Raw genomic sequence first — 52,188 nt, 5'->3', positions numbered from 1 at the left:
ACTTGCTGTCTCACTGCTGCTCTTGCGGTGCTGCTCCTGACCTTTCCTCAGTTGTTGTATGTGCTGATCATCCTGCGCTCCTGTAGTCGATAGCATCTTTCTTGTGCAAACGGAAAACTTTTTTCAGGTTTCTTGTACCTGGAGATTTGACCTCTTTGACTGATGTAACCTGTCCCGTTGTTTGTGTTTTGTGGTGAGTGGTGTTATTTCTTTTTGTGCTCCATCTAGGCTGCCTGTTCAGTATTCTTTCTGTTTAAAGCTTTCATGTAATCATTGAAAATGACTGGCTATAAGGAAATAACATGTGATGTTCTAACCAGGATTTAATGACATCCTAAAATGTAACCCAGCTTAATTTTCTTTACAGCTGGGACTAATTTTCATTGCCTGTCATTGGGTTTTCCGTTATGTTTAAAAGATTCAGGAAGCTGATCTCATTTTTTTCCCCTTTCCCAGTTCTAACATGAAGACCTAGACGTGCATTTATGCCTAGCCACAGAAGTGTTTATCTCCACTGTCAGTGTGTCATGTCTTCCTTGCCCAAGGTGTCCCTGTCCTTAACACCACTGGGGTTTTGATGCAGCTGCCTGTTGCGTTGCCCCCAGGTCCCAGCAGGGACAAATTCGGGGTTGGGAAGGAGGCAGCTCAGCACCCGGGGCAGTGGCATGTTCTTGCTTTTGGATGCTCAGTTCTGCCTTTGTGCTGGCCATTGTTACGGGAGCTGTGGAGTACCTCGGGACATGGCAAAGCAACAGAGTCCTCAGTCAGAGGGCTGTGGACGGACTGAATCAGAAAGGCTGATTCTGTGCGATCAGTGTGTTGTCTCAGTTCTGAACTGCTGCCTTGCCTTCCCTCCTACCCCCCAGTTATTCCAGCATAGTACCATGTGGTTGCAGTCCTTTCTATGCTGCTTTTCCTTCTGGTGATTTAGGTGAATACTTTAACTGTGCTAAGCCCCAGCATGCCTGCAAAAGCACTGCTGCTTCAGAAAGCACTTCTCAGTGTGGATTGCTGCGCAGGAGACAAAACTGGGAAGACTTTGCCTTTACTTTCACAGTGGTTATAATACAGGTTCATTTTAAACTGTTGGTTTTTATAATTATGTCAAAAAGTGGAACTTCAGGTAACAGCCTGCATTCAGGTGTGTTTTGTGTCTTGATTTAATTTTCCCCAGAAGGTAAATTTTGAGTGGTTCATGGTCGTTAATGCAGGTCGTGATTTTATGTATCATGCGGTTTTAGAGTTACATGTATTATATATAATACATATGATGTATATTATATAATATATATGTATTATATACATTATATATATAATACATATGTGTGCTTATATATGCATATTAGCATTTACACCATATTGAGTGCTTCTATTAATTTGGGCGATTCCTTTCTATACACTTAACTGCATTAGCATTCTTACTAACACTCTTCCAGTTCATAAATAAGTTCATAAATGAGGCCTTAACTTATTAAGACTGGCTAGATCTGTTTATCTGTGTATCTTAAATGTGCCGATACTTTTAGAGGAAAGTGTTTAGTTGTTTGTTTTAAAAGTCTGACACAAAAATAATTGATAGAGCATCTAAAGTTGGTAGGTGCATGGGTTGATTTAACCATCAGGCTCTTCTTCATCTTTCTGCACTGCAGATGAAAACAAGCTTGCCTCCTGCCTGTGCTTCTACTTGTTTCTTTCCCAACTAATATTCAAGCCAGACTTTTTTTTTTTTTTTTTTCCTTTTTCATGTATCAGAGTTTGTTCTGCTAGAACCAGTGTTAGCATCTGAGGCTGATATCAGGTACGTAGGCAAGGATTTGCTTAATGGTTTGACTTCTTAAAAATGTTGGCTACAAATTAGAGTTTCAGCACCAATTGCCATAATTATTTGTAAGTCTATTTGTAGATTTAAAAAATAATAATAGATGTGTATTTCCTAGAAAGGATTTGCATTAATGTTGATTTGGTTTTTAAAGTTATGTTATTTTTGTCTGATCAGAAGTGGGAAAATGCCTAAAGTACTAGAAAGATTTACAAGAATGCTGGGTCTTGTTTTCATGTCAATACTTTCTTGAAAGTCTTGGAAATGTTGGTTAGAAATAAAAGGAGAGCCACCGGACAGCCGTAACGGATTAGAATATCTGAAAGAGCATAAACTGTTTCTTTGAGAAAAAGCATGGACTTGTGTGAAATTCCACAGGGTCTCCTACAGATGAGAACATCACCATCAGTGGCTTGTTTCAACAAATAAAACCTTTGGGGAGGAAGGAAAAAAATGGCAGGAAAACTGGGGCATCTAAAGGGCTTAATAATAAGGAGATGGATTCAATAGTGTGTGACTCTAAAACAAGACAGCCTTTGTATTTAGGTCAGCAGAGGCTGCCACAGTCCTTTTGGCCTATATATACGTAGAAAATGCTGGACGCAGGACTAACTTTACTGATTTATCTTCTACTTTCTGCTTTAATTTGAATACCTAAAGGCTTGGAAATAAATACTCTGTGGCTCCTGCTGCCTGCTGGCAAATACCTGGAATTACCACTTACATTGCAGTGGCTAATCTACTTTTCCTTTCAGCATTTAGAACTGTGACACAGGCACTATGGAAGGAGATAGGAAAAGAGGGGGAGAGGAGGTGTTTTGTTCCTTTTAAACAGCAAAAATCCATTTACTTAAATAGCTGCTGGTGGTAGACGTAGATTGTTTTTCAGAAATGGTCATAATTTTAGACTTACTATGCAAAATGTGCAACTTCCTCGTGGCTGTCAGATTAGCACAGTCTGCCCCACTGGCATGTTGCCCTCTCAGTCAGCGGGCTCCTCTCCTAAAGGCACACGTCCCTAGCTAAGAGTTAAGACAGCTGTACTGAAAGAAATAAATGCCATTGGACCTCTGGACTATAATACTCATCTTAAGCTAACAATTCGTCATTTTTAAATACATTTAATCCTCTTTTGTCACATAACCTAGACTGCTGACAGTTTGCCTTGCCTGCCTTTTGCTCTTCAGCCTCATGTAGAGCTATGGTTATGCTCAGAATGTGACTGGTTGCTTATTCTGGTATTTTAAGACTTGCCTTCAGTTAAGTGCCCCCTCCATTTGAAGAAACTGAATCTTTAGCAGCCTGCCTGTGAGGACTGTGTCATTGTGTAAGGCCTAAAACATGGGTGAGTATTACTGCTGTGTATCACAGCACAAGTGAGTATGCTCCTGCCAGGCTTAGTACTGAGCTTTGCGGTGTACCTGGTCCCTTCAGCCATGTGGTGTCAACTAAACCAACGTGCTGGATACGTCATCTGCCTAACACTTAAAGTACTGTGTATTTACCAAAAAGTAACTAAAATTCTATTACATTTGATTATAGAGATCTGCTTATCCAGTATTGCATTTACTGCAGATTTTGGTTAAAGGTGCCTGCATAAAGCTGTACAGCAGCAGAAAGTGATGTAATGACGAACGGGCAGAGCAACGTGGAGCCTACAGCAGGTGGGGAGACATTCTTTTATCTATTTTTCAATCCCTGTAAAATATAAAGATTTGCAACTAGTAAAATAAAGCAGCATGGGAGATGAAGTATGATTAGGTATGTATTAAGGCTGCAGGACTCCAGTGTTTGTACAGTGGTATTATCTGGAAATGTAGTTGGTGTCATGCAAGAACAGGTGTTCAGAGGAAGTTTTACACATTTGGAAGAGCTTTAATCGTCCAAGAAATGCTCATAGTCTCTCCGGTCACCTCTGTGGTTGCTTTAATGGACAAGGGGATGGTGCTTGAGCAGATTAAGAAACGTAAAACCTTCAAAGCAGTGTGCAGAAGGCTTAATGTTTTAGTTAGTCTCCTTGCTATTTAAAGTGAGTGCAGCTGACTGGATCATAAACAGCTTACAACTGCACCAGATATTCTTGCTGCAGAGAAAAAGGATTTAAATCATCCTTAGAGAATAGTTTCTAATGCCTTCCTGCACCCCCCCTTCTCTGAGGAGAGTGCAGTTTGGGCATTCTGCTAACCCAGCAGTTAAAAGGTAAGCTTCAGCACAGCTGGTGTGAATAGTGTGGTAAATAGCAATAGATGAGGGGGATACATGAACAAGTACTGGTTTGCACCAGGAGTCAGAATGGGTCTGAGCTGGTCTTCTTTTGGTATAACCACCACTGTGTACTTGATGCTCTCCATGAACATGCCCCAGGCAGTGTGAATCAGTTTGTCGTTCAATGGCCACCACCTTTTACTCAATTGACTATTCTCCCAAACCTGTGGCAATAGGAATTTCATGTGTGAGCATAAGTGAATACAGCAAAATTAGTCACTTTTATTTAAAAGAAATAACATATTACAAATAAGTGTGCAAAACAATTTCTGTGATTAAATACACATAAAAGCAACATGCAACCTTGACATCAAAATCGGCATAGAAGTTAGTCCTCAGTATGTTACATGATACTAAAAGAAACTTGTCAAATGTAGAGAGTTTGCAGCTAAACAGTCTTAAAGTGAACTGGGATGTCAGATTTGAAGCATCTGTGAAATAAAGTTTCAGAAGAGCAAGACTTCCCTCCCCCCAGATATTTAGTGCTATTAATTGAGAGCTTGTGTCTATTTCAGTTTCTAGTTTAGTATCTTATGCCTTAGTTCAGCAGTAAATATTAATTGCTGTGTAACAATTTAGGGGAAAGAGTTTGCAAGTGGTTTAGTCTAACCTAACTTTCCTTAGGCAAACATTATTTAGTATGCAACATCTCAAAAAAAAAACAAAAAAAAGTTTGCACATTTAAAGCCATTGCAGAGAAGTATACTTTGTGCCACTGCATTCATATATTGTGCTGGATGTGTAAGTGGCCTGTCCACTCTTCCAGTTGAAGCACAGGAATTTTAGAAGCAGTCAGTACAACTGACACCAGTACCAGCAGTGTTTTTTTTAAACCTGGAATGGCTGCTTTCCCTACAGGAGCAATTGCCTCTACAGCTGCAGGAGTTCCACATGCCCTGGGTACTTGCTTCACACACTATAGAGAGGTCAGTTAGGTCAGCAACTGCCCAAAAGTGCCATCAGCAACTGCATACAGACAATTAGTGCTGACTCTTCAACTTAACCAACAGTGGTGTGGTTACTACACAAACAGTAGTGTAGAGCTGCAGGATTACCTCCACCCCTCAAGCAGGATTCAGGCTACAGGCCGCTGTGGCTCCATGCTTGTCCCCTCTTCCCTGCTAGGCTAAGATGTGCTGGGGAGAGAGGGGAAAGGCAGTACTCCTGTTCTGAAAAAGGCTGGTAGAGTTTTATTTGAGTATGATACTTGAATATTTTCCCTACTTCCAGCAATGCCTGAAATCTTCTGTTTTCACATCCCTTTTTCTAAGGCTAGTCCTGACATTTGTACAGCCCCCTGCAGATCTCTTAGTTGGCAGGCACTCGTGTTTTATCTAAAGTCGTTTCACAGTTGAGATTAAAGAGAAACCCAATAGGCACAAGCTTGTTGAAAGCCACATCTTGAAAACTTGAGTTGATGACAGTAACCCAAAGAGACTTTAATGATGAATGCTTGCAGAAATGAGAATAAACATATGTAGTCCCCTACTTCAGAGCTTGTTCTGATCATGTTGGGCCAGGCTTCTCAGTGAGGTCTGCTAAACTTCTCGATCAGTATTGGACGTTCATATACTGTCCTTCCAAAGATCCAGAATAGCCAAGGCAGTACTTTGACCCGTGCACTCCCTTGATGCAGTCAAAGCTTGTCATCAGTCATTTCTAGAAACTGAGCATAGACATCCCTTGAGCATTCCCCTTTTTGGTTGAATAAGAACTTGTAGTAGCTGCCATCTGCACATATTGCTGAAACAAAAAACAAAGTCACTTTCAGTTCAGCTGTTCAAGCAGCACTGTTCTCTTACCTTAGCTAGAGTTTAAGCTGGCCTTTCAAGCCAACAGAAGACACAGGTGTTATGGAGGTACAGTGTATCTCATGCAGTGTGTGCCACCTAGCCTGGAGTCTGCCAGGTGGCTTAGCACTGCACCCAGCCTCACTCCCTTACATCCAGCGTGCGCCCAGACAGCTTACTCTGGTGCAGCATTGGGCAGTGATGGCTCCTGGTCACAGCTGACATGGGCACACAGCACTGCCTCGCCTGAGTGCTCCCCACAGCTCAAAGCAAGTGTGTTTCAGAGGCTGGTTCTCCAGCCAGAACCTCAAGGAGCTGCTGTTACTCACCTAAGACAGCATTTGGCTCTGTTCCAAAGGCACAAATGCATGGAGAGCCTGAGGGAACCTGAAATTTGGAAAAACTCCATTTGGAACTGAAGTATTTGGGGAGAAAGCTGGCTGAGGCCAAACTGAAAGAAAAAAAAGTAACAATTTGGTAAGGCGTTCATTAGAGTCTAGAACTGCTAGCATGTTTGCACAAGTCAGGGTCCCGCTAACTGCTCTTACACTGCATTCTTGTTTTCTCCAATTAAGTATCAGGCAATATGAACAGTCCTGCTTCCATGGAAGGGTGACCCTATAACTACCTTTTTGTTACTTTACATGTTTAAGTGACTGCAGAAACTGCCAAAAGGATTTATTTTAGTAGAGTGTGGTTTGTTTGTTTTTTAAGTAGAAATTGTAAAAGTTACCAGAGTTAATGCATGATTATGCATGAGTTAATACCATGTTAATGCAGAGACTAAACATCTCACTAGGAAAAAAACAAACAACTTTCTACTGGAAGAACTCTACAACTCCATAAGGGACAGTAGAAGCAGGGCAGTTGCTAAACAGTCCTAAATTTACAACTTCATTCAAACAGCAAAACAGATTACTGTTAGCAGCTCAAGAAGTGCAGCTATTAGCTGCTGCTACTGCCAACAATTTAAACCCTATTAAAAGCCAACCAATCCCCCCATACAAGCCTTAGAATGGCTCAATCCATACCTTGACTGCTTATTTCTTTTGGGGTCTTCTGCAGCAAAAATATGTACTGTGCCATGGTCACTGGATACGCAGATTAGGGAAGCATCCTGATTGAAGTTAATGCTGCGGGTAGTAAGGACAGTTGCAGTATTTCCACTGGAAGCTACTCCCTGGTTTCCAGTGTGTACAATCCCAGTTCTGGGGCTGCCTGCAGCAGCTGCCAGCCTGCCAGGTGAGTTGTTAATTGCTCCTCTCAGGGAGGAGAGGGGAATTCTCCCATTCAGAGCAGCTCTGCTGACATGAACGAACACCCTCTTTGGTGGTGAGCACACATCAGAACATGGAAGGCCAGGTTTAGCAGCAGCAGACTGCCCTGGAACAGACACTACTGGCTGCCACCTCTGCTGAAAGAAGGCAAGGACTTTGCTCCAAGGAGCAGGCACGTTGGCGTTAAAGTGTGCAACATTCCTACCCTGATAACCAGGGTTCAGTGGAAGAACGCGTTACCCACCTCTCCAGGGAGTGCATCAAGCAGGGGACTGAATCAAACTTCTGCATACAAGAGCCTGAGGCAGAGCAGCACTGAGTTATAATGAATGTTACTCACCCCCAGGTGCCTCAGCCTAGTCTCTGGGGGAAGCGTTACATTGCAGCACTGCATTCTCTGTATGCTGGTGTCAAGTGTCCACCCAGCTGCAGTGCATTCAATGCAGAGAAATGAACCTGTCAAAGCATGCATTTCCTCCCATGCCCTGTAACCCTGCCTAGGTTCACACAGCTGCAGCTCTTCTAGCACTGGGCCAAGAGGAAGAAGCACAGCCCGGTGCAGCACTGGCCCCTCTGTCTGAGTCCTGCTGTGTGCCTGTGGGACTGCAACTCTCTGCGTTCTCAGAGAGGCTCAGGTGCCACATACCAAGCTGCTTCAGCACCACACTGCCCGCACAGACACAAAACATAAGCAATTAAACGTACCAGTATATATTGGCTGCCTGTGATCCTCTTCTTAGCTCCTGGATTAAATGCCCTGATGAAGTATCAAATATTCTTATGAGGGTCCCCTTGAGAAGGAATCAAGCATTATATTAGGAATTACAGAAGACTACTTGGACAGTATCTTTACATCTGTGAATACATTCTAGCATGCCCCCAGACAGACAGTTGGGTTTTTCATCTCAATAGATTTAGAATCCTCTTAGAGTTAGTTTTGGGGAAGAATTTTCTTTCCCCCCCCCGCCTCAATACATTGTTATAACACTTTGGTATACAATCTTAGTAACTACTCAGTAAGTCTTATCCAAGTTATATTCTAAAGTCCTAGTGCAGCCCCAACATTGGTTTGCAAGCATTAAAAGTAGACATGGGGATACCTTCTCATGCCCAGGTTCTGGGGATCATTTCTTGCCTGTTCCCCATATTCTGTACTATTTTGATTGCTATTTTTTTCCCCTCAATTTGAATATAATCAGGTAGTTTTGCTCTTGCAAATTAGTTCTGTTGAATTCACCTAGAAAAATTATTTACCTACTTACTACATACTCGTTTTCTGTGTTAATCCAAATCTAAGAGACCTCTTAGACAAGTCAGGTTACAGATAGAAGACTGCCTTAGATAACTGTACTTCAGAAAGTAAGCTACACATGACACCAGAGACTTAAAACAAGTTAGTGCATCTCAAAGCAGCCAACCATCTAGTAGCACTTTCATCTGATGAAGAGCACATATATGTTGTCAGCTACAATTCATGTTATACACCTGGTTAACAAATGCCTCTCTCCAACCTCACATCAGTAAATAACATCACCCAACAAATTAAGTTGACATTTGCCTCAATGTAAGATGTGATGTTCAGTGTGTTCAAATGTGGTGTTCTGCCTATATACTTCTCTCAGTCTGCAAATGCTGTTTGAACTTACTCTATACAAAAAAAAAGTTCTAGCGTCATCCAGTAGATCATTATTCTATTTAGCAATGGTGTTTGCAGCTTAAGAGCTTTGTTTAGAGGACTTACAGTATCTGTGCCTAGTTAAGAGAGACTATGTCTGCTTTTACTTTAAGCTTCTTGAGCTATTGGCTCTGTAGTAGAACCTAATCTAAACAGACTGCTTAGATTAATTTAGCTCATCCTTGAAAAACTCGTTTTAATTGAGTAGAAGAAGGCAGCAAGTACTCAGCTCTCCTTCTGCCCATCTACTATACATTTATTTGGACACTTTGGAGCCAGACTTTGGGAGATGCAGCTCACTAGCAGATTCCACTCAAGTTCTTAAGGGGAAGGCAGGTCTGACTTGCTTTGCAAAGAAACTTCAGTTTTTTTTTTTTTTTTTCCAGTGTACAGCATTCTGTAGTCCTATGAAACTCAAGACCACACAGTGTGGTCAATATTCCAAGAACCTTTCTATTGTTACACACTGTATAAAAACACCTGGAACAAGCACATGAGGAAAACAGTTATGCCATAGCAGACCTCAAGCCCTCCAGTATGACGGTCCTATTTGCAAGTATTTCTTTAACAGTGATTTTAAAGTTCAACAGGAACTAACAAAGGTGAAAGAATGTAGATAAACATTATTGAAGAAAACACGAAACACGTGAACTGCTTGGGCCAAATTTTGTTCAAGTGCTACTGAAGAGTCACAGCTACAGTCAGCTAGAATAGAAATGCTACCTCAAGCACTGCATTGGGATCGCTGTTTGGGTATCCTGAAGAAACAGTAAGGATGATGATAAAAACTGAGAATGCATATTTCCAAAGACAAATTGTCCATTTAGTTACTCCTATGCCTTTCCTATGAAAGGATGTGACTTCCTATTTTATGAGGAGTTACTACACTAGAATGCATAGTAAGTCAGAGGTAAGAGGATATTCTTACTTTTTCTGATGCTGTTGCAATTCTTGTTCCCTGCAGGTTTAAAGCTATACAGCTCAAGACTCCTTCATGAGCTGGTATGTCTACAGGAGGCTTCTCTGTATTAGCCAGATCCACAATCTGCACGTGCCCGGTATGTGTTCCAGGAAATGCAAGGAGAGAATTATTACTATTTGGACAAAGGACACAGAGACCTAAAAGACAAAAACGGAAAAGGAAAGTAACTGCAGTTTCCGTAACCTAATAAATTTTTCAAACAAGTTCCTAAAAATCAATAATTTAAAAATAAACAAACATGCACATAGTAAATGGTAAATTAATTTTAATGGCTACTGCAGTATCCCAAAACATGAACCATCCATAAGAGCAGAGTACTCCTGAGGTCCTGGTGATACCAAATAGATTTTTGCCCACTCAGTCCACAGCTAGCAGAGCGATGGGTGGGTATTCCAAGAACCAACATGCTACTTTATCTTCCACCTTATGCCTAACAGTTTGTAAGTCACTGGGCTAACTCCCAGTAACTGGGTATTTACATTGTACTGCCTTGAATGCAACCAGAAATTCCATGTTTGCTTCTAGTAGGCTTGAAAACCTCAGAAGATGGGGTTCCTGAGCTCCTACCAGAGAGGACATCATCCTTATCTCCAAGCTGATCCTCCCAAGATACAAAGCACGGCCAGTATCCCTTGTTATAGTGTCCCTCACTTTCAGGAAGAGTTCAGCTCCATCCTTTCTCTAACTGTCCTTTGAGTAGGCGTAGGCCACCAGCTGTGGATAAGCCCTTCAGTTTCCTTTCTGCAAGACTAAACAGGCCCAGCTCCCAGAGCCTCGCTCGCATGTGCTTTGGGACCCTGACAACCATCACAGCTGCACACAGCTGTGCCTGGAGGCAGAGAATCACAGTCACTATTACACCCCTCCAGGTTTAGCCCTTCACTTACACAGCTTGTCCTAAGTGTGCAGCTGACCCAGGAGCGTGCAGATCTCCTTGTTCTCCAGGCTCTTCTTCCAAGAAGCACCCTCTCCTTTTCTATAAGTAATGCCACTGCAAAGAGCCTATTCCTCAGGGTCAAACCTGAGCCCTGTCCCAGCCACACGTACTCAAGAGCCTAGAGCTGGCAGCACTGCACTAGACGGTATTCAGCCTGGGGCACTAATACTCTGCTTGGTTCAGGATACTGCCTGACATTTCAGATTCAGCTCATTTCCACAAAGGAGCGGTCATTCCTTGCTAATTAGTCTCTCCTTGACACTGTGGAGAGTAACTCTCTAGACACTCTAACTTGATTAGAAAAGAGGGATGATGCACTTTAATATTTTGTGTTGACAATTAAGCTTTTAGCATTACGTTCACAGATTCTTTACCTAAGAAAACACACAGCTTCTCCACAAATCAACTGTAACATAATAGGAGCACATGAAAAAGCTTTTCTGTGCCAAGCGTGAATATATTTTAATAACCATTTTATAAAAACAAAAACATCTCCAAAGGGCATGGCTGTAATGTTGTAAGTAAACTGTTTAATGACTTACTAAGTGAAACAGATTCAGGCATCTAAACATAAATAGCATTAAAAGAACAGAATAAAACTGTTTCCATCCCCCAGCCCACAGACACCACTAACCTTTAGGGTTGTAGCAGGTTTCAAAGACGTGCAGCTGGTGGGGATTGTGTGTGAACGTGAAAACTTTAATCATGGAGTCCAGGACTACCACAATTCTGCAAGAGACAATAAATTCTTATGACTTGGTGGGGGTTAAGGGTTAAAAGAGGGACCTGTATATTAATTCAGGACTGCAAAGGCTTTCAAGATTTAATGGCTATATTATTTCCTCCCACTCTACAGACTTGCAAAAAGCACAGCTACGAGCCTGCAAAGCACTTTTATCTAAAGCTATGGCAGCAGAACCCCCACCCACCCACACTTACACAAAACTCCAACTCCTAATAACAGCTCTTGCTCTAGAGATTCACTTGAATTCCCTTCGCACTCCATACATGGAAAAAAACACTGTCAACAGTAGCCACTTGAGAATGTCTCCCTTTATTAGGGGGCTAAAAAGTCCTACAGGCTTTTCATCAAGGTTTCAGATTCTTGGGTTGTGATCTATTAACATACAACGCTTGCCCCTGAAAGCCTGTTTTAGATAAGCATTAGCAGTTAGAGCTAAGAGTTAACCAAAATCTATTCCTATGTACAGTCAGAAATGCGTGCACAAGGCCAATCCGTGCATTTGAAACAAGTGTGTTGCACCTACCTGTCTCTTCGCAGCTTAACTGCTTTGACTTCTGTAGAAAATTCTATCTCAATGACAGTCTTCTTCTTCAGATCATCCCAGATCATTACTGGAACAGTGCAGAGACTGCATTAGTTCATCAAGGCATATCTGAAGATCCAGTGTCTGCATTACAACAACTTCTAGTTCCTGAGACTAGGAGGTGCATCCAGTAACTGAAGCAGTTACAGCCTGGCGTGCTGCTAGCCATAAGGTATTTAGCAACTGCATACCAACCCATGGCTCCTGCAGGTAGGAGCTGGTAAACAAAATTCAAAAGCTGATAATAAAAATACCTTTTTCTAAAGACATGATTTTTTTTTTTTTTTTTGGGGGGGGGGGGGGGGGGGAGTGGAAGGCGGGACTGTTTCTTTATTTCACTGACAACCCTTAGAATAAAACAATGTTTTCCTAATAAGCCTGCCAGCCAGGGCCCTCTTCCCCCCTTAGGCTGCTGAGCCACAGGACTGTTGAGCTACAGGACACCCTTTGCGAAGTTAACAGAAGCACAGAGGGCTCTGCTCTGAGAGAGTAGTCATTGCAGATCCCTGATTGTTAGCACTGCGGCAGCAATAATACAACAAATTTCACCACACCTACCTAGACCTGCCGCAGCCTCCCTTCCCACCCAACCTTCAGAATACTTGACCCCAGCTCAAGGCTGGTATTTTGGAGTTCTTTTGACAGTTCCACACAGCCTAGCAAGACACACATTACAGACAATTCCTGGAGACTCACGGCAGTACCTTTGTTAGGTGGGTACTTCGGCTTTTTTCCTCCACCTACTAGTGCTAAATAGTTGCAACGAAACAGCATTTCGACATGGCCAACTCCGCCTTCTAAAAATTCTGGAAGACAAATGTATTTTATTGAAGAGCATCACAACCTGTTAAAATGTCTTCTAATTTTTATTGAAGTTACAACAGAAGTTTGCATTATCTAGCACGCCGCTCAGACACCCAAAAAGACTTCTTACCCCAACTAACTTAAAAACAACAAAAGCCACCATACGGAATCCTCCAGGAGTGGAGGTGACAGACATGAGGTATGTTTGTTGCCCTAACACCACGTAACTAGAGGTTTTTGTTTGTTTTATTTAAGATTAGGATTCTTAGTAAAGCTGTTTTATCCCTCACAGCAAAGATCACTGCTGCTGTTGTCAGCCAGTTGGGACAGGCCTCATTTTATAATATAGAGCAAACAACACAGCAACATTTTAAAACTCCATAGAAACATTTTGTGAGAGGTCAAGAAATATCATGGTAGCTTAATTATTTCTATTACATAGTGGTTTTGTAAAAACATTTAGAAACACTGATTAATTCACTGAAGTTATTTCCCCAACTAATTCCCCTCACGCACTCTTCAAGTCTGGCGTTGCTCTCTTACGCTAAAGCTGTGTGTTTAAATAAGGCCAACACTACAACCAACAAGGCCATGAACCTTTTTATTTAAAAGGAGCTTTGTCTTTATAGTCTTGGTGGATTTGAGGAAAGAAGACAAAAACCACACATACATGTAGGAAGTGAACCAGAATCTCTAATTATGTTCTCTGGAACATCCCATAGCTGCTAGAACAGTTCAGTGTGGTCCAGCCCCACTGAGCCTCCACTCAAGTTTTACACCATGCAGGAAACGTAACAAAAGCAAAACAGATCAGCTGGTACAGTCAGTTTCTTAATTACAGTGCTAGGAAATTTTTTTTCTTCTTAACCTTATCTGCAGAGGAAGTAGAATGAGACACCATGCTCATGAAAGAATAAAGCATCAACCAGGGGATTTCATAGACAAATTCTCTTATTATCTGATGACATTTGAGTGGGGTCTTGGTTTTGTTTACGTAGCTTAGAGGGAAGCTTGGCATTCCACAGGGGAAGAGAGGCCATAACTGTGGTCTTCAGATGACCTGAGTCAAAAACCAAACCTCCTTTAACAGACTGTCCAACACCTCCTCACAGGGACAGGCTCCAGTAAGACTCCTGGTTTCATCTGTCTTTCTATTTCAAAGCTAGAGGGAAAGTTGAAATTTCACAAGGAATCAAGAAAGACCTACTGTCAGAAACAGGGATAGGAGAAAGAAAAAAAATAACGGATGTGGGAGGAAATACTACAATGGAAAGATTTAGACATATGCATGAAGGATACGATGAAGGTAGATTCAGGCATCAAGAGGCACTACAGCACATCTGGATGTTAGGGCTTGGCCACACAATGCTGAAAATAGATGCCTGGAAAGATACTCACGTTGGAGCAGTTAAACCTTGAATTTTGTACAAGTCATTGTGGTTTCTTCAACATGACTTTTGACTGCTGAATTTCCATCCAGAACAGATGTATGTGACCACTACCCCTGTGTCCACCAGATCCTCCTCTTAACTCCATTAAAGCATTAAAAGCCTGACAGCACATGCTGCTATGAAGTATTACCACTGGAAGTCTGAAAATACTTGTCAGTACGATAACTTGAGACTTTAAGAACGTGTGGTAAGGTGAATCTATGGTAGAACAGACACTTGATTCATTAGATTTACAGCTCTGACAGCTGATGCTTAGATGAGTGACTTTATGGAAAACCATAAGGTACAAGAATTAAAACTCGGTTTCATGCTGAGTTAACAGATATCAAACAAGTAGATGAGTTCCACCTGGGACACTGTTCCACTGACTCATAGAGTAAAACACCTGAGCGGTGAACAAGACTGATATTGAGAGGTCAGACTATGCTGGATGTAGAAATACACAGAACAAAGTGTGAAAGGGAATCTGACTCATTTCTTATGAGTCACAGCAGTTTTCTAGAGGCCTTGAAAAATGTCCAGAGCTACCATCAGGGAGAGTTTTGGCGATGAACTCAACGGGACTTCAACCTGACTTCTGATTCTTTTAGCACACTACCACAGACGACAGCTCCAAGACACGATGCTCACAGAATGATTTACTGTTCAGAACGGAAAATGGCTTGTCGGCTTTGGCCATGTGAACAGTGGTTTCACAGGAATTGCAGACCTATTTAAAGTACATTTTTCCTTTTCTAAATCTCCTTTCTAGTTTATCACCACAGACTGAAAGCACTGGGAAACCTGTTTAGCATGTCAGTTTTCCTCCTACACTTGGAGTTAGCATCACATTGTTGGATTTCATTTTCCCTTATTTTGACTCAATTACATTTGCTTTCTGGTGAGAGCCCCATTACCTGTTAACACAGCTCACCTACTCGTTTCTGTTAAGGCACAATAGGTGTTCTACTGCACTGAGATCAGCCTAGATTTTTTAGAAATATAGAGAATATGTAGTATAGAGCATTAGAGGTCTGAATTCAGTGCTCTTGCAAGCAGTAATCTAAGCAAGTACAAAGTGTTACGCTCAGATCTCCGGTAAAAAGGCAGTAGTTTTATTGCTATGCTAGATCACCCACCGCACAAGAACAGAACAACTTCTCTTGGTGACACACAATATTGTTGCAGCAAGCAACTCTTCTCCCACTTGTGAGCAGCCAGAAAACTTATCTCCTACCCAGGGCAACAAACATTAGCAACAGCTACTGCAGTTCAGCTGCTGCAAGAAGGTGAGAACTTCATCAGCAGCCAGCTTTATGCAAATTAATAGCATCTGAACATCTGACAAGGCAGTGGCATAAGTAAGAGTCCCCCTGAGACCAACCTGGATTTCCTTCCTGAGGCTTGATTGTAAGCCTTCCAGTGATGTAAAAGCGAGAGCTAGGCAAGAATCTTACAGAAAAAAAAAAAGCTCAGGAGACTGAGCTTCCAACACAGAACTAGCATGGTAGAATAATTAAGCATTTTACCTTGTTTCTCTTTTTCTTTGAGTGGATCTGCATTATAAACTCGGAATCCATTTTCCATTCCACATGCAAAGCATCCTGTAGTAAAAAGCACATACACAGATATATACACACACATATAGTCATCGTGAGGTCTGCTGAAGATCTACGCCAGAACCAGAAGGTTAGGAGAGCATTACTCAATAACTGCAGGGTTAAAAGGAGGCCCATGACCACTTGCCAGCTTTGTTAGCATTTGCACGTGAAAAGCATTCAGAGAAGTTGTCCTCTGTGGTGGAAAGTTCTTGGTATTCTTTTTTGACAGGTGAGGAAACAATAGAAGGAAAGGGGAGCGATTCACAACCCATCTGTGTCCTACATGCAATGCCAAGGGAAGGAAACTTGCCTCTTAAAAGTTATGGTCCCACAGTTGTTACGAAGCAAAACCCTTCCTTTCTTACTAGGTCAGAATTTACCCCATGATTACAAGATATCAAACACAACCCATTGTTTGTGTTTCTGCAGAAGAGAGCTTATCAAGAATAGCTTTTTAAGAAAGCTCCAAGAGAGCCCAGGAGTGTCAGATGCTAATAACAAACATAACAAGAGCTTGGGTCTAAATGAGGAAAATAATTGGAAAAATTACATTTTAGAACTGGAAAAGTAAAACAAAAAAAGTAAAATTTCAGCTACACTTGCATACAGAAGCACAAACATGCCTTTTTAGCAGAATCCATCAAACCATCAGCATCCCATCCTGCTGCTTTATCCGCTAGAGGGTGAATGCAGTTACTGACATAAAGAAGTGCCAGTGCGAGGTCAGAGCAATTACAAGTCATTAAGCAGCAGCAAGCATCACTGAGACAGACTGACAGAACATCAGTTGCTATACACCGTATATTCACTGCATCAAAAATTCTGTTACAGTCTCCAAATTGGAAGAGAGTCATCAGAGCCCGTCCGCATCCTGACACATTGCGGTGGCTGCAATGGTTTCACCCCCAACTGAAAGCCGGGGAGACGTGTTGAAAGGCCCCCAGAGGGGAAGGAGGCCCTCAGGCCCAGCCTGCCTGCAGTGCCCACACCACCTGCTCAGACCCATGCACCCAGCGCCTTCCTCCCACCTCATGCGGGGCCGTGCCTCAGAGGCTGCCACAAGGACTCAGAAGGAAAGGGTCACACATGGCCAGACAAGATGGTAGCAGGCCTGGCTGTGTTGTGGGCAAACCATACCTGCACGAAAGCTCAAAGGACAAGGCACATGTGCTCACTGAAGGGCAAGCAAGCAGCATTCACTACATCTTCTGCCGCTCATTTCTTCATACGGTTTAAGGTATCAGAAGAAACAACACAATTGGTAACACCCTTTTCCACACAGATTGAATGTCACAGCAGTAGCTGTTATATGGGAAAGCCACAACACAAAGAATAACAAAATAATAATAATAAAATCAGTGTTCTCACATAACAGTACAGGAACACGTAACAAACTTGATCCTGACAACAGCGCTAACTTAAAACCCCCACAGCTTCAGAGGGACGGGGAGAAGATGACCAAAAATGCCAGTTTTAGGTTCTTTCTTAATACTTCAGGAGTTTCACTCCAAACAGTACTTAAAGAACAAACCAAACAACAACAGAAAAAGCACTACATCTGTGCTCTGCTTTACAGACCAGTATCTCTATCTCACAAGTGTGTGGGTGTAAGCTTGGAAGCATCCTTAGGGTTCCTGTTCAATGAGCTCATACATACAAAGGAAAAACTCCTCTAAAATCCACCTCTGCAAGCCTCAATATAGAAAGGGAAAAACCCTTTTTATGTATCATCGTTAAAAGCAGAGTCACAGGCACAATATACTAATTTCTTCTAACAGCACAATAGTCAGTGAACAGGAAAAACAAACCCAAAACAAACCCTAAAACAAACAAAACAAAAACCACAAACCCCCAAGCCCAGAAGACTCACAGGCACTTTACCCTGTCCAAACTGCTGTAATGAATTCAGCGTGCAAAGTTCTTCTTTACCCACGTAAATGCACAGGAAATGAAAACAAATCAAACACACACATGCACGAAAACATAATAATTACAGAAAGATTAATAAACATATTGAAGTAGATATTTAAGTAAACTAAATTAATTCCCCTTCTCCCTTCCTGGTGCATCACTCTTTAGCTTGCTCTGACAGCTGAATACGTAAGAGCTCCCTGCACGGAAACAACAGCACTAACAAGCTGCCACCTCTTTCAGTATACTTCACTCGGATTACCAGAAGAGAAATGATAATGGAAAACATTTCTTGCTACAGGAAGTAATACTGCACAGGATGAGAACTAATCTGCTTCTGGTACCTGCAGTGTGTATCCATATAATTATTTCTCCAGTGATAGTTTTAAACCAGCATATCTTATTTCCAGGAAAGCGGAAGAAGAAGGATGGTGAAACTGTTCTATACTAAAAGAGCTCAGAAGTTTTCCTTGTGTTAATACCCAAAGCTTATGACAGACCCAAACAGAACACGCCTAATGCAATAAAATGCAGACGTAACATTTCCTGTAGCACTGCTACAGCTTTTCTGCAGGGCTAACCTTGTGACAAAGACATCAGCTGCACTTCATCTTGGGAATATCTCCATTTTAACTGGTGACACCATAACAAAAAATAATTAAAAAAGAGGGAATGGGGTCAATGTTGATACTCCACATACAGTTGATTGCTATTGACAGATACACAAAGTTCTTAGTCATGGCAATCTCTGAGCCAGGCAAGGGGAAAAAAAAAAAACAAAGATGACCGCACATTTCGATTCCAGGTTATGGAACCAGCTTTGGAGCCCAGTGTTTCCTACCTGATCCCAGTATTTACCAGTGTGATCACAAGTCCACCAGTTCACCTGTACCACTGTGACTTGTAAGCTGGATGTGTAATTGGGAAGGGGCTGCCAGAAGCAGAGAGTGGGAATTGTTGCAGTAACAGCTATGCTTCCCTCAGCAGCAAGCCCACATCTCATTTTTGAGAAGGGACAGGCACGCTGTCAGAGAGCCACTGACAGAGAAGACAACTCAGACGCTGTTAAAAGTTTTGATTCAGATGCAAGGTAAAACTGAATCTCCCCAGAATTATTACCCTAACCTGGAGCTGTGCCTGGTCCTGCAGTAAGTATTACTTGTCAACAGTCCCTGCGAGGCCATGGGGGCTTTTGTCTGCTCTTCTAAAAACAAAGAAAAAGAAAGGGTTAAATTCATGACTAAGCTAGAAGGTGCCAAAAGCTGACAGAGAGACCTGCACGCTGTAGGGCCTAAGATCCAAAAACCACCATAGTGAAGCCTGGGGACATTAGTATGGCAGAAGCAGCTCCTAGCACATTCAATTTCCTTGCAACGGGAAGCTTTGTCTAAAGCCATAAAGGAAAGCACAGAAACCTACTCACATCCTAATTTATGGGGTCCTATAGCCAAGCATTTCAGTTCACTACACGAGCTCAAATGAATAAGCCAAGTGTTCCTACACCAGAAAAAGTCCACACCTCAGCTCTCAAACTAGCTTTAGACTACAGCAGCAACAAGAGAAACCTGTCAGTGACTGACAGGTATGCTTTCTGGTATGGAGCTTATTATTGAGTTTGTCTATTCATTTCTATCAAGTGCTTTAATGTTCCTCTGAAAGCATTAGAAAAGTGAAATTAAGAACTTAAGAGCATTCTCTTTTTGAACACCTGAGAACACCGCACAACACAGGCTGCTTTGTATGCTTCTAAATTTAAAAACAAAAAGATGGGAAGGGTACCCAGTATGAAGACACAGGATTGCTCAAAACAGAGCAAGGGAAGTATGCCTCAGAAAAACTGCGGACGTTAGCTTTATCACTCGTCAGCCACGGAAGTTAGGACTGGAAGAGCCTTATTAGATCATTCCTCCCATCTTCCTATTGTTATGGGATTGGCTCGTCTTAAATTACTAAGAAATTAGGTTATTGTGACAATATATGCAGACACCCACACTACTAAGCTTCAGCACTCAAGTGACTCATATTTCTATTTTTGGGAGAAGCAACATGGAAGAAATGAGCTTTTCCTCTTATCAACTTGCCTTTGAGCAGCCGAGGACTTGCCCTTCCAGAACACTTGGAAAAAGGCCCTAACCTAACACAGAGTTTGCATGCTACCTACAGTCCACAAGTCACCACCACAACCACGAAGAGCTGCTGGAGCTTGCAAGTGAAAACCAAACTTGTTTTTTGTTCACTTCTTTTTGGTTGTTGTTATCCAGGCGGCTGGCCAGACTATGTGGGACAGGACTTGAATACTGTTGGGAGTAAGCACCTCAGTTCACAGAGCACACAGATACCGCAGACAAGTTCCTTAACATACTTTGGATTCCACATTTCAAAAGAGTGTTTAATTTGTGTTAACTGCTACAGAATTTAGGGAAGCCTTTGCAACAAGAACATGTTTTACATGGTAAAATGATGTTCTAAAGGCATCTCGCAGGAGAAGAAATTCCTACCTTCTTATATAGTTCTTCTGTACAATCCAACCATCACAGGCCAAGTATCAAACACTACAGACCCCACAGATCTGCAGTGAAGCACATCCTTGCTAATCTTTTTCCATCTCTGCTGTAGATGCAAGACAAAAGCACGTGCAAACAGAGTTGCTCGAGAACAGACTATGCTATTGTTTTTGAGTTAACAGGGTTGCTTGAGCAGAGCTACCAAGAAGCTCACTTCATTAACAGCTTGATATACTACCGACAAGAGCCTCAGCAGAGATGTTAGCTTGGAATCGCTGGGTAAGCCTCGTTAACACATCACTTCGAGAGCACCGGCAACAGGTATGGGAACTGCCACCTGCAGTGACAGAGGCTGCAAGACTGTCTTAAGCAAGAGCACTATTTGGTAAGAGTGGGGGGTGTTACAAAATGATGACTTCCCATTCCTTCTTCCACAAGAGGACACTTATTCATAGGGCCGGTGCTATTTTTATGTTGTAAGAGCCAGACGAGGCACGGGGAGCCCCTCTCTAGCACAGGGCCTCCCCCTCTCCACACAAAGAAGTAAATAAACCCAGCGCGCAGCCCTGCGGCTCGCTGGCGGTCCGCAGACGGCACCCTGCGCTCCCCCACGGCTACGATCAGCATTTTAACAAACACTTCACAGCTCCAGCCAGACACAAAGTCACAGCTCGAAGCAGTTACCCCAGAAAGCGGCACTCCGCGCCTCACCCCTCGAGCAGCACGGCTCCGGGACGCCCCTTCAGCCCGCTTCTTGAGGCGAGGCCGCGCACCCTGCGGGGGGCCAGGCCAGCACCCGGCCTCTGGGGCACCCCAGGGCGCCCACCCCCAGCCCCCAGCCCCCCCCGGGCCCTCTGAGGGCCGGCAGGGCACGGGAGGGACTGAGCCCCCCTCACACGCGAGGATTCAACCCGAGGCTGCCCCTCACAGGGCCCCGCTCCCCTCAGGGCGCCCCCAGCCCCCTCAGGGCGCCTCACCCGCCCCCCTCACCGTGGTCCTGGTTGAAGCCGGCGTAGAGCAGCCCGTTGCCGTGCGGGTTGGCCGGCAGCAGGTTCATGGCTCCGTCCCGCTGCCCTCCTCCTCCTCCTCCTCCCCTCACGGCCCCTTTAAACCATGGCGGCCCCCGCCCGGGCCGAGCCGAGCCGAGCCGGGCCGAGCCGGGCCGAGCAGACGGCGCCGCTTCCGCCCCGCCAGGCCGCGCCGCCGAGCGCCGAGCCCGATGCGGCCGGGCGGGGAGCGCCGAGCGATCGAGCCGCGCCCGTCGGGAATGGCGGCGGGAGGCGGGAGCGCGGCCGGGGCTCTGAGGGGAGCTCTGGGGAGGCTCTGAGGCGGCTGCACCGAGCGTGGGGGGCGGGGGTGGGGGGAGCACTTCACAGAAAGCTTGCGTATGTGGCTGAGCAGGTTAGAGACAGGATCTGTGGCTTGAGCCTGCCCCCCAAAGAAGGGCAGAAATATGGAGCATCGTGATATAAAACGGGGGGGCAAAATTCTTCGACGTTTCAAGACCCAAAGCCCGAGCAAATCGATCCGAGTTGTGCGGCGAATGCCGCTGGAGCAGGACGCTGCCCCCCGACCCGAAACGCTCCGGGCTGAGAGGAGCCCAAAGCCCCCGCTCAGTGCCAGCTCCTGCCTGCCCTTCACGGGCGTTAAATTCCCTTTCTGTGCTTGCTCTGTGCCTTCCACATCCATGGCTGAATGACGAATTTCAGATTTGTGACCTACTTTTCTCCAGCATTCAGCTGGAAGCTGCCACAGCTGTTCATGTCGGTGGCTCACCAGAGCCCAGGAGCTGTGTCAGGTGCTGGGCTGCAGTGAGCTCTGGTGCCCTCCTCTTCATGCACAAAGTCACTTGTACCTCCACAATACTCTGTCTTCTCAGACAGTCATGATACCTGGTACCTCCTACATGAAAAAAACACCTTCCCCCCCCCCCCCCTCGCTTTTTTTTTTTTTTTTTTAATAAAAAAAATCTCTTTCCATCTAAAGGCTCAGGCTTTACTTAGTTCATTTGGCAGTGCTGCTCCAGCCTCTCTTTGGAATGTCTTTACACTCACTAGCAGGAGGAACATAGAACCTGACCTTGAATCACAGATTCTGAATACAGGTGTTCATATTAATGGTCTCTCCTGTTAGGTCTTCAAACTACACCGTACGTACGGAAAGGATACAAACTATTGACCCGGTGATTGAAGGGACCAAGATAATGATTTAAACAAAACTTAATCAAAACGGGATACAAATGTGTACAGCAGAATTCTTCTTCCAGGACACATAGCCAGTCCCAAAGAATGGGTCCCTTGGGCTCAGCTCTAGCTTCTTATAGCCGGAGGCTGCTAGGTATGTTTCCGTAAGCTGTAGGGATGTAATTTCTACAGCACGACAGCTTTGTCCGACACCTGCAGCACTTCTACATGTATGCATGGTAAATGTACGCAGCTTTCCCTGTGGAGCTCACACCAGCAGGTGGAGCCTGCTTGTCACCGAGGGAGTGGGAGCAAAGAAAGCAATGTGACAGAAACTGCTTACACTGCACTGTTTTGCCATTTAGACTCTAGATACAAGAAGATGTGGTTTTGATCATGCTTTTCTTTTAATGTAGTGTTGCATTTATTGGTGCTGACATAACTAAGCCCTTTTATAACGGTTTTAATTTTCTCTACTCACATACAGAGGCTATGGAGATCCAGTCTGGTTCAGGGGGAATATCAATATTTAACTTGATGCTATCTCACATTTGTGAAGACACCTAGAAAAAAATGGGGTCAAATCACACCATCACCTCAGAGGACTCATTGCTCAGGAGAACAAGTCACACTGTTCTTCACAAAGAGGGGGAAGACCTGACCTGTGTATTATGCTTTCGTACTTGAGCTCACACTCTTGAAGACAAGTGCATCAAAAGCATTACATTGTTCTTTCAGGATGGCTTCATGTTCCTGGCATCTAATTCATGTATATTGTTCTTCAAATTCTTCTAAAGGAAGATAAAGAAAGCCTTCTGCAATTAAAGAAAGCATAAAAGGATTTCTTTTCCAGAAACATTTATTTATTTATTTTTAAATAGTGTTCTTTTCTTATAAAGCAGCTTTCAAGTCATGTTCCCTTAACTGCAGTGTCTTTGGCATTTTCCTCCTAGAACTTTCTTATACAGTGGTATAAAATGTATTTTATTTTTTTTTCTTTACAGAAAAATAAGTATTTAAAGCACAAATTAATTCTCTGAAGTATTAAATAACATACCAAAAACTTTATCAAATCCATTACATACACTAATGGGACAAAACCTTGTTGTGTATGTGCATAGTAATTATATACACATTTTTAGCTTAGATAAATTAGTGCTTTGAAGTTATCAAGGAAGCTTTACAAAATATCCAAATGCACAATTGCAGTATTACCAGAATTTGTCACACTATTTGTAGAATTTACAATGTATACATTGCATTTAAAAACCTCTGCCTGAATATGCAAACCAATGACTTTTTTTATATATCTATTTTTGAATTGTTTGCAAAAAGACAGGATTTTATACAATTAAATGTAAGTCACTTCCCAGATGTCATGGAATTAAGAACTCAATATGATGATAATTACCCCCTATAGGAAAACACATCAAATAGTGAAAACAGTGGCATCATGCACACAGAAACTAAAATACAGTATGCGAGTGAGCAAAATGTCACATCCTTTCAGTTGCACTGAACACGTCACTCATTCTGAAGCAGCATTACTGTAGTGAGCAAGCTCTAAAATAGGACTTATTTTTCTTATTTTTGTCAGTGTAGTAGAATACATACATAGAGTATGCTCAACTATTAAACAAGTAGTCCTTGCATTCAACACTTCACATGAAGGGATTCCATCCAGGTTCCTTTTCTCACAGAGTTTAAGAAATTTTACAGCTGTTTCTTGTACAGTTTTTTGGTGGGCTCTGTGGCGGACGGATAATTTTAGCTTTCTTTAAGCTGTTCCTTTTATTGATGTTGCTGGAAGTGAGGGAATATGAGCGTCCATGCATCATCCTGGCATTAAGGCCGTTGGCCATGGAGAAGGATTTGAGATGGCTTCTTAAGGCAACAGGGAGAGGGAGCTTGTCAACAAGATGCACAGGGGTACAGGAAACTATGGCACGGCAACAAAGGTCTTGCAGACTCAGTACTTGAAAACAGACATAAAACTTGCATTATAATAGCACGCTTTTGTCAGCCACATGGCAGCAGCATACCCAGCACTCTGCATGCATGCTTTACTTAGGATGAATTCTTGTTCCTCCTCCCACACCCGTTCTCACATCTGTATTATTCAAAAAATCTACTGCTTCAAGTTCTTAGTTGTGTCACAATACTTAGATGATTGAGAATGCAAGATCTAGGAAAGAGATGTTTGTTATTCCCTACAAAATCAAGAGCAGGTTATACCCGCATATATATTTTCTCTGTTTATAAAGCTAGTTGTACAAGATTCCCGGTTCTACTTATTAATGTTTTTGCATCAGTCAGCCAAGTAATCATACTCTGGAAATTATTTTACATTAAGGGAACCACAAGCCTTTGCTAGGACTACATTTAAATATTTTCAGCGTATTTTGCTTACCCTTGTTTGGCCTCCACAGTCTGTCCATTCCATGTCTCATCAATACTATTCTTGCTAGCTCAGTAAAGGACTCTGTAATATTGAAATTACAAAGTGGACTGACTTCAAAAAAAGTCATGCCCAGCCTCTCAGCATAGGCTTGTGCTTGTTCAGTAGATACTTGGCGTTTGAAAGCTAAGTGAAGGCGGTTTCCAACCAGGATTTTTGGTACACCAGGAGCATGCTGAGGAAAGAGAAACATTTAAAAAAAAGAAAAAAGTTTAGCTCATTTCCCCCTTCCATCAATTAAAACAAACAAAAGCTTTCTCAAGATTTAAAGACCAAGTGGTAGGTTGGACAAGATGATCACTAGAGGTCCCTTTCAGCTTAAATTATTCTATGATTCTCTGATCAAAAAACATCCCTTCCTCAGAGAAAAGAGACTTGCACAGATGATGTGGCAAATCCATAGCAAGAGTGGGACTACAATATGTAATCTTTGCCCTCCATATGCCTACTGTCAACACCTTTAAAGAAATCAGACACTTTAGCCGATATGTTTCCTACATTCTAGAATTATAAACATAGAAACAAAATGGTAAGCTTGCCATCTTGGATAACTCTGTAGTAAGCATTGCCTGCAAATGCCAGTAAAAACAGCAGAAAATATCATAAGCAGTCAGTCTGAGTCATCTGTTACAGACTAGAGACAGTCTGGGACTGTACCTTACCTCATCTATTTCTTTTATCCATCGATCAATTCCATCAAATGACCAACGATTGGTGATGTCATACACTAGAATTACTCCCTGTATAAAATACATATATATATAATTAAAAAAAATGTAAGCTTAACAGAGTCACAACATACAAAACACTACCTGCAAATTCTCTGATTCTGAAATTATCTTATAAGATGCTGAGAAAACCCTAAATGGAGCAGAAACTCAACATCCTATGAAGTCATGCCATCTCTCTATGTAGATTACTGATATGGTAAGGGACAGAAAACCTGACAGTTGCTTTGAACAATTCTGTAACATAACCTATGCAACTCATCAGAACCAATACACGTAACTAATAACAGCAATACTTTGAAATCTGAAGCTATCGTGACTTTTAGCGTGTCTGTTTTTCAAACTCATTTCATTACAAGTCATTACACTTCATTGTATTTTTTGACTTCTCCTCATATCTCCCGTTACTCTTGACAGTTCTGTTACCAATTTATCTTACCTGACACCCAATTTAAAAAAATAGCATTAGCATATTTATTCGCATGATTAAAGTATGGTAACAGGCTTAAGTTGTTGATATAGCCAACAAGAAGACCTGAGAATATACATCATCATGCTTTTTTTCTGGTTCAACTTCATTCTCAATCTCATTGATTTCTGCCCCTTCCTCTCCTTTCAAAAAAGGGAATCCTGCCCCTTGTTATTTCCCAAGGTTCATATTATCTTCACTGTATTAGTGGATCTGCAGACAATCCACAGGTGAGCTACAGAAACTGTCACAATGGTTTGCTAACTCTGCTTTCATTCATCCAACAACCATTACCCGGATGTACTTAGCTTACCTGAGCACCTCTCGAGTATGACCGAAATATGGTGCAGAATCTCCCTTGCCCTGATGTATCCCTAAAAAAAATACATTTAAAATATATATTTAAAAGAAGTAGGTGACCTCCTACATTAAGAGTCCAGCTAGATTAACTCATTTGTACTGATCAATATCACCTCTTATTCCATTAGTCATGCAATAGCAATCACTAATGTATAAGAGCTCTTCTTGCTCTCAGCAGTTTCCCCCCAGTGGCATTCTGTCCTTTCCTCTACATTTTTCAGATTTCTCAGGATGAGAGGACAAGAACTTCAAATTTTATTCTTGTGATTGCCCTTGGAAAACAAAGGCTACTAGTCAAGTGCACAACATATGCCACTAGACATTGCATTTAGCTCAGCTTGAAGAAAGGTTGTTTTCACAGCAGAAGAAAAGTGGGAGGAAACAATAGCTATCACCAAGGAGACTAATGGGAAAACACAAAATTCTTGATTACAGCAGCAGTAGTTTATCATGAGCCTAGTATGATGAAGGAATCTTTACAGAGACATAGAGAGCACAGATTTTCGGAAAATCATGCACACAGACAAAAAATCACTGCATGAAGCATTCAGAAGCAAAATTTTAAAGAGTGCAGAATCAGGTTGATAGTGAAGGCTGTAGTAAGAAGCGAAATTCCATACAGAATTTTTGAGATAGATTACAGATCTTCAAATGCAAGGCACATATTTTTGTATATGGTCAACTGTAGAAACACTTCCAATCTGTTATTTTTGGGAATCCAAAGAACTTTCCCTTCACAGAAAGGATTGAGACATCTCTTTCCTGCCTGCTTCTCAGATGAGCTTTATGTGGTATTTTTACTAAGTTATACAAAATGGAAGGCAGAAGAAGAAAAAGAAAGTATGTGAACAAAATATCAAGTAATCAAGACACCATATGGCAGAGTACTATTACATGTCATTACATTTAACATTTGAAATGTTACCTTAAAATTCTTAAGGGCAAAAACAACCTACATGGAATAAATTAAAAATAAATCTGACAGGCACCCAGACATTTAATTCAAGTATTTAAAAAAAAAATCAAACAAAAATAAACACTGATTGCATTGGTACAAGATCATCCATTTCTTGGAGGAAAAGGATATAAGCATAACAACTCATTTTGTATTCTTTTGTGCCTTTCTCCTGCATTTATTATGCATCTCTCATACAGAGAAACTGTAGTGTTCCCCATTACACATGAAACAGCTAGAAAAGGAGGTAAAGACTAAGAAAGTGACTTGCTCAAAGCACTAGCTATCTGGATCATTCTTCCTCATTTGGCTAAATATTTCTTATGTATAACGGAGACCTCATGCCCACAAGAGTTATATTCTTTGTATCTTTGAAGTATAAGTCATGAGGAAAGGCAGAACACATACCAGAGTTGTAGCTTGATTCGTCGGCCATCCAGAAGAATTGTTGTAGTCTTATAATCTATACCTGAGGGGAAAACAGTCATGGAAGTCTTAGATCAGCTTGCACGTGCACAACATACATACAGACAGTTACAGACTTTGAAGAAGCTGACCATAAACCAAAAGATTTTTCACCAGTACTTTATGAAGTGAATATGGAGAAGAATAACTTGTTAATGTAAAGTTCTGAAGATCTTGTATTATTTAAGCAAGGTCCAGAAATCAAAGCAGATTTCTCACGTTGCCTTCGTGTTGTTAACCAATCTGTTTTATTCATTATCATGACAATATAACATGCTTCAAGTTTTATTTCTTTTCAACAGAAAAACGTAGGTGTTAGCCTTTCCTCTCAAACATATGTTGTGAACTAAATGCCATTCTCTTCCTCTGTTCCTCAGCTTTACTGCCTCTAATATTTATTCCTTTCTTATCTGCTCTAACTCACAGACAGCTCTTACAGAGTGGGTGTAGAGGGCATACACATGCCCCCCTCACATAAAAGCAGTAGATAGTGCAAGAAGAGGATGTTATCTATACATGCACACATTACTTAATCTATTAATGTAAAAACAAACAAACAAACAAACAACAAACAAGCAACATATTGATGCATTTAGCTTAGCTTACATCTTTATTGTTCATCTTACAGCCTTTGCAAACAAATGGCACTAGCTTTTTTAATGCTAACCTGGCATACCAGGTTTTAAACTAGAGTAAAAATAATCTGGAGTCTAGCTTTGCTGTTTTCCTGGTCAGAACAGGCAAACAGGTGTCTCCTTCCTCACCCCCGCCCCCATTAGATTAGGGGGGACAGGAGCAATCAGCAGCAGTTACGTAGCTACAGTTGACCTCTAAAAATATCCACCATCATGCCAATGGTCAATGGCTTTGAACACTGGGCTGCAGTACTGCATCCACAAAGTGCGTAATTATAAACATTAAAAGAAAGAGAGGCCTTTATTTTATTAAATGCTATTTGAAAAGTGTGCATTCAGTATTCACATGGTGCAGCCAAGCAACAGGTTCACTGGTAGATGTGTTCTCACATTTTCTTAACTATGACAAAGCCAAATAACTTCTTGAATTGAACATTTATTCACAGTCTTCCAAAGGAAGTTATAAAAGCATTAAATCTCTGAAAATGTACTGAAATGTAACGAGACTCCTGCTTTGAAAAACAGGGATGTTTTATTTTCTGAGTGTAAACAAAATGAGGTGAGAAAAACACACTGACAAGGAAAAACAAATGCATGGGGAAGAGTGTCCTAATTACTAAAGATTTCAGCAAATCTTCATTAGAGGAAGAGGAATGACAGTGGTGAAGACGATCCTGCTGATTGCCTGTACCCTTGCTACAGGCAGACAATTACAAAACACTGCGGGGGCGTGGAGAAACTCACTGCATCCCAGGAGAGTACTGGTGGGTAGGAAGAAGGCAACAAACTGACACAGCAGTGGAAGTACCAGCACTTGAAAAAATCTATATATACCAGGGTTTGTACTGATGCACAGATCAAATGCTTACTAACAAGATTTTTTTTTTTTGCTGTACTTAAGTGGAGAAAAAGAAGTTTGAAAATTTAATAAGAATGGTATCAATTACTTATACTCTTCTTCCGAAGAAAGAATTCAGCGCAGCATGGCACATCAACAACAACAAACAACCTGTCCTGGCTGCAAGCACAGCTCTGGAGAGGCAACCACCATGCAGGAAGTTTGCTCTTGGCCTGCAAACACGACGTGGTCACCACATTCACAAAATGGACTTCCTTCTGCTCCTTCAGGTGGAGTACTGCCAACTCCTACCAGCTGTCATGAAGAGGCCCTGAAAGCAGACACTGTTAGCCAGTTCCCTCTGTTTTTATCAACAACAAATAATAGGTTTAAAGGGCTCTGACATGGTAAGCAGTCACAGAAAAGGAAGCTGTACCTGTCTCCCTTTCCACAAGGACAGGAGTTTGTTAAGAGTAGGTCTGGAATAAAGAACTGGTGTTAAATTACCAAACAGAAGTTACCGCAAGGTAACAGCTGCCATCCGAGCCAGCTTTCCTGGCAGCAACAGGCAAACAAAAGAGATGCTGCTTTTGTGCTTCTTCTAAAACTTGCACCACTCTAAGCTGCTCAAATGGCATTTGCCATGTGCAATTGAAAAATACATGTATGCTATGTGGGACAAATCAAAGAAACCCTCCTGGTGTGATACGAAGACAAGGTGAGTAAGCAGGAAGACAGAGGCACGGCCACCTGTAGTTCAGTCACACGCTATCAGGAACCGTATTTCAGCGATGCCACTTCACTGCCTGCAGGGTATTTCACTTGACTCACATCTGCCTACAGCTCCACTCCTCTCATTTCTTACAAACTGATGAGGACATGCTGCAGTCAGGCAGGAGTATACTAGAGTGTGCTCTCTTGATGCAGACCTTCCTAGGCTAACTTCCTAACCTACAGACAGAGCCTTGGGACAGTGAACAGATCAGGCCATAAAAATTGTTTGTGCACTGAAAGAACAAGTTTCATCATTTCAGAAACTCTTGAAAACACAAAACATAGAGCAAACCCTGCATATCACTACAGCACTTTTTCCAGCATACTGATATTTCTCAGAGGGTGAAATACCTCCACTAGTTTCTCTGAAGTGAATGAAGAGGCACATGTTTAGCCAACCTTGACACATCCCACACAGGGACTGGACATCCTGCATTCTGCTTAAAGACATACTAAACACAGAAAAATCAGTCCTGCATAGCTGGAGGATACACAGCTGAGCATGCTCGACACTACAGACCACACACTACTGCAAGTCATTCTTGTTTAGCTGCATATAAAGCAAAATATTCCATCTTTTCCCTTAAATGACATGCATAAGACATGCCTGAAAAAACACACTACCCATCTTTTATGGGTTTCTCTTTGGGGTTTGTGGGTTTCTCAAAAGATTTTTGAAGAGATAGATTCAGAAGCGTGTTCTTCAGCTGTTGTACAGATAGAAGCAGTTGATAACACAACCTGCATATCGCTGCAATTAGCATTTATCACTGATTAAGAATCAAAACAAAAAGTCTTTTCACATGAATCATCAGGAACAGCATGCAGCTATAACAATGAGACCAACAGATGTGGATTGTGCTGTTGTACAAATCAAATGTCCTTCCAGAACATTATTCACTCATTTAGTAAGACAGAATAGCTTTGTTGGGATACACAAATGAAAAGTATCTCCACAGAGGAAAGGGGAGAAAAAGGCATCTAAATAAATAATTCAACTTTGTGAAGTGAACCAGAAAAACCTCTCAGTGCTTAATGCTTTCGTGTGTTTTTTTTAAAGTCAAAATTATCTACCTAAAGCCACAAGTTGAAATTAAATAACCTCAAACAAGCCGCACCCCTTGCTGGAGGTTTTTTTTAATTGAATTGCTTTTTAATATTTTTTTTTTCCCCTCCAACACAAAATGAGTATCTAGAGAACTGAAAGAAATATTACCAGATCCAGGAATGGAGTAAAATTTACAAAAAAGCATTTGGCTGTTCGGTAACAACTGCACTAAAGAGGAAGCCATCCTCTCTGCGCTGCTGCCTTGTAGCCATTGCCGTGCTATCACTTACGCTTCGCTGCCTACACTGCAGTCACGTCAACAGTGATTGTTTGAAGGTCTCTTGTGAATTTTGTTTTCTCTTGAAGCTTATAGCCGTGTTCCTGAATTTCCCATTGTCTCTCTTTAGGGCAGAATCCTGCAATCATTTACATTGCTCATTTTGCGTTGCACCAAAGGCAAGGTTGGTTAGCCAAAAATCTTTTCTGTTCAGTTTAATAACGGAGGTTCAATGACTGACGGTGTGACGACCAGCCAGTCTCAGCTTTGCAGCAGTGAAGAACTGGTTCGACTTGAACAAAGCTTGAACACAACTGAGTACAGACAAACCATTGGTCATATTTTGATAATAAGACAACATTCTACCGAATAAACCCCAGACTGGTCCCTCCGAATTTTTCAAAGGAAGTAAATGTCAGTCAAATATTCTAATGTTTTGGAGCTTGTTCTGACTTTTCTTTGGATCTGCATTTCAATTTAACAAACAAACCTTAACCACTGCTTTGCAGTGAAAGACTTTATTCAGTGCTACATTTGTCCCTACAAACAACACTTTCTGTATCTGAGAAAGTACAGAACACATTACTTTGTCTCAGCCTGGTGTACCCTTAAATTTTACTTCACACTGAAAACATCTTTCAAAGACTTTTGACCACACCTTGAAAAATAGTTTTAGGTTTTGGAGAGTGCTTAAAAACATGTTCTCACAGGCATGATGAGAATTCAGTGGTCCCATTGCTTCCCATGTTATCTCCTTTTCATAGACATTAACAATTACAGCCTGATGTTTCTCTTCAGAACACCTCTGTGACTATCTCCAACATATTTGGCAAGTGACACAGTTTCCAACTCCATTCATTTATCATCCCAAGCAAGTGGATCCACATCATGCTTTTGATTCAAAATTCATTGAAGCTTTAAAAACTAAGCCCAGTGTTTGCAAAGATAAACTCCTGACAATAAAACTGGTCCGTGTCTTGTGACATGTGAGTACAAAGGTCAGGTTATCTGACAGCCATATTTGCCTTCTGCTTGTGATTTCAGAATAACCATCATTTTCCAAATTCCAGTCTCTTGTATTACACTTAATTACTGCAATAAAAGCCATCTGTTTGAAGAACACAGATTGCCTATTCACAATGAAATGGGGACACTGAAATTCTGGATATGAACTGTCTTCTTCAACTCATTAATCAAGTCATAAACCACAATTAAACATAAGTCTTATACATAATTCACTCATTTTAAAGACGTGACAATTTTCCCATCTATTTTCAAAAGAGATTTATATCAGACAGCTCCAGCTTTATGTTTAGCTTTGTTTATGGTCAGACATGCCAATTAGAAAGCCACCTTTAAAAATCCAAGTGATCCTTAACGATTACACTGAAGCTTTCTATGGTTGCTCATTTTTAGGGCATCAGGTCAGAATTGGAAGGTCTCTGAGCACTTCTAGCTGGCTCTAGTCCAGATGGTTGTCCTCACAACCAAAGCAAGTGGCACAGCAGTAAGAAGTTTGTTGCAACTTTATGGCCTACCTCTAGTACTAACTTGGAAACCATATTAACAACTGAACCACTCCAAAACCTGCATAAGCCACAGAATTTAATTAGGCAGAAGCAGTACCTGAATAAGTGTCTGCTCACTCTCTTATCAGCATTAGCAAGTAAACTAAATCCCACACTTTGCATGTTTAAATCATGCCCTACCCCAAAAAGAATATGCAAACAACTCTTTCAATACGTGATTTCCTTTTTTAAGATCATACCTTAGTTTGCAGTATTTCTGCTAAGATAGATAAATAAAAAACTATACATTCAAAGCAGGCAGTTGCTCGGAAAGAAGAAAACACTATTTGACATCAGCTAACAATCAACTTTTAACCAGAACTTGTAAGCAATTCATTTCTATTCATATTAACAGGAAAGGAAAATAAAGATTCTGAGATCATGCTCCATTTTCATCTGTCTTAAAATGCACTTGTCAACAAATAAATAGCCTCTTTTGTAGTCTAAATTTATTTTACATGAAGAAAGAGAAGTGTCCCCATCCTCCAGGTCAGGAAGAAGCAGCAACTGCAAGCTCCAGTTCATCATTTCCTTTCTCCCACTCTTCCAAAAGAAAAGGGTATCAGAGGCACATGGTAAGCTTGCTAATTCAAATGTTTGCTACAGGTTGCAGTTTACATCCTCAGATGAAAGCTACGATATATAAACATGTTATTGTTTATAAACAGGAGCACTGCAGGAAAAGGGAATGCTATTATTAGCATTATGGGGAAGGGTGTCATCCTTTGGTTCAGTGCATTTTATTAATAAGCTTGAAAGAAGAGATTCATCTATCAATCCCAGGAACCTCTTAAGTGAGACGTTTATTCCTCATCCCCTTATTTCCTCCACGGATGTAAAAAATTAAATTGAAACAAGGAGCCAATGGTGCTCATTGATCCCAGAACACCTCTGGTGCCTTACAGATTGATCTTCTGCAACTCGATCCAGCTGCTACTGCACAGCCCCACATGACGCACTACTGACTAGTGAATCTGTGTGAAAAGTCCGGGTCTCCAGAGCTACAGACCAGACTGGAATGGCTGTCACCAGTTCTACACAGAAACGAGGACCTGACAGAACACTGCTTTACGTGCTAAGAGCGGTCTGACAAAGACACAGGGATGAAGATGGAGCTAAAGCAGGGACAAGACACTGAAGAGGAGAGGCTGAGAAGGGGAGCTGACCAGAAACACAGAGCAAGGAACCTGGGGGAACAGCCAAGAGGCAAAGGGCAAAGGACAGGTAGCAACCAAACTGTAACTGATCAAGGAAAGAAGCAGAGGCTTTCAAAAGGACACAGCCTGAGTGAGGTGAAGAGAGAAGGAAAACAGGTTAACAGTCAAATTCTACAAAAGGGAGCATGCCTTCCTTCGAGATCAAAGGTGTAGGACTTCTGGTCCATTTGATGGTCATCTTTCCTGTGATATGACGTAGCACCACTGAATTTGCATTAGAAATTAAATTCTCTGTTATCAAGCACAGTTAAAAAATAATAATTATCCCCCCCATGCGATCTTCTCACTGCTACTGCTGCTGTTCACCAGTTCCTACAAGAGTTGGGCTGTATCATGAAGGAGGTTCCTTTGCATGTATCGGGCTTGTTGTTAGCAAGCACCCTCTCTTCCTAAAAACCTGTTCCATTACTTTCAGAGAGCATCAGCTCTCAAGGGCAGTCTATTATTCACAGTATCACCATGTCCCCTACACTCCCTGTAATTCAATAAAGTTTCAAACATGATTCTTTCACATCTCTTGAAACATGCTCGTAGCTCAAGCAATGGCTATGACGTGGAGCTCTGCACACCCGTGGCAAGTATCATGAAGAGAATCTTGGCCAGGCTACAATAACTGACCAGAAAAAAAGTGGAATAGGTTTTAGGTAAGAATTGATCATCCGATGCTCCTAGTGTGTGTGGATATCTTCCTGGTGCAGTAATTCTTTATCCCATAGCTTAGCGGTAGGGACAAATCATCCTGGTGCATGAGAAAGAGCAGAAGGCAGGGTACATATCTTTTACAAAATCTACAAATCAAGAAAGAAATGAGAGCAGCTACGCAGAACTTGCCCTCACTTACATGTTGAACGCTAGGTTGAATTATGGCCAGAATCTGGAAGGAAGAATAGCTTAGAAACTACTATAAAATATTAAAACCAGATGCAGTATTTCACATTTTACAACGTTTTCCAAAAAGAGAACAATGACCTTTTCTGTCTTGACACTTCGTTAGCAATAAACCAGTTCAAAAATACTTGGCATGAGAAGAATCCCAAGACCATCCAGTAGCCATTATTGTGAGTGATGGGCCTAGAAGCTCACTGTGAACAGCTGCAAACTTCTCCAAAATTTCCCTAGGCTTTAAATCAAGTCTCAAATAAATGCTTCTGAAAAGTTAAACCACCACTATCAATTAAGCATATCATTATATCATACCAATTATAAAATCAGAATTCTGTTTCAGAAGTATATTGCCATATATTATGAAAAATATGTGATATAACCAAGATTTGCAAAAAGAACTCCCAAAAAAACAAGTTGCCATCAGTCCTCCCAGAATTCACAGCAGTGTTTGTCACCAAGTAGTAAACTTTAACAGAACAAGAGATCCAAAGTACTGCTGTAGGGAGAAAGTGGGGGGAAAAAAAGGTAATTTCTTTCCCCACCCCATGAAGCACTGCATGTTCAAAGAGGGAAAAAGTTTACTTAAAAATAATTCTTTGTGCTGAACAAGTAATGAATTCTGTTATTATGAAGAACTAGAGATCAAAGCTGGAATTCACAGCAAGTAGGTGTAAGTGCAATAATTCTGCTTTAAAGATACCAAAGACTAAAATTAATAGCATTATTTAAAAATTACTGTGGCTTAAAAGCTATATTCCAGAAAGCATACAGCCACCATTTCCAAAGCACAGATACTTGAAGAGCTTTCAAACTATGCCTCCAAACAGAAAACCAATTGCACTTCTTCAATTCGAAATTCCATGCAAGACACATGCTGCAGTAAAGTGGGCTTTATAAGTAATGTTAACAAGAACTCAAGGAATTACCAAGTCACAATGCATCTCCCATTATGAAAATGAGGAAAACTAAATCTGGCTTGGATTGTGTTTCCAGTTCTCTCCTCTTCTCCTCCCCAGATATTCCAGCAGAAGAGCTGCCAAAATTGTAACTGTACTTCTTTTCCAGGAGAAAAACACAAAATGCTAGCAAGCAATCATTTGGATTTAAAGGAGAAAGACAGGCTATACAGATACAAAGCTCTTGTTCCACTGATCATTTAGTTGGTTTCAATTTTCCATGACATCAAAATAAACTGATTTCATTGGAATAGGACACAGGAAATTTCAGGTGGGAGCAAACTCAGGAGGTCATCTAGCTCAACCTCCTACTCAAACCAGGATCAGCTAAGAGAACTGGAGACCCCTCTGCACAACCTGTTTCACAGATTGACTGTCCTCATGGTTAAAAAAAAGTTTTTTCCTCTTACCCATTCTGAATTTCTCTTGTTTCAACTTAGATCTGTTGTCTCCTAAGCTCCTACCACATACACAGCCCATCTGTCCTCTCGATGGCCTCCTTATGGGAACCAGAAGGCTGCTCTTTGGTCCCCTGTAAAGCTTTCTTTTCTCCACAGAGGTGACTCATCAGTCTGTGGCCAAACTTCATTTAAATTATTAGAACTGCAGACTTTTCTTCACTCAAAAACTATGTAATTACTTTTCTCATAGTCCTCTGCATAAAACTACCCTGTCTTGCAGATGTTGAAGACAAAGTAAAAAGACTGTCTATAAGATTCCAGTTCTCAAACACCATCGGATTAAACTCCTGTTTGGAGACAAAAACTAGTACTTATATGGAAAAAATATTATGCTACATGTATCCTTGGACTCTAGAATCTTCTTGCTCCAAGACTAGCATCACTATATAACGGCTGTTTCTTATCCAAACTGAAAAAGAAAATAAAATTAAAAGTTTAGAGGTTTTGAACTTGATTAAAATTCCATTTATCATACGTCTATTTTATCAGGTGTGTGTTCAAGTTGAACCATGATTTTCTAATTCTGAAGTGGTTTGAAAAGCCGGGGTTGTGCTTTATGCAAACATCACTTGGTGTATTTACAAAAGCAAACACAGAAAAATGAGAACAGAGCCCTGACTCACTGAGATGATGCAGAGTGAATAGGGATAGCATTTCCTCGCTAAAAGCAACTAGAATAGAAATACACATTTCCAGCTATCCATGTAAAGATTTTGCACCACTACTCTCCTTATATTGACTCAATTATTCCACTGAATGCATCAGCTACATGAGCTTCTTTTCCTCAGTCTGGACTTGAGTGAGCATTAAAAAGGCTGCCAGACCTGCTGGGTCTCTTCTGGGCTTTCCAGCTGGCAGCTTCATATTTCACACACTTATATCCCATTTTAAGGCACCACATAAAGTCAGCTTACAAATAAAGTATAAGCGCACAGGAGTTACATTTACACATCACTGTCTCTAAAATTTTGAGGGGATAAGTTATTTTATTTTGAGGTCTATGGACTAAAGTATCCCCCCCCCCCTTTAAATTAAACTGTTGCTTTTTTATTAATACAAATACATTTTCTGTTTCATACAAACATCTATAATGGTTCACTTTCTATAATAATAGGCAAATTAAATATACATTCCTCAAACAGACTTATAACCATCCCTTCAGTATATTCTTTCAGAGCACAGAAGCATTCTTTGCTGTTTCGGCTTTGCTGATGCGAGATCACAACAAAACCTATCGGTGAGGTCAGGGCAAGGCTTACTGCACGAAGGCTTAGGCCAGAGGAAAAACGAGAGCAATGGCAGGAGTGCAGCGGTGAGATGCGAGCTGTGACCTCGCGCTGAACATGCATGGGATGAAACTGCAGCGAGGGCTGGGGAGAGGTAAAGGCTGAACCACAAGCCTGGAAAAAACACCCGGTAAACAAATTATGGTCACTAAATGCAAGTGGTCAGGCTGCTTCTGAACGTGTCAGAGATCAGCTGCAATTCATCTGAGGCAAAGGTGTCACTCTTGGATTGCAGCTCACTTTTAAATGTTGCCGCATGTTCAGTCTCTAGCTTTACATAGTCACACGTGTGGGACTTGAACTAGCCATGTATTAATAACTGGGGCTTTTCTTAAATAGGTTATCCTCCTCTGACCCAAGAACGAAAATAGCTTTTTATAAAAGCCATTTCTCCATGTGTATAAAAACACATTTCTCTACACAGTTTTGTGTGCTGAAGCACACTTAAAAAACATGTACTGTTTTGACCAACACAGTTAAAACAGATATGGATGGCATCGGGGGGTTATATTATATGAATATGAAAGTGTGATCCAGAAATAACTTACTTGGAGATACTCTGGATAGTTTGATTTTGCATGAACTCAAGCCATCACTTCTTAAGCTCTTTTAAACACAGCTTTCAGGCACTTTGTTATTTTATGCCTGATAAGACACATGCAAATCTCCATTCTAGAAATTCTCAGCACAGTTACTCCACCTCTGTATGTTAAACTACCAGTTCCTACTTCGAAATCCAATGTTCCAAAAACATTTTAATGTCCAAGGTAACTCTGGAGTAACAGCCTTGGCTCTCCTAGCTACATCATGCTCACCACCTATTGTTTAGCCACCTCCATCTCCAGGTAACACTTGCTGGTTCTGCACAGTGCCTTCCCTTTGATGGCAAATCCCATGCAAAGAAAAACTGCAAAGCTGTTATATCTGCTTTCAGCTTAGCAAAAAACTGTATTTCACAAGGAATAAACAGCTTTCCCATTTCCATGCTCCGGATAATAAACATGATTCCCAAATCCTTTATCTTCCCTGTTTACATGCCTACAGAGCAGCCGCAAATTACTGACCTGACAAATGTTTCTGTCTGTGTGTAAGGGTGTTTTCACTGCTAGATCCTTCTTCTTCCCCAGATGGCAAGCAATTACCTTTCTGTACTACAGGACTCTCACCTTGCCTTGGCACACTTAGGAAATTTTGTCCAGCCAATCTGAACACTGTAAGAACCGATTCCTTAGTTTTACAGCCCTTAAGGCTCAAAAAAACCCACGCCTCCTGCAAAGAACAACCAACAAGATCCTGAGAAAGTCTCAGCTGAACACTGTACACGTATTCCTTCTACCAACATGCAGACAGATTTACAGTCTCATCAACATCAAACAAGAAGTCAATTACACCAAGAACGGGATGCATCACATTAAAGCCCTAAGGCAGCTGTTCAGTACACTTTGTCACTCGGCAGGACCCGTTATCGATGGCACTCTCTCTTTGCTTCCTACCCCACCCAGCTCAGTGAGGATGCTCTCCTGCTTGCTGCAAGCTCCTGTAAAGTTGGGAGCGACGCTGGTTTCTGGACCTTTAAACCCTCTCCAATCCTGGGCAACATGAGAATGTAACTTCCTAATAATTAGCCTGTAACTTTCCACAGATTTGAGCAGCAGTGTAGAGACATAACCAATTGTGAAAAACAATATATTTTGGGGACTTTGCCCCAAGCAAGTACTAGATTATAGTCCGTACTGAGTTCACTTCACCTTTCTCAAGAACGGACATTTAATATATGTCAGTAAATCAGTGTTTTATTTGTAACAGCTTCATTTAGCCAATGAACTTGCAGTTTGGAGAATCTGCCTACTTAACCAGTTCATAGTTTCATGTTGCAACATATGAAAACATAAAAGGGAACAACTATTTGTCCAGATGCGTCCCACTGTATCAACAGATTTAGATATGGATGAAAAAAAGCATAGCAAGCGCAAAACAAACATGCTTGGTGTATTACATTTGAGATTTTCCTTAAATCAAACTAGCATAACAAACACTAGCTCATGTCAAGTATTTTGTGTAAATACTGCATCAGTTTTCCGTATTTTCAGTCTCACATTAAACAAAATCCAGAAGAGCTGAATAAAATGGGATGGAAATATAACTTTTAACACTTGCCAATTTCTACTCTTAATCCCATTTTCCATTCCTGTTATGTTCCCAGAACAAAAACAAATTTAAAGCAAAATGTAATTTAACCAACATATTGGTTGTAAAACTTCATCCTGGCACAGGCAAACACGATTTTGGTTAGGCCAAAGCAGCTTAAAAGGACTCAGTTACTTTGAAGTCTGACCACTTTTCAAAATAACCTGGACTTTTTGTTTCATGTTGCACACCTGTCTGGGAGCCTCAGGGTATTATTATTATTTTTTAAGTCACTTTCCCACTCTTGCATATCTGTGAAAAATTAGGGGGAAAAAAAAGGACACCAGTAGCCCAAGGGAAATGGAGACAGGCAGTACACAGAGCTATTGCACAGGCATGAGAAAGACAAAGAATAAAGTAAGCTGTAGTCTCTTTTGCCACAACAATCTGAAGTATTACTTGTAGCAACAGCAGATATCAAATTCAGACATGTGAGTACACATTGGTCTTTGGCAGGAATCTGAAAAACATTTGTATGATTTGCAAGATTTTAAGGCTTCTTCTTTCTGAAACTATACAACACAATAATATGCTTGACCAAAAATTATGTTTTCTTTGGTCTTTTTTTTTTTTTTTTTTTGTTGCTGTTGAATAGGCTTTGTTAAGAGACATAAAGGGCACCTACTGAAAAAAGAACAAGCTAGACAAATACCTGATTTGAACATGTGCACACAGGGTCAATGCTGCACCCCCCTTCTCCCCACTCCCCCTGCAAAAATCTACCAGCATGGATAGGGTGAAGAGAGAGCTAGGGAGAAAAGTACTTCCAACCTACTAATACAGCCAAAGAAATATTAATAACATATTAAGCTGAAGAAAGCTGGTTGAGTAGAAAAAAGCATATAACAAAGCAAAACTAATTTTTGAAAGGTTCAAAGAAACATATGAAAACCCATAAACTGCTAAGCAAGCCTAGGATCAAGCCAGGTGAACATTTGTTGTTTCAACAAATGCACAAGACCAGCTAACACTACAAACAAACCAAAAAAACAACTAAGTTGGACCTGACAATCACAGAAGATGCTAAAGGACCCTTTACTACACTGATTATGAAGAACGTAGACAAAGAGTTACAAAAAAATAAAATAAAAAAAAAAATTGGGGCTCAAGTCTGCAGCCACGTATCAGGGAAAACACTATGCACTGGTCTCATGAGATGGGCAATTCTTAGCATGATAAAGTAACACAGGAGTTAGCACAAGGCTCCAAACTTGAGATTTGTGGAGGGAGACAGGTACATGAAAAGTACCGAATAAGAAAACCAATCTCAATTAGATTATAAGCTTTCTTCTTTTACTAGAGGGCAAATTTTCTGTCTAAGTAAGAACAAAGGGAACAGAGCCAACCTGGGATCCACATTCTCAGCTACCACGCACCTCTCCTAAGTGACTGCATTTTACAAAGAATTGCTATTCTGCAGTGCTGTCCCCTGGAAGAGACAAAATACAATTAATTTTGGTGATAAAGGGAGAGTTACTTCTATTTTTCTGTTTCAAACACAGTGAAAGGGAAAGAGCAAGTACAAAGTGGGTAGCTCTTTCTGTTACTGATCTTTTCACCTGCACAGTTTTCACCTCTGCATTAGGCTTGCAAGATACCAGGACAGGCCAACATGACCTAAAAATTTGTCTGTGGGGAGGTAAGCAGCAGACAAGCATCCCAGCCAATGATTAACACCAACTATTACACACCAGCATCTTTTTAAGCATTCAAATAAGACAACCCTTACCCAGGAAGTTCTCAACCTAAGGACAGGGGAAGACAAACAACTGTGACAGGAACTTAAGAGGACATACATGTAAAATGGTCACTAAGTGAAAGAGGATGAAAGAATTTCTGTTTTAACCTGATGTTCCTGCAAGAAAAGGAGTAGGAGTACATAGGTTTGAGCAATCATTCCTTGCAGTCCCTGCAATGAACAATCACACTGTGAGCACAATTTTCTCTATTTTAATATGAAAGCAAACACAGAATCGAGCTGAATAAAAATCCGTTAGCCTAAGACATCAAAATATTGTTCTACCTAGTGACAGCACATCTCAGGTATTATGTTCTAGTCTAGAAGCAATTATTTCTTCTGAATATATTCTGCTAATAGATTAATGATACTTAAAAGCAAATTTTCTGCAGCTCTCTAAAATAATTTTTGGGCAGTTTTTCCTACTAGGTGAGAGACCAAGCGTGTCCAAGCTATTGTAATTTCAGTTTTAAGCAAAACGTGGGAAACCCATAAAGGCAGGTTATCCAGACCACTAACCATACTGCTACCCGCCCGTCTCCAGGATAACTGCTTCCTAAATCATCTGTCAATCACACTCACCAACACATCTTCCAAGGCAGTCCTTACTTTGCTATGTTAATAAAGCTTTTTCCCTTCTTTTCAACCCAGAGCCCTTCAGTCATTAAGAAGAATTTAGAGACCAAGAGACTATATTCCTTCTTAATAAAAGCATTTTTATTGTGCAAAATGCTTTCATGCCACGGCTCCTGGACCAGCAGCAGCTTGCAGGGACTTGACTGATCACACGATGCTGGCTTGCCTCCCGGCCTCCAGATTTTATATCACTTTTGTGTACCGACAAAAAAGGAGTAAGACATATGATGCTGTATTTTCCCAGGAATGAGAGAAATGGCAGGTTTATTTTTGATGAGTTAAGAAAGTGTCTATGAAAAATTAATTTGTTGTTTATTTTATTAAAGTTTGAGCCCATACACACGAGAAGAGACAGTTACATAGCTCATAGCTACGCACAAAGCCTTCAGGCATCCAATGGCTAAACAGAAAAATAGCTAACCACCACATCAAAACCAAAACAAACACAACACACTGTTCTAGTCAGCTCTGGGTTTTACTTTATCTTTATTCTCCTTGTCTGCTTAGCTGTCTTTGATGCTGCTGAAGACGACCAGCAGCCCTCTTTGCTGAAGTGTCCACCCTCACTTAGTCTTTCTTCAACCTCTCTTAAAGTTCTGGGGGGCTCACTTGGATTCTCCTCCTTCCCCAAGGAGCAGTCACAGGCTGTTCAACACCTTGTCTTTTCCCATAATTCCTTTAAAAATAGTCTGTCTACTTCTGAGAGCGCTGCAGTGCATCTTGCTGGTACCTTCCATCACTTTGCACAGAAAAGGACCCTAATGCTACACCAAAGCTAAATTCTAATGTTTCGTCCTCAGCTCTAACGCCGCTGTCCTTCCTGAAACCCAGCACTGTAACCCCATGTCTGCATCCTAACCACCCATTATAGCTCACTCCTCCCAAACTTCTCAATATTCATATTCTCACCTTCAATTTTAGGAAGTTACTGCAGCAGGAAGAGCCTTTTTCATGTTGCTGTAAAAAACAAATTCTGTCTTGAATGTTCAAATTCAAACAACTGCCCAAATGCCCCTCCTTCATCACTCTGTTCCTTCTCATTTTCAAGGCCCTTCAGAGCTCTTCTCTCACCACAAATGCTCTCATCTCTTACTGCATCGTCTCTCCCCTCCAGAGCGTATCAAAGCTACTCCCTCTCATCAAGCTCTGCAACAAAGTTTTGTCAGTTCAAAGCTTATACACGTGGCACATTTTGACTGGACCCATCATACTCCTAGACTTTCCAATTCAGAGACCTAGTTGGCATTATGAGATTGGAAGATCCTAGCCAGTGAACTAAGTACTTGAAAGTGGTCAAAAAAAGTCCGTTTATCAAGCTTTTAACTGAAATTAAAAAGAAAAAAAAAGTCATAACACCAACAGGATGTTTAGTTCTCTCCCTTTCCCTGCATCTCTATTTTCATAGCCTGCACAGATTCCCTGCAGCTGTATCCTACGTTGCCATGCTCAAGTGATGGAGGACAGGCTGAGGGGATCCAGGCAGAGTAGGGCTATCAGGTACAGAGCCCAAAAATAAACTGGGTGGTGTCCAGGCAAGTTCTGAAGTGTTCAAAGTTTGGCGCATTTGAGAACATCATACATTGAAGAATAAAGAAATGGATTAAGACCAAGAAAGTATTTTCTACAAACTTTCACAGTTTAAGTCAATATCCTTCCTTAAGTGAGATGCGGTGGTATGCTATGATCGTGCAAACACTGGAGCTCAGAATGCTAAGAGAATTCTTAAATATGACACTAGTTGCACAAAATGTAAAATCAGATTATATTCCATTACAGTCTCCTTTTACATCCTCTGCTTTATCTGACCTGCTCTTTTAACTCCCACCCCTTTTTTTCAGACATGCTCATATTCTCCTGTCTAAAAACTCCTTTCACTCTCTGTGAAACACGGACCTTTTCACAGCACAGCTCGTGAGGACCTGAATTTCCATATTTCTCTAACCCTGTATAGTTAAGATTGATAAATAAGCTGATGCTAAATAAGCATAGACTACAGTCTATGAAGCTGTCTATGAAACATAGCACTTACAACCCTGTATGTACATAAAGTTATTAATAACAATGAAGAATTTCCAAGCTGCACGTTTAATACTTGCTAAGTAATTCTAAGAGAACATTTGTATTTCTTGGCTGTCAAGGAATACATTCACTGAGATAGTGTTAGCCACGCAATTTAAACACTATTTAAGAGCAAAGCACAAGTATCACAAGGTTTACACGCAGAAGACCGAAGACCTATGAGCTTTGGAGCAGGTCAAACATTCTCTCTCTGTTACGTCAAGATACATTGGAGACTAAAGTGCTTCTTCAGCAGAAGAATTTATAAACTTAGACTGCGAGTACAGAAGGCGCCAGACTCCACACGCTCTCCCCAAGCTTCTGTCCCTGTTCTCCAACCACTTGCAGAGCACAGAGTGAGCAGACTTAAACATCCCAAGAAAGTAATTTAGCAAAACTACTAGGCAAACAGCTTCAAATGCATGCTGATGCCTTCAAGGTGCAATGTGACTCATAAGCAATCATCCAAAGAACTCTCCTCCCCCACCCACTCCTTCGCCTTGAATCAGTACTATGAACCCACCACAATAACAAACCCTGAGTCAACGCAAAGCCTTCCAAATGAATTAACCAGTCACAGACTCATGCGAGCAGTAATTTAAAGCAATGGGTAATTTTACAACATAACTTGCTTTTTAATATCCCACGCAATATTTTTGCATGAGGAAGAAAATTGCGATCAGAGTTGTGCTCTAGGAAAACAAGGCTGGGGAAGTGAAAAGACTAGGAAGAAATAGAAAGCAAAAGTCCCTTCTAGCAAAGCCATTAAAGCTAGCCTTACATCAGTTTGCAATGAGCACAACTCTTTATTCTGCAGGGAGAACACATCTGGCACGGAGGAGGCTCTTCAGTGTCGCCCTTTAAAAAGCTGAAGCAAAAGGACACGCCGCGAACGTGAACCTTGGTCTTAAAGGGCTGCTCTTCTGGTGCGAAAAACATGACGGGGCGATAAGGGAGAGCAAAACCTCCTTTTCTGCTCTTTCAGTGAAAGCAATCTCACGGGATACACAGTTACTGATTAACAGCACTCCTTTACTAGAAGATTTTTGTCAGGATTTGCTTTTTGGGGGCTGGCGCTGGCTGACCTTTGGGGTCCCTTCCAACCCCCTTCACGACCCCCTTCCCCCAAGGCGCCTCAGCGACCCTCGTCCCCCATCTCCCCCCCGAGGCGCACCTCAGCGCCTGGCCCCGGGCAAAGCCACGTCCCCCAGCCCGAGCCGCCCCTTCCCCATTAGGGGGAAGCCCCCAACCCCAACCCTAAACCCTAACCCCAACCCTGACGGCGCTCACCGGCTGGGTGCCCGTAGGGGGACTCAGCGGCGCCTCCCTGCAGGCTGCCCAGGATCTCGCCCTTGCCCACGTCGCTGTCGCCCACCAGCAGGAATTTCAGCAGGAAATCGTAGGCTCTCGCCGGGCTGCCCGCCTGGCTCATCCTCCGCCGCGGCTCAGCTGCCCCGGCCCATGCCCTCGGGGAGCGGGGCTGCCGGGCTGCCGCATGCCCGGGGCTCGCTGACGGGAGTCGACGGCGGCGGCGGCCCCGTCCCGCTCCGCCGGCAGCCTCCCGCCGGCCGCTCTCTGACAGAAAGCGCAGCCCCGCCCCCTGGGCTCCGCCATTGGGCGGCTCAACTCGGCCCCCCAGTTGCTAGGGGGCTCTGAGGATGCCATTGGCTCTCTCGCCCATCAATCGCGGGGAAGTCTCCCCGCCCCAGAGGGGCGGAGGACTGAGGCCGCGGGTTCGAGTCCCAGCCCAGGCAAAACAACCGCTGAACTATAGAGAGAGCAGGAGGGGAAATGCTCACTTTTCGTGTGCCACGAGCAGCAAAATACACTCAGGAACTTTCTAAAATTAGGTGCAGCAACGCATCACCTCTATGTCCAGATGCTGACAGGAAAATCTTCCTCCCCATAGAGCAGGTGTTCACACCCCCCAAGCTCTATGCAGGGCCTTCATGACTTCGTTGGTTTGTAGCCTATCTACCAAATATGATTTGAAAATTTTTTTTAAAAAAAGCAAAACACCCCTTCAAAAAGGCCTCAAGCCTGCTAGCCCTATTTACTTCCCAAATATTAAGAGAATATTTAGTATAGTCAAATTGGTACAAACACGCATTTGTACAAAGACAGAAAGAAACAAAAAATAGAGCTGCGTGCAGAAGGTGTCACACCAGGTAGAAACGACAGCTTCATTAAATTTAGGGCTTTATTTTACTGGAACAACCGCCCCACACAGGGACACACAAACACTGCCCAAATCACATCTAATTCCAAGGAAGTATTTACATGCACATTGGACCTAGTCTGCATTATCTACAGCCAAACATAAACTTTAATTGAAATATATATGTGTATATCTTATATTTCTACTCAAAATAAAAAACAAGTCCTTGACTAAGAAAATCTGTTTGTATGGATATGATGCAATGTCAAGTTATTGATCTCTGGGAGAAAAAAAAAAAAGTCTTAATGTGCTTATTTCATGATTGCAAAGAAAGCTGTCAACTCATAAATACCACGGTATCATTCCTTGCTGTTATTAATACAGTGCAACAAAAAGATAGCAAACAAAGGTTCCTGCACAGTTCATCTGTGAACACGAAAGTGCCACATTGCACACGTAAGACAGGCCATTTTTTCAGTAGCGTTGCTATGCATCCACTAGTTATGCATTGTTTATAGTCCAGTCATTATTTTATGGAACCAAAGTCCTGTTGGAGGTGGGGATGATACATTTTCAACAATAAACTACAGTTTCACAGGCTCACGTGTTTTATTGATGAAAGTCCACAAAAGGATGTGTGCTCCTCTTCCAGATGTGTCATCTGTCTGAGCTTACGCTTCGTTTTTAAATTTGAGACAGGCCAACTGCAGCCATAGCAGTCATTTGTTCTTTTCCCGTGGAAGCAACTTCTAGACAACTGGAGCACAGTCCTGGGCACCAGGAAAATAGTACTCAAATCCCAATTCTAACAGATTTCCATTACAAACTCAGCCAACTTACTCAAAATTATTTATTCCTCAGCCTTCCAGACCTATCAAAGCTATTCGCCCACAGCTAATGCAAAGGAGTGTCATGGGATTTGAAACATGCATTTCAGTGGAGTGCTTAGAGATGCCATAAGAAAAAGGATGAAGTACAAATTTAATCACTGTACCTTGTTTTACTGAAACTGTGTTTGATTTTTCCCAAAGTTCACTATGGAAGAGAAAAAATAAAAAGAAAAAAAAATAGCATTTTCATAAAAATAAGCTCGTAACAGTAAGTTTGTGTTTGTGTTTTTTGTTGTTGTTGTTGTTGTTTTTTTTATATATTAAGTTTTCAATTGTTAAAAAAAAATAAAGAAAATGCTTGTCAAGTGCCTGTTTTGATGCCATAAATAGTAGAATTCTGAAATGTTTCAATTTTTCTGAGTATTTCCACTTATCTGACATTTATGTGTAATCACATATAGAACACAGATCTGTGCCAAGCCCAGGTTTATTTTGAGGGCAGCTCATGGCTGTACTTTATACAGGAACTAGGAGGCTAGAATACACCCACAAATCCTTAACCCATCATCTGACTGAAAAGAAAAGAAAATGCATTTTCTAACCCACTTTCAAGCACTAAGACAACCTGTTCAGGGGGCAACTGAAAGTATTATTTTTAAGAGAAGAAATAATGATACACATTACCACTCTTTTGCTGTGCCATACACAAATAGGCTAAGCTTAAGTCAGAACTGCAAATAATAACCTCTTGATCAGGATGTATTAAAACATCCTAACATTCTCTCAAGCATCCAATTAGGAGCTACACTTGTTGAAAACAAACTAAACAACGAAAAAGCCAAAACTTTTTTACCTTCACTTATTACTAAAATGATTAAAAATAATAATAATAAAAAAAAATCTCTCTCAATTTTTTGTTGACAAGCAGAAATTTCCGAACAACTAAACACATTGGCAATACAGCAGAGTCTGTATCAAAAACAGAGGAAGACAAAACCTAAAAACTAAGCCCTGGAAAAAAAAAAAAAAAAACGGATTTCTCTTATTGCAGCAAGTAACAAGTCCTCTGGCTTTGGTGTCACTTTCATTTAGATCAGACCCATGAAACAGCTACAGAAACTGCTCAAAACTAGTCCATGAAGGCATTAACGCCACAGTAAACAGACACAGTGACACTCCAATGTCTCTGCAAGATCAGAACAATAGCCAAATTCTGCTCTTAAGGTCTATTCCAGTCTGTTATTTTGATAACAGAACTTCTCTGTTCATTTCTGTTTACCTGCTCATACAGCTGACTTGAGAAATTTAAAAAAATATGTATCTCTCTCTCAGGGCAAATTACATTTAGAGAGAAAGAAAACCAAGCAATAACAGCAAATGCCAATGACTGTCTTATAAATCATCTCTTTCTGTAATGGAAATTCCTACATCCTTCCTGATCCACCCTCTCAGCTTATCCATGGATGTGGGAGAGGAAAAAAGACAGAGTCAACAGTACATTTCTCTTATGTTCACAGAAATAGAGGCTTAGATCCTGAAAAACTCTAATGCATATTTTCCACTTATATATATAAACCAACCAATAAAAGGCTGCACATACCAATTACCTTTTCTTTTCTTGTGCATACTGTCAAGCAGTAAACAGAAATTAGCAGCTGCAGTGCTTTTCTATTCAGGATGTGTATATTAACTGATGACTCACCAAATAATTTGCAGCCCAGCATGCCAGTTGTCTTCTCCTCCACAGAAAGAAACACTATTTTAAACAGAAAGCTAACTGCTGTGGATCTTGCCGGCAAGCCAACATGTACCAGAACATAATAAATATTGTTGGTAAACCCCAAGAGGGCAGAGGAAAGGGGGGTGGTTCCAATAGCATATGGCAAGTTTTTCAAAATACTCAACTAGTAATGAATGATACAGGGGAGAAAGAGTGGAGGCAGGGAAGAAAGGATTATTGCAAAGTCAACCCACGCTGCCACGGGGCCTTTTGTAGTATACGCTGTCTTTGCTCAGCAGGCAAAACCTGCACTGCATGAACACCTACAGTATATGGCTAATGTGCTGTGTTTTTTTTTTTAATCCTCTGTAAGTACTTTTGCAGCCTTCATAATCTATGGTTTAGTCATAAGTAATCTATGGCACAGAGACCAAAGATGGCACACAGCTGTCTTACAAAGATGCTGAAGCTGGAACTCACACTGAAAAGGATGTCTATGAAAGAACAGTTTCCAAATCCTGGTTCTCCAACTCCTGGAGCAGTTGAGAACTAGTGCCTCCTGCGAACAGATGCCCTGTAGTGCCTTCAGGAATATACTGTCTTGTGGGTCTTGCTTTCTTCCAGAACACTTAACCTCTAATTTGTAAAGCAAGCTGACAGTTGCTCCTTCATATTATGTCCACCAAGTAATTAATGAGCATGGCATCATTATTTTAGCCAAACTCCTGTTGCATCCTATCTGATCAGATGCAATCAGAAAGAAGTATAACCCAATAAAATTCTACAGAATTAAGGCCAATTGCTCTCTACTCCTACAATATTCTTTATGTTGTTTTTTAGCATGGCATGAAAAAAATTCTTTACTGACAGTTTAGAAAATTCACTACAACTTAGAATTTGAAGACTGAACCACATATTTTCATGCTATTCAAACTCCACTGAGTCTACTCAACATTAATTCCAATTGATTTCTAAATGCCTTGTCAAAGGAATAAATAAAATACATAAATCAGACAATGGGAATTTTCCAAAATTTGCAAAAGTATTATTTAATAAAGAAGGGTTTGAATCCTTCCAAATCTCATAGTTCTTTAAAAACTGCAAAAGGAAAAAGCAAATCTTCTTGATGGACATTACTCTTTATCCTCTCAATAAGAAAGAATAATAAGAAATAAAACTCACAGTATCATTTTCCATAGTACCCACCTAGACTTCAAATGAAGAACATGCTCCCTCAGCATGACCTCAATCATTCTTTATCAACCACTACAGTCATCTGAATATTGCCTTTGCAATGCAGGTTTAGGGATAATTTTACAAAAAGATAAACAGATTCCTGCACACAAAAACACATTCTGTTTGTGTTCCCATACTCTCGTACTAATTTATCCCTCGTTCTGAGTAAGCCACAGGTTCTTGGGCTATAAACTGTCACTGTGACAACCAGAAATTATAACGCCCTCTACAGCCAACACTGTTTAATGAAGTGCAGCTCCACTGCACAAAAAGGCAAGGTAATGCATACTATCCAACCAACCTTCTGCCAGCAAAACTTGGCATGCTCTTGACATACCTGGAGTGGCTAAAAGCCCAAACTGTGGCCACCATGTGTCAGTTCAGATTTTTTTAGACTAACAATGAACATGCACTTCTAAAAAGCACCAATTACATTACAAACTTGACATGTGGGTAGTCTCGGTATATGCAGTAAGTCTGACAAGACTGAGATGCCAATTTCTTGTGTGCAAAATGTGTAGTTCATTTGCTTGCTCTTAAAAGCATCTTCACACATCAAGTGGTTTCCAAGAAAGTAAATACATCATGCACACAAACAATTATGGTACAGCTGATCTCATAAGACTAAGAAACCTCACAAATTTTGGATTTGGTGTAAGCACAACACATCGATGATATGTGCAGGCTCTGTAGAAACATATAATCATAGCAAAAAAAAAAAAAAAAAAAAAGTCAGTCCAGACATTATACCAAATTCAAAATAGTTTCTCAAAAAAGTCCAGATTTAAAAAAGGAAAAAGAAAAAAAAAAAAAAACACAGGGAAACTCTTGAAAATGTAAGGTAGAAAGAATTCTGAAAATAAAGAACTTCAGTCCTTTCACCGCTTGTCATTTTGCTGCTGCCCTGGAAATATTTGAGGACTCTAAATTGTACCAGTCCCACATTAAAACAAAAACAAATTTCCAAAATGGAATCCAAATTAAAATTTGAAAGTGCACATCAATTCCTCTAAATTATTCTGAACTGCTATTTGTCTAATCTACAACATAGCAACAGATGTCCACAGGTGTCTAAATTGCTCAGCACAGAAAAATACTCACAAACCCCAAACAAGGCAAATCAGCGTAGGAGATGAATAGGGATGTTGTCAGGAATAACAAAAGATGACCTTGGTGATTGCAATAAGCAAGACCACAAACATTTAAGAAAATACTAGAAAATCAAAATATACAGTTGTGCCCTAACAAGGACATGAATAAATGATCAATAGGAACTCTTCCAACTTCTACACTTGGAAATTTGTATTTTAGATACAAAATTACTTGCCAAGTAGGCAACAAGTTCCAATGGGGAGAAGACTGACTGACTTCAGACTTACACTGGCCAGCGTCCGCTGTTCGTCACTGTTCTTACTAAGCTGTTCTTATTAATGTTGAGTAGCAGAATGAATTTGAGTGCGCACCTTTATAAGAGCCAGAAAGCTCACTGCATTGAACCTGAATATGTAAAATTATTACCTTTATTACATATGTAATATGTAATACCACAATGTGTTTTTCCTTGACAACTGCATCCTCTGTATGTGTAGGAGGAAGGAATCCACCACACTCAGGGCAGACGCGTTTCAAGCAGGCTTACATGCTCTCTACAGCACAAACTACTTTCAAGAAAAAAGAGGATTTCTGCTGCCAGTGTCTCGCATCCTGCCCAAGCCTGCCGGGACGGTCCACTTCAGGCA

The 52,188-nt window shown here is 41.3% G+C and overlaps 2 protein-coding genes across 4 annotated transcripts; both read right to left on the bottom strand.

Moving 5' to 3' along the window:
- Positions 1-4,286: 4,286 nt before the first annotated feature.
- Positions 4,287-21,561, bottom strand: WDR45B (WD repeat domain 45B). Of its 3 annotated transcripts, none has more exons than XM_027471477.3 (10): positions 21,314-21,559; positions 15,837-15,911; positions 12,778-12,879; positions 12,014-12,101; positions 11,380-11,474; positions 9,755-9,945; positions 7,857-7,942; positions 6,906-7,007; positions 6,204-6,325; positions 4,287-5,827 (listed from the first exon to the last, which is right to left on the bottom strand). In XM_027471477.3, the coding sequence occupies exons 1-10, from the start codon at positions 21,378-21,380 to the stop codon at positions 5,721-5,723; spliced, it is 1,035 nt and encodes a 344-aa protein (XP_027327278.1). In that variant the 5' UTR covers positions 21,381-21,559; the 3' UTR covers positions 4,287-5,720. The 3 variants fall into 3 exon arrangements, with proteins under 3 accessions (XP_027327278.1, XP_071881939.1, XP_027327279.1); XM_072025838.1 differs by lacking the exon at positions 21,314-21,559 and adding an exon at positions 18,945-18,995; XM_027471478.3 differs by lacking the exon at positions 15,837-15,911 and having other exon boundaries at positions 21,314-21,561.
- A 1,786-nt stretch (positions 21,562-23,347) lies between these two features.
- Positions 23,348-46,092, bottom strand: RAB40B (RAB40B, member RAS oncogene family). The gene is made up of 6 exons (XM_027471474.3): positions 45,796-46,092; positions 27,885-27,945; positions 26,475-26,535; positions 25,627-25,704; positions 24,917-25,139; positions 23,348-24,481 (listed from the first exon to the last, which is right to left on the bottom strand). The coding sequence occupies exons 1-6, from the start codon at positions 45,935-45,937 to the stop codon at positions 24,210-24,212; spliced, it is 837 nt and encodes a 278-aa protein (XP_027327275.1). The 5' UTR covers positions 45,938-46,092; the 3' UTR covers positions 23,348-24,209.
- Between the last annotated feature and the right edge of the window lie 6,096 nt (positions 46,093-52,188).

The sequence above is a fragment of the Anas platyrhynchos genome, chromosome 19 (assembly GCF_047663525.1).
Source record: "Anas platyrhynchos isolate ZD024472 breed Pekin duck chromosome 19, IASCAAS_PekinDuck_T2T, whole genome shotgun sequence".
Lineage (NCBI taxonomy): Eukaryota > Metazoa > Chordata > Aves > Anseriformes > Anatidae > Anas > Anas platyrhynchos.
This window is presented reverse-complemented; position numbering and strand designations above follow the sequence as displayed.

What these genes read in the sequence shown, in the direction of transcription:
- RAB40B (XM_027471474.3), bottom strand. Translation starts at nt 45,937, where the DNA reads ATGAGCCAGGCGGGCAGCCCGGCGAGAGCCTACGATTTCCTGCTGAAA. An exon ending in CCCCTACGGGCACCCAGCCG is followed by an intron (nt 27,946 to 45,795) that starts GTGAGCGCCGTC and finishes TTTTCCCCTCAG; the next exon opens with GTATAGATTATAAGACTACA. An exon ending in CATACTCGAGAGGTGCTCAG is followed by an intron (nt 25,705 to 26,474) that starts GTAAGCTAAGTA and finishes TATTTTATACAG; the next exon opens with GGAGTAATTCTAGTGTATGA.
- WDR45B (XM_027471477.3), bottom strand. Translation starts at nt 21,380, where the DNA reads ATGAACCTGCTGCCGGCCAACCCGCACGGCAACGGGCTGCTCTACGCC. An exon ending in TTGCAACAGCATCAGAAAAA is followed by an intron (nt 7,943 to 9,754) that starts GTAAGAATATCC and finishes TTCCTTCTCAAG; the next exon opens with GGGACCCTCATAAGAATATT. An exon ending in AAAAGAAATAAGCAGTCAAG is followed by an intron (nt 6,326 to 6,905) that starts GTATGGATTGAG and finishes TTTTTCTTTCAG; the next exon opens with TTTGGCCTCAGCCAGCTTTC.